At 49.6% G+C, this 68,599-nt stretch overlaps 15 protein-coding genes and 1 non-coding gene across 16 annotated transcripts in view; 13 read left to right on the top strand and 3 right to left on the bottom strand.

The window, feature by feature from the left end:
* The window catches only part of BDW74DRAFT_173931 (Zn(II)2Cys6 transcription factor domain-containing protein), a gene marked incomplete at both ends in the record, with an annotated part of 2,605 nt that extends 2,576 nt beyond the window's left edge, over positions 1 to 29 (top strand). The window contains one exon of the mRNA XM_073727899.1: positions 1 to 29. This exon is cut by the window's left edge and continues 42 nt beyond it. Within this exon, the coding sequence (XP_073587424.1) occupies positions 1 to 29 (29 nt within the window).
* A 13,873-nt stretch (positions 30 to 13,902) lies between these two features.
* BDW74DRAFT_173933 (uncharacterized protein) lies at positions 13,903 to 14,229 on the top strand (the record flags this gene model as incomplete). Its single annotated transcript, XM_073727900.1, has 1 exon — positions 13,903 to 14,229. One exon carries the CDS (start codon positions 13,903 to 13,905, stop codon positions 14,227 to 14,229), a length of 327 nt encoding a protein of 108 aa, XP_073587425.1.
* An 84-nt stretch (positions 14,230 to 14,313) lies between these two features.
* Positions 14,314 to 14,769, top strand: BDW74DRAFT_173934 (uncharacterized protein; the record flags this gene model as incomplete). The annotated part of the gene is made up of 1 exon (XM_073727901.1): positions 14,314 to 14,769. One exon carries the CDS (start codon positions 14,314 to 14,316, stop codon positions 14,767 to 14,769), a length of 456 nt encoding a protein of 151 aa, XP_073587426.1.
* A 4,385-nt stretch (positions 14,770 to 19,154) lies between these two features.
* On the top strand, positions 19,155 to 19,242 carry BDW74DRAFT_t43. The gene has a single exon. It is a non-coding gene; the product is annotated as a tRNA-Tyr (tRNA).
* Positions 19,243 to 21,535: 2,293 nt separating this feature from the next.
* BDW74DRAFT_145191 (O-methyltransferase) lies at positions 21,536 to 22,778 on the bottom strand. The gene is made up of 3 exons (XM_073723164.1): positions 22,669 to 22,778; positions 21,944 to 22,576; positions 21,536 to 21,874 (listed from the first exon to the last, which is right to left on the bottom strand). The coding sequence occupies exons 1-3, from the start codon at positions 22,708 to 22,710 to the stop codon at positions 21,797 to 21,799; spliced, it is 753 nt and encodes a 250-aa protein (XP_073587427.1). The 5' UTR covers positions 22,711 to 22,778; the 3' UTR covers positions 21,536 to 21,796.
* A 440-nt stretch (positions 22,779 to 23,218) lies between these two features.
* On the bottom strand, positions 23,219 to 24,839 carry BDW74DRAFT_165500 (MCT family MFS transporter; the record flags this gene model as incomplete). Its single annotated transcript, XM_073726424.1, has 3 exons — positions 23,219 to 23,384; positions 23,452 to 24,500; positions 24,801 to 24,839. The coding sequence occupies 3 exons, from the start codon at positions 24,837 to 24,839 to the stop codon at positions 23,219 to 23,221; spliced, it is 1,254 nt and encodes a 417-aa protein (XP_073587428.1).
* Positions 24,840 to 25,115: 276 nt separating this feature from the next.
* Positions 25,116 to 26,696, bottom strand: BDW74DRAFT_173936 (uncharacterized protein; the record flags this gene model as incomplete). The annotated part of the gene is made up of 7 exons (XM_073727902.1): positions 25,116 to 25,500; positions 25,548 to 25,630; positions 25,681 to 25,889; positions 25,954 to 26,099; positions 26,160 to 26,416; positions 26,486 to 26,515; positions 26,568 to 26,696. 7 exons carry the CDS (start codon positions 26,694 to 26,696, stop codon positions 25,116 to 25,118), a joined length of 1,239 nt encoding a protein of 412 aa, XP_073587429.1.
* A 751-nt stretch (positions 26,697 to 27,447) lies between these two features.
* BDW74DRAFT_173937 (uncharacterized protein) lies at positions 27,448 to 30,193 on the top strand (the record flags this gene model as incomplete). The annotated part of the gene is made up of 9 exons (XM_073727903.1): positions 27,448 to 27,517; positions 27,575 to 27,873; positions 27,930 to 28,434; positions 28,496 to 28,654; positions 28,720 to 28,814; positions 28,879 to 29,202; positions 29,265 to 29,447; positions 29,506 to 30,081; positions 30,131 to 30,193. The coding sequence occupies 9 exons, from the start codon at positions 27,448 to 27,450 to the stop codon at positions 30,191 to 30,193; spliced, it is 2,274 nt and encodes a 757-aa protein (XP_073587430.1).
* Positions 30,194 to 30,471: 278 nt separating this feature from the next.
* On the top strand, positions 30,472 to 32,545 carry BDW74DRAFT_173938 (Zn(II)2Cys6 transcription factor; the record flags this gene model as incomplete). Its single annotated transcript, XM_073727904.1, has 4 exons — positions 30,472 to 31,357; positions 31,406 to 32,240; positions 32,324 to 32,444; positions 32,510 to 32,545. 4 exons carry the CDS (start codon positions 30,472 to 30,474, stop codon positions 32,543 to 32,545), a joined length of 1,878 nt encoding a protein of 625 aa, XP_073587431.1.
* An 8,682-nt stretch (positions 32,546 to 41,227) lies between these two features.
* BDW74DRAFT_187287 (lysophospholipase family protein) lies at positions 41,228 to 43,520 on the top strand (the record flags this gene model as incomplete). The annotated part of the gene is made up of 2 exons (XM_073731447.1): positions 41,228 to 43,074; positions 43,439 to 43,520. 2 exons carry the CDS (start codon positions 41,228 to 41,230, stop codon positions 43,518 to 43,520), a joined length of 1,929 nt encoding a protein of 642 aa, XP_073587432.1.
* Positions 43,521 to 44,835: 1,315 nt separating this feature from the next.
* Positions 44,836 to 46,979, top strand: BDW74DRAFT_173940 (uncharacterized protein; the record flags this gene model as incomplete). The annotated part of the gene is made up of 2 exons (XM_073727905.1): positions 44,836 to 46,020; positions 46,074 to 46,979. 2 exons carry the CDS (start codon positions 44,836 to 44,838, stop codon positions 46,977 to 46,979), a joined length of 2,091 nt encoding a protein of 696 aa, XP_073587433.1.
* Positions 46,980 to 51,691: 4,712 nt separating this feature from the next.
* On the top strand, positions 51,692 to 52,669 carry BDW74DRAFT_173941 (uncharacterized protein; the record flags this gene model as incomplete). Its single annotated transcript, XM_073727906.1, has 1 exon — positions 51,692 to 52,669. One exon carries the CDS (start codon positions 51,692 to 51,694, stop codon positions 52,667 to 52,669), a length of 978 nt encoding a protein of 325 aa, XP_073587434.1.
* A 10,650-nt stretch (positions 52,670 to 63,319) lies between these two features.
* On the top strand, positions 63,320 to 63,628 carry BDW74DRAFT_173943 (uncharacterized protein; the record flags this gene model as incomplete). Its single annotated transcript, XM_073727907.1, has 1 exon — positions 63,320 to 63,628. The coding sequence occupies one exon, from the start codon at positions 63,320 to 63,322 to the stop codon at positions 63,626 to 63,628; it is 309 nt and encodes a 102-aa protein (XP_073587435.1).
* A 494-nt stretch (positions 63,629 to 64,122) lies between these two features.
* On the top strand, positions 64,123 to 65,251 carry BDW74DRAFT_173944 (uncharacterized protein; the record flags this gene model as incomplete). Its single annotated transcript, XM_073727908.1, has 2 exons — positions 64,123 to 64,299; positions 64,955 to 65,251. The coding sequence occupies 2 exons, from the start codon at positions 64,123 to 64,125 to the stop codon at positions 65,249 to 65,251; spliced, it is 474 nt and encodes a 157-aa protein (XP_073587436.1).
* A 355-nt stretch (positions 65,252 to 65,606) lies between these two features.
* BDW74DRAFT_145193 (uncharacterized protein) lies at positions 65,607 to 66,558 on the top strand. The gene is made up of 2 exons (XM_073723165.1): positions 65,607 to 65,894; positions 66,002 to 66,558. Exons 1-2 carry the CDS (start codon positions 65,804 to 65,806, stop codon positions 66,091 to 66,093), a joined length of 183 nt encoding a protein of 60 aa, XP_073587437.1. The 5' UTR covers positions 65,607 to 65,803; the 3' UTR covers positions 66,094 to 66,558.
* A 524-nt stretch (positions 66,559 to 67,082) lies between these two features.
* On the top strand, positions 67,083 to 67,838 carry BDW74DRAFT_173945 (uncharacterized protein; the record flags this gene model as incomplete). The annotated part of the gene is made up of 1 exon (XM_073727909.1): positions 67,083 to 67,838. One exon carries the CDS (start codon positions 67,083 to 67,085, stop codon positions 67,836 to 67,838), a length of 756 nt encoding a protein of 251 aa, XP_073587438.1.
* Between the last annotated feature and the right edge of the window lie 761 nt (positions 67,839 to 68,599).

Genomic DNA, 68,599 nt, shown 5'->3' on the forward strand with positions numbered 1-68,599 from the left:
GGATGCTGCTACTGGAAGCTGGAGTTTGAGTGATGAGCTGGCCCTGATGGGCTGAGTAGGATACCTAGGCCGCCGGGCTGACAGAGTATTGAAGCAAGAACTCAGCAAAGTTTCTGTTGGATTGATCTCTGTCTCCATACTTGGCCTGGCGCCTACAAAGACTTGACATCCACCCATCACCCCCTTCCATACCCGGACTGGGCTGCGCCGTCGCAAGGTCTTTTTCGCAGGTGCCTTCAGGGAAGGACCGACCATCCCTGGCCCAAATGCCCGGCATCCATCGCGCCTTCTTTGTTAAGCTGAGTATGCGCGGAATCAGGAAGGCATGACCCATCCTGTCTATTTTAGGAAGGAACGACGATATTGTCAGGTTAGGAAGCAGCGACCCATCACACCACGTCCAGTTTGGGAAGGAACGACCCTGCTGTCTGAATTAGGAAGGAACGACCCGCAGCCTAGCTAGGAAGGAACGACACTCTTGTCTAGCTTAGGCAGGAACGATGGCCTTGCCTACTTTGGGAAGCAACGGCCATCGTCTCCAGCTTAGGAAGGAACGACCATCCTGTCCGGGCTAGGAAGGGGCGACCATGCTGTCTGATCTAGGAAGGAACGACCCTCCTGCTCAGGTTAGGAAGGAGCGACCCTTTTGCTCAATTTAGGAAGGAGCGACCCTTCACGCCCAGTTTAGGAAGGAACGACCCTCATGGCCAGGTTAGGAGGGAGCGACCCAATGCTCAGCGGAGGAAGGAACGACCCAGGTGCCCCGATGCAGATGCATGCAGATCAATGACTAGTCCTATATCAAAAAGAAAAAAGAAACAACAACTCTATAGCACAAGACCTCCCAATACTATCTACCTCATTCTTAGAAAGCTCCGGCAGGCCTGGGTGCTCATCTGGTTTCCTACCTGGGAAGCATCCCAAGCACGCCTATATCAGGCTCGATCTTTCCTTTCACCGTACCAGATAACGGGGGACGAAGGATGAGACAAGCACTGAATGGGCTGCAGTGGCTATGAATCCGCTTCATCACTGACCGGTCTGAAGGCAGCTTTGGGCAACCTCGGAGGTGACTTCAGCTTCCTCTGCCTGCTTCCCTGGTCTTCGTCACTCGTAGAATAGCCCATTGAGCAGTCAAGTCATCATTGCAGGTGACTTATTATACATATTAACCTGCTTGAGTCACCCTAGACTCCATCCTTGACACGGGATGGGAGAAATTCTGCGAGCTATGTGAGTGTAACGGGAAAGAAGTTACCAGGATTACAGACGTGGTCACCTCGACAATAGGCCTCGGAAGGACAATCGGCCTCCTTCTGTTGATCGCATGTTATCATCGCTGTGAACGTAGGACACGGTCAATGTTCTAATTAGGCCACTGAGTCCTGATGACCCCCGGCCTCGGTCACGCTCACGGTCACGAAACAGGACCTGCCCTTCTGGCCGCCGTCCCTGAATGTTCGAGCTATATCTGCTAGGCCAGTCCGGATATACGGTCGCTATACATAGCCCTGGAGAGCTTGAATGTAAGCCTCGTTTGAGGCTCAAGGTGCGTCGCGGAAAGAAAATACCAGACACTCCAAGTGACGGGACGGGAGCAGGTCGAGACAGCATGGAAACCGCATCTTCCTATCAGTGACGGCAAGAAGCCAGACGGCAGTCACACTGCCATTGGATTAGTGACCCATAGCCCACTCGTCATGGATTCGTTGAATAGACAGTGTGAAAAATGGCGTCCCGTCACCAAGCTGGGGCGAAGTTAGGGCTATTCACGCCCCCCGCCCACGGGGTATAAATATCTCGTCAATCCCGGCGCTGGAGACTTCTTCTCGGTATTTTCTGCGCATATCTTCTTTCTCTCTTTTGCCTGTGGGCGACTTCAATGTTCATTTTGGCTATGTCAGAGCCTGTCTTCGGATCGCATAGGGTTATGCTTGCTCATAACCTTCATGGTATATGTATACAGGTATGCCTTCGACGACGTGCAGTCCTGCTGTCTTGATCCTATGTAGTTCCTCGATTTGCACGTTGCATACCTCACCGTGATGTGGCCTGGCTGTCCGTGCTCTTTGCCTCGATCTTGGGTCTGCAGTAAGTTCAACTCTCCATCCACTGATATAGCTTTGGTAGGTATGGGGTTATACCTAGAGATTGTGCAAACTGGGACGTATAGGCCGGGGTATATCCCTGCCCCAACCCCTGTAGGACATAATCTCGTGGAAAGGAGTAGAGCCCTGGGATGGGGTTTGTCTAGCATGCTATATCATCCCTCGCGGCTGCTGTCGCCTCTGTCAGGTCCAAAGGACGAGAACTTGATATGTTTCTGCTTCTCGATTGGCGTCTAAGTGGTTAGCGTTACTGACATTCGCACTAGCAGTCACATCAAGTGTGTAGTTGGAAGATTTTGCGTATGTCCTGCCCAGAGCTGCAGGTGTGGAAGCGATCAACCTTAGAGCGGCAAGGTCCTCTAGATGACGCGCAACTTAACGCTCTTGCAAGCGCGAGCGAGTTGTCCAGGTTTACTGCACGGTCTGTGGCACGTACCATTCAGGCTATCGTCGAGGACCAGCGGCCGGGACACGACACGTTTCGGCCCCCGAATACCTAGTGAGAGGAGCCACCTCATAAGGATATGATTCTGCTCCAGGCATGTGCTGTTTCCTGCACGTGTGATCTGGCTTGGACGTACCTCTCCACAGTTACAAGGTCAGGTTCGGGTACGGCGTAGCAGGACAGCGGAGGATTTGAGGTCACAGACGGAGCTCGGGCGTTCTGGTCAGCACGGTGCAGTTGAATATCCGTTGCTGTCTAGTCTCTCTCCCCGTTGTGGACATCGGCTGTTGCTAGTTTCGGTAGCTAGGAACGAGATACCAAGCAAGCCACATCACCACCTCAACGAAACTGAATGGACAACAGCCGTGCCCGACCTGCGATTGCTCGCCCAATGGCGTCTTTCTCAATCACCCCCCAGCAAGACATTCTCAGAGCACCACTACGGTCCTGGGGTATCTATATGGTACATGGGACCTCCGTTTCCGCACAGTATGTCCACTGGCGACCCCCTGCGCCTGCGGCTCACACATGGCTTAGGTGCATGCGGTTCGACCATACTTCCAAGTCCATAGAGCGTTGTACCAGTGCTATTAGCCTGGATTATTTAGACTTTTATCCCGTACAAGTTGTCAAGGCGGTTTCGGATAGTCGCCCCGCGGAGGTGATCCGTCGGGATATCCAGAGACGCTGATTGCCCTTCGATGGGGCGTTCGTGCTGGCTGGTCCCGGTTCTGATAGAAAGACATCTTTAAACACGAACACCCATCGCCACCGCAGCCCTTAAGTACGAGCGGATAGCAAGCGCGCTGAGGAAGCTGCTATAAAGGTCGGGCTAGGCATCGATCAGCCTTCAAAGCTACGTAGTCCGGCTGCCTTCTTTATGACAGCAAAGGCATGGTCTAAGTAACTAGGTATAGCGTACAGCCTTCCTTTCCGTGTGCCTGGGTATCAGGCAGTGTTATTATGGCCTGCGAATATAGCTAAGGTTAAGTTCAAGCAGCAGAGCCCTGGGATATATCCAGTATCCCGCATTATCCCTCTCACAACCCGTTTCATTCGCACCGGGTCGAAATGGCATGCTATTGATATGTTCTGGCTTCGTTGTTGGCGGCCAAGAGACCAGAGGTAATACCAATTATCCTAGCGGTTTCCCTGACGCCCTGTGCGCGCCTCCAGGCCTGAATGTTTCAAGACTATGCCTTCTGGAAGGGAAAGAGGCGAAAGTCAGCAAATACGCCTAGGAAGCAGCCGAAAGCCAACAGATCTCGAGAGCATGGTATCGTCAAGGCCGCGAATCAGACTCGCCATGTGGCTCCATCCCCTTGACTTGCTATATCCTTTGCCACCAACGACACGAGACATAAGGGCACTGCGAGCAATCCATCTTTTCTCGCTAGGGTTTTGGCCCCTCCCTCCGGCATAAGACGAGCCGCTATCGAGAGAAAGGATAAATGGGAGGTCTACCAGGAGCCTACTTCATTATCGGCTCTGATCATTATGTTCCGGGCTGGAGATTCTTGACCGAAGGGACTGGGAGTTTTATCCAAATGCCGCGGATGCTACCATATCAAGGGAGATATCGGCCTTCGAAACGTGGCTGGTGATGTTGATCTATGCATTATCTTTCATGAAATCTACAATCCCGGGAGGGACGGGCAAAACGTGTCGTCGGATTCCAGTCGAGTGGGACGGAGAGCATGGAGCTCGCTGTCTAGGAACACTTACAGAGATGCATGCATATAGCTATAATCGCCTATGCCATTTCAGCGTTGATGCCTCGCGGGACGTTATGGGAGGAATTCTCTTTCGACGCTTTGGGTCTTAGGATTCTAACTAGGACATCATGAGTCTCGTAAGACCCCATCGAGAAGGATTCTGGGTGACGCGTGTGGGATACGAGAAACTCAATCGGTATGGACGGCCACCCTTGTATGCAGCGACAGGATAGAGAAGCTGAAATCGTCGTCTGAAAGTCTGGAAGGACAAGGATGCCTGGCCAACCCTTACTCTTTGCAACACGTCGCCTATGAAAACATGGTTCAATGCGATCCACAACTAGGGTACCATAGTAGTTTGGAAACGGTCAGGCCAGCGGGACCGATCTTCTACCAGGACACGGAGCATATTGTACGGCTGTTGAGTGCAGCAAACTTGATATGCTTGCCTATACCATATCAAAGCCATTACAAAGTCTTGGGTTGGCCCAGGCCGGACTCGGCTGAGCTGTAGCAGGGTTAGTAGAAAGCATCCTGAACAGGCCATGATGTTTGGACAGCGCGTACTGCGGTCTTAGTACTGGTGCTACGCAATCCGACAAGCGGAAACATGCATGCGGGCTGGCGGGGGGGAAACAACCACCCATTCCCGCCTTTTAGTACGCGATAAGTAGCAGCACAAGACTAAAGCCCATAAGCCACGCGTTCTGCCCTTAGTTGTATGGGTTTACAGTATTCGAGGATCTCCTGGCAAGATCTCGAGACAGTTTGTGCGTGAGGCGCCGTGGAACTTGCCCTCTAGCTGGTGCAATTACGTGCAAACCCGCCTGGCACGGATGGATCCATGTCGCGGCCTATTTACACCCAGGCTTTGACCACATTGCTCGTTTCTTTGAGATCCGACAGGCCCCATACCAACGCTATTTGGTTTAAACAGGCTGGGATTTGCTCCCCCAAACCTGCGCATTGCAAGTGGCTTCTGGCGGCGTTGGAGGTCGGGTTCCCCTGGGTACTCGCTTGAGCAAGGCATTGGAACGCAACGGGACCATATAATGGTTATGGGACGGAATTCGCGGATACCCTCCAAGGCTGACTTGACAGTCCGGCAACTTGTGCAGGACACAGCACCTTCCAGTGGTTAAAAGTTTGCCTGGACGCCAGCGCCTACTGAGCCTCCGGCTCATGCTCCAGAGCCTTGGAGACACAGGATCTCGCCGCATAGGAGACTGATGGGGTGTGACGAAGACCAGTAACGTCGACATGGAAGGGGGTTTCTCTGATCAGACTACCGCAAATAGATATCACAGGTATTATTAGTGATTGCCAACACCATGCCCTCAAGTGGGCCACTGAAGGCAGTTTGCGACGCGCCCTTCCACACGATCCTAGAATCACCAGAACGAATGGAAGATGTGGTGACCTACTAGAAATGCGTTTTGATGAGAATGTCAAAATTAGCCCAGGGGTCATGGATAAGTCACTTCGACAAGTATATTGGTTCGCTCGACACTTAGTGGAAGGTCAGTCCGAGACGGTGGTTTCGAAAATGCCAATGGATCAGTCTTTATACGAATGCATGGGATCTGCCCAGGATTTCCCACAAGAACCTGATCTATGGCAGGGCCATGATGGTCTACCATACCATGCCATCCCTACCAACGGAATTATCAGATTCGCAACAGGAACCCTGCTCTCACATGCTGGCGTCCGTCTATTTCCGCAGTCCACACAGTTGGACCGGTCATGCCTATATACTGCATCGTAGCGGCTATGAGGATCTGCCATCATCACATGCAAGGTGATATCTGGCTGACCATACTCAAGGCGCCTAAGAAATATAGGTGCCCTGTTTTCGCTCGCCTTCGGCTATAAAAATATGTGGAACGAGTAGAGGAACACATATTCTGGTAATGTGCCCTCACCGCAGCGCAAGATGCTCATGGGCATGCTGCTTTGTCTTCCTTGCACCTCATAGTTGAGCTTCGCAACGATGGCTGGGCCGGCCACGCCAGGTCGTCGAACCCGCTCACAATGCTGGCGGCCAGAACATGGTACTGTGGCTCTCAATCCGAGGGATAGGGTCTTCGTGCTGCCAACTTCATCCCGTCGATTGCATGTCCTTCGACAGAGCGACCAGGATGTTGATTGTATCAGGGTCTTAACCTTTCCAGGCAGTTACTACGCAGCTTGCGGTTCGGACGACTCGGGCTAAAACATGGGTGCCGCGCCGTCCCCCTACCGATCCATCAAAGTACAAGGGTCCTCTTCCGCTTTGCCGCCAGGTATGTGCTATGTGTCCGGCGATTCGTCTTGCAAAGATTATAGACTTTCCAATGTATATATAAATGATGATTGCTAACTTGGCTGTATAGCTTTGCTCTAGGCCCTGGCGTCTGGCCTGTCCTTGCATGTCGATGCGGCTCCGGCCGGTCAGTGGGCATGCCAATGACCACCTAGACAGCAGATCGCGTTACATCGCATGTGCAAGATCACACATCTACCACAGCTCACCACCTCAATGGATGCCCGTGTTGCGTCAATTGACACAAGAACAAGCGATGTTTTGGAAGGAACACTCTTTTCCGAGACCAGGCTCCGGGGTATGGAGGAGGTGCATGCAGGCGGCCCTGGGGCTCCTGGGGCAAGTTCTTGAAATGGTGGTTGGGGCTGTCAACACCACCAACATGCCTGCCTAGGTAAAGAGCATGGTATTAGTAGATCGTATGGTGGCTTGGGCCGGTGCCTGGTGGGAGCGAAACACGTCGATTTTACCTCTAAGCTACTGAACGTAAAAGCAGCTAGAGGAGCCCGACGCCCTTGAAGAGTATCTGGGCATTAGAACTCCAGGCCAACTGGAACGCCTATGACACTTCTGCTGGTCATGTTTACGTACAGGAACCGAAGGCCATGCTATTCAGGAATGATAATGAGTATAATGAAGGCACCATTGGCCCACTAAGCGCATAGTCAATCAGAGCCCTCGTGGAAACTCAAGTTGGGCGAGATGTTTGCTCTACCTAGAGTTATAATGCCCGGGCAAGAAGCTGGGGTTAGGGGTTTGCATTCCAAGTATGCCATAATACTACCAACAGAGCAACAATTGCTAGCATGTTGCCACCAATGACCTGATTCCAATCCGAACCTTTCTTGCTGAGGTCTTAAAAATCATTTCCAAATCTTGCCGGAAAATAGGGTTATATTACGCATAATCAAAGGTTCCATACCCCACCCCCCCCCCCCCCACTCAGCTACTCCGTGTGCCGTTAGCAGGAGAGACGTTGCAGAAACAAGTTCTCTGGTTCCTTGCCCTGCCACATTGGGGATGATGGCAGGACTTTCCTTGGTATGACCTCAAAGATAGCGGATGGTGTGTCGGGGCCCGGAGATACCTATAGATGAGAAATATTTTACCTTGAATAAATTCTTCGAGACGCCCGCAACGCTATAGGGTGTTGATTTATATCCATGCACACTGTTCAGGCTATGGTCGTCTTTGTTCGTCGGTTAAGGCACCAGGGCTCTTTTTACCTGAAGGCACGACTACACCATGCTAGTCTCCCATAGTCTTTGGGTTAGGGCTGAGGCTATGAGAACCCTTTCTCAGCAGCGTAGGTTATCATAGCCGAGCTGTTACTGGATCACATGCGTTGCGCTTTCGCGGGCACTCGATCCGCCCAGAGTAGAACTATCTACGGGATAGTACTAGGGTATTTAAAGTATAGCACTACCCGTTTCATGCTCCGTGCCCTCCGCAGCTATCGTAGGAAAGGACCACGACACTGGGGGGTTGTTAATAACTTTAAGGTCTTTAGATTTAGTGTTGTTTGGACTTAAGGGGTCTTAGCGTGGTTCTTCAGTCTCCAGGTTACCCCTGACAACACGGCCTGTGGTTTTGAATAACATGCCCCCATATAACAAGGTGCTGTAGCTAAAGGTTTCTGCCCCAGGTTCTATCTAAGGCTAGCAACAGTGGTTATTAGTAAATCCCTGGCTCAACCTTTAAAGTGATGATACGGGCATACCAGGAAGAACAATGCAAGTATCGCAGTTACATAAACCTTCATCTGGATAGCAAAGAAGCGAAGGTTCTGAACCGAGGTCGGGCAAACCAGATGTGGCACAAACAGGGATAGATCTTTTGCATGGTGGTCGCGGCCACACAGGGGTCCCAATCTGTGCTATGGCCATAGTATGAAGGTGGCCACCATCATGCGTGCGTTTGGGCTGGTGGTATATAACTGGCAGTTCGTTCGACTGGCGTTCCTGGTACTAAGAAAAAGTCGAGACAATACCAGACAGTGTGCACTGTGCATGCTGGTCTTTGTTGCCCAACTACTAATGCTTTTAAGCATCAATACATGTATGCGGTGGGCGTTGCCGCATGTGCTCAGCTTAAACCGGAGGCGGGTGGTGACCACTTACATTTTGATATGCCGAGTATTTAATGCCTGTGGTTGCTTAGCGAGTTGCACTGAGCTGAGGGAAAATTTTACCTGGCCACGCTGGTCGGCCCATACTGACGGCCAAATGGACTTCAGGTTCTAAGAATGGACTGGCTACCAGTACTGAGATACTTGAACTGAACCCGTATACCCTTTAGTAAAGGGCAGATAGAAGCATTGCATGATGCCTGTGTGCATGTTCTTGGCCCAAACAAGCCAATTTCACTCTAAATTTGGGTTGGTGGCTAGGCAATTCAGGGTCTACCTGCACAGTCTGGGTAGCGAATATGATATTGACATAAGGAGGGTCTGTTTCTCCCTGGCGTCCAACATCTGACGCATGGCAAGTATCGGTTCTTCGTCCACGGAGAGTACTATGCTGTCCATGAATATATAAATACAAGCAAAGCCCGTTGTGTTCTGCTGCGGTGGCTCACAGCTGGCGTCAAATTTATTACGGGGCAAGTCCACAACATACTTAGTGTAAGTAAAATCGCATGGTTCTTCAACCACATGGGAGACACGGAAGGGGAGCTTATACAGGAAACCCACTCTACCTCGTCATTTTGCTAGTAGCAGTGACCCGGCTTATAGATGTTTCATGGAACGTCTTTCATCACCGTAAAATGCGTGGCCGGTGTATAAGGACACTCTCAAAATAGCCTTAAGTCCCGCATTGCCTTTTTCTTTAATATTATTGTCTTCAAATCAGCCATATCGGCGGCTACGCCGTGACTAGAAGAAAATGGATATAAAGACATGGTATTTATGATGCATGCGTTCAATCGCTTTGTCCTGGCAAAGTTGACGGTTCGTGCCTTTGGATTATGCATGGAAATTCCGGATCGCCTTCGGAGGTTTGCGGTGGTTTGGCATCTTCACATCAATGGCTAAGCCTCTTGCAGATCCGGGAAACTCAGCAGCTCACATCTGAAACCAAGAGGCCGGTTGCCATAACACACCAGGATACATTTATCCCCGCACCTGTGCGGTGATGGGTGGCAGGCTCCAGTCTATTGTACGTCCCTAGGTAGCCAAGGTACGAGGTACTTTAGAATTACCAAGCACGAGCGGATACATATGCACAGGAAGCACGTTGGATTGAGACTATGATGGTGCGTAGAGTACCATGGCACGAGCAAGAAGACAGGAATTTGCGTGGTAGAAATTTAAAGCTTTGAACTACATTTATGTTGTGCTTGCCCACTACTTAACCTAAAGGGACTCCTAGACTTTAGGAAGGCACGAATTCTCCGAGTCTCTGCTGTGGCGTGCCGGCAATGACGAATATATATTTTATACCTTAGTAGGTATCAGCATGCCAAGGCTGGTAGCACGAATTAGACACCAAAAGCATACTTTACCATTATAATAAAGACCTATAGGAGCCGCTAACCTGTTCTCAGCACCTGGAGCATGGGGTCTCATATATCACGTTACGGCACCGGCGGACTCCGGTGCCAGATAGGAGGATAACTAGTTATGACAGTAGCACTGCAGAAGCTTTCTGCGAACGAAAGGCTCGTTATCAAAAAATCCATTAAAATGAAGGGGTTGTGTCCGGCCCTTCTCTGGCGGATCCTGCTAGCACGCAGTTTTAGCTCGTAAACAGGATCATCTCCATCATCGTGGAACGCGTTCCACAATCACGAGGCCGGAGTTCCTACCACCAATGCAGAATTACGCCTCGAGTTCTAACATGGCATGGCGGAGAGTGTGAGCCCAAAGACGACAAAGTTCACAAGGTGATAGACCGAGTACCATACCTCTACATGAGATGGCAGAATCAACGTTATATCTGTGCGTTTTGCTGCCGTGTTGACAATCTTCCGCGGCCCTTGTAACGCACGTCGTTGACTTTGTGGACGCGGACAGATATCTGACCCCCGGGCCTGCCGCCCGTGGTATAACAGTGCCCAAGTAATCCATTCCACCATGGCTGACTTGTGTGGACTGTCCTCATTTGAAGTAGAGTTGCAAAGATTGGTATGGTCATAACGAGATTTACGCAGAGCTTTACAGGTCACCAGACTTTCAATGGAAGTGCCAGAAAAGCTGCTGCTAATGCCGTGATGTGTCCCTGCTCGCTTTCTACACCGCGACCTCCTGTTTACACGGTAATTGGTGCAATGCCTCCTGATGCTCGGGAACGATGGCCCTTTTGGGGGTGTGGACGCCTTTCTTAGTGCCGTGAAGTAGATGAAGAAAGAAAGAAGAACATGACCGAAAAATGGGAAATATCATGGCATCTGGAATATTGGTTCCCGTTTTTATCAAGGCGGCAGGGGTACTATCCATGGTCTCTGGCAGTGGTGACAGAGGCCTGAAAACAAATAAAGTCGGTACAGCTACCCTAATAGCATGGAAACGGCGTCTTGCTCACTGGAAGTACGACTTCATCTATAAGCATGGGGCAAGAAATGCTCTCTTGTGGTAGTATGTATGCGTTGCCAATGCTTGCTATCTACCCAATTCTGCGCTTGATATTAAGATCTAAACGACACTTAAAGAGTGAATGATGACAGATATGTGGACTTGCGTTCACGGGTCCGCTATTCATTTTTACGCTTCCAGGGACTGGGCGGATGGATACTGTGGCTATTACTATATCAACTACTCTAATGTGACCGCAACGGCAACAACAGCATGCGTAAGGTGAACCTTTGGCGGACAGGCCAGCACAGCCTGTGTTGGCAAGAGCGGTGCCAGACGCGCTGCGAGCAGACGACCCCTGATTGTTAAGAGGCAAGCCGCGCGTACCAGGTACCATATGGTACTCGAGTTCTGGGTACGAAACCAACGGGGGTCCAACATACCCTCTGTGAAAACCTCAGAGGCTGCGACGCTCAGAGGCTCCGAGTTCTGGAGAAGGGCGCGTGTGCCTATAAATGGTGTTCTCGATCTTTATGCTTCGAAGCGAATAAATTCGTTTATGTGGTGTTCTGACAAGGGACCGAGGCGTATCTCCCAAACGACGGTGTCAAATAGCCAGAAGAACCCCATGTAAGCTTTAACGCCATACAGAACGAAAACGTGTCAGTGGAAGAAGCGCCAGGAACGGAAAGATGGGCTGGCTCGGCTGCCGCGTTTGTCATTGGCGTTTATGAAGACATTGATGGGGAGCGCCTAGACCCTGTGGAAGAGGCCCTGGTGGAGAAGGCCGTGGTGGAGAAGGCCGTGGTGGTGAGGGCCCTGAAGAAGTCCCCGATAGAGAAGGGACCGACCATTACGAGGCCGTGATGCTCCACGACCCAACGACTTCCGATGGACACCCGGCACAAACCATAACATTAAGGTTCATAAAGAGCTTTCGTGATCTCAGAACCGGAGGGAACAGATGTCCCCGGGGGAGAGTTTTGCAGCAGGAATGGATTTTCAGCAGCATGTGCTGGCAAAGGGCATTATGTGGGCTGTCTTGGTAAGTGTGCGATCATTGACATATAATCTTAACTCATGTTCTAGTACTAATCAAGCTCCATAGTTATGGTGGCCATGGGATGGTTCTTTCCTGTGTGATATCTAGTTGTCCACTTGGAGCGGCTGACTTAAGATGCTATTTAAGCAAGCACATACGCTAGGAGCAGCTGATGGATGATGTCAGTACCGTCTTAGGGATAAAGCGCATGCCGTTCAACAGCAAAGAAACAACAAGCTATGATATCAAGGACAGCAAGCACCGTTAACTTGGAACGACTATATGGTGAGATACTAAGGGCTTAGGACAGGCAATCCTTTGAGCGCTGATAATCACCCACGGCGGCCGCATCCACCACTGCTGCTATAATTCACATGATTCCACGAGGGCCAGCAACTGCCGATTCAATGCAAACAAATAAAGTAGGCTTTTATCAACAACCGCGATGGGGGACGGACAGAATACTACTACCCACCAGTGGTGGATGATACTGCGCCATTAACGCTCTTAGCTGTATCGCGAGCAATAGGGACAACATGACTTTCTTCAAAACTGTCCGGGGGAATTGGGAATGTGCAAAGTTATCCATCCGCAGCAGACGGTTCGACATTAGCCTTGATGCTCCAGGGTTTATGCGAACTAAAGAGTCTCGATCCCGCGGGTATCTCTCCTCAAAGCACCCACGCCATATAATGGGAAAAACTCTGGAGGATTTGAAACCTTCCGATAAATACATGGAGCGATATTGAAGGGGCCTGTGGCTACCAGCCTTGTCTAGATCATCATCAGTCTCTTACTCTCTACCCCCCACGTTCAAAAACAATACTCGGACCAAGACTGTCGTGGCGTTTGATACAAGAGTGATCACCATCTTCTTATGCTCCTTGCTGCTATGCTGCCTTTTTTTTCTTATATAGAGGAGGAAGAAAATGGTCATTTTTGCGTTATTTCCGTTTGACATATAGACATCCTGTTCCTTCCAGGCGTGGCAGGTGGCGCGTGTCCCAGGCCAGCCCAGAGCATGGTAGCAGCTGCGGATTGAATCACGTTATTCCGCCGAGGCTCTCGGGGATATGTATGCATATAACCAGGTACAATACTAAAGAAGCCAGTCTAGATGCTTCTAAACGTGCGCCTCCTGTTGTTGAGGGTGATATCTATGACATGTTCGCGCCAGCCCTGGAGGTATGGAATGTGGCACTGATGTCTATCTTAATCCTATTTTTACCTTCTTTTGTCTTACATACCTATACCTCCACGCGGTCGAATTTATGGCAGTATGGTAAGCTACAGGTGATTAAAGGCAACTTGGAACGGGCTCTGATATCCACAAGTGAATGACGAGGCCTCAAAGTCTTGAAGACCAGGAGTTTTTTTGTCTCAATTTACTAAAGTCATTTCATTGATTGAATTGCTTTTCACTGCTTAAAGTCCTTTCGTTCACTAAGTCCTTTCATTGATTGAAGTCCTTTCGTTCACTACGTCCTTTCATTGATTGAAGTCCTTTCATTCACTGAAGTCTCTTTATTCCTGAAAGTGCTTTCATTCACCTTGTGTTTTTATTCACTGGAGAGATGGACGTCTGGTTGAAGTCCAGGCCTTCTCGGACTCGGTATATAAAGCCTTCTCTATCCTGCCTACTGGCCAACTTTCTTCCATACACCATCTTTTCTTCTCTCACCTGCCCGTCCTCCATCCTTCTATACTTTGCTGCTTTTGCTATTACTTCAACTACCAATACTCAAGTTACGTCCTACCTGGCTCGACTTCGGCCAAAATGCCTTCTCTCTCAGCGCTCGCCGCCTGGAGCCCCGTCAAGCTCGACGCCCTTGGCTTGGTCATCACCCTCGGCGCTGAACGCGTCCGCAATGCTATTGGCTGTCTGGTTGACAACCCTGTCGCCAATTACTTCCCAATCGCCGCTCCCCAGGTCATAGCAGACAACTCCTTCGCTGATCCTATTCCCGGATTCCACCTGTACAACATCACCGACGGCATCATGACCACCGACGTCTCAGCCTGGTTCACTAGATGGCTGATGACCCAAGACCCAACCTACAACTCCACCGTGCTTGAGATCACCACTACTCTCAGCGAGACCTAGACCAAAGCTAAGACCAAGACTAAGACCAAAGCCAAGACCGGGGATTCAACTGAAACATTCGCACAAACGTGCTTCATCCTTATCATGAGCGTCTTTCTCGTGAGCATCCGCTCCGACCTTGGTGATGTCGCCGGCTTTATAGCAGCAAGCTGCCTTCTGAACACCATTTTCATGCCTACAAACCTCGAACCAGTTAAGGTCTTTATCACGCTTCCCAATGGCAAAGCCGTCACCGTCCGCACCACCCGCGGTATACTCGTTAACTGTCTTCTGACGGACCCCCGCCCGGCGCCTGGTGCAGTCCTCCTGCACCGTGCCTTCCGCACTATAAACTGGGCGTCTCTTACCATTTTTGCTATTTCTCTTGGCATGGCGAGCTTGGTGGTCCAGCTTCTCCTTCTGTCTTCTATGGGCCTCGGAACTCTTCTCATGATTAACGGCATTGGATGCGATGAAAGTCTTGTGGGCGGATGCTTGAGGATTACCCGTACCCACCCCATTCCTGGCAGCAATACGACAGACAACGATACGCGCAGCTAAGCTTATCTACGCCTTCACCTGCTTGATACAGAGAACGACTCTATGATCGCCTGGGCACTCATGCCTGCGCGCCCGAATGAGCACTGGTGGGCTTGGTACAAGTCTCGCCAGCAGGAGCAGCGTGGTTTTCGTACCCTGAAGGCTTAAACTACCTCGACTATCACAGAGAAGCCGTACTTCAGTGGGCAGCAGCTCAATCTAACCATTGCGGAATTATCATGAGAGCGCACAGGCGAAAACAAAGACAAAACAAAGACAACACAAAAATTGAAACGATAAAAAGGATATTGGGACCAGGGGTACGACGCTGCCCAGGACAAGCTGACAGCATCTACATTTGCCTTGGTACCACCCATATTTCTCGCGCGCGTTTTCAATATCTATTTTCGTTTTTCTATGTATCTAACTTGGCCTGGAAAGGAGCTGGAATCAGCCCGGGAGTGTCTACTTCGACCTCTGGTGTGGAGGCTTTCCAGTAATAATACTATACCATTTTTCAGGAATAAATACAATTGCAGACCTTACTATCCTTACATTAATCAGTATAGTTAGATCCCCTAGCACCTGTAAATGGGTCGGCAGAGGATAATCTCAGTCTAAACGGCGGAAGAACATTCAATCTTCTGGAACGTGGCATGTCTACCAGGGCTGCGTTTAAATATATAGTAAGGGCGTACGGCTCTGGCCGGTAGGTGCTGCTGAAATGGCGGTCGTAATCCAATATCACCTCAATATAGACGTTCTTTCTGAACCTGGATGATTGAATAGCCGCGTCTACACATATCAGGACCTGCCTCATCTCTGCCAGCCCAGCTGGAGACTAGAGGCGAATGCACGCTTCAATTTGTGCAGGTGTTATCTTAGAACATCCGATGGTAAGTCAACTGGAGTTAGTCCTGGCGACAGAGTCCCAATCGGCTGGAAGCGGCGGACTCACCGACTGGAAATTTCAGGAACTGGACATATGAACAGTGATCACTTCCCGCTCGGGTGAGCTAGAGATCTCTGGTACGGTATCTATGGTACCGAAACTCGACTAAGAGTTTATCTATTTAGCTACGTCAATTATCTCACCGTCTCTGGACGTGTAGATATCTCGCCCTCACATGTATCAGTCAACCCACTGGATGTGCTCAAGAGCATTCCATCCCAAAATAGACAGCCATTCAAAAAGGGCAACGCGATGGGGCTGTTTGCCGGTGCAACATAATATTTCTTAATGCCACAAACAGTGAGTGATGCCGGGAATTCAATTTGGAGCGCAAATATCCCCAGTGACCGGTGGCGCATGTCGTGACCGGCTCATGGAACTACATATTAAACTGGTTTGGCAAAAGCCCAACAAGAAAGAGGCTGATCAAGTACTATGGTAGTGCATCTAACAAGTCCTGTTCCTCCTCAGTAAAGTTTGCACAGAGGAATGGCCGTAAAATGTTGCCCTCCTGATGTAAGGAAGATGGGGAGCGGTTAGTGTATCCGGCTTTTTCTGTCCTTGTTGGTCCAAAAATCGACCGTGCAAAGAGACTGTACATCCCTAGGACTAGAAATATCAGGAACAGATTCAGCGGCTCTTCCAAAGTTGGAATACTTGGTGCGGCAGAGATGAAAAGACAAAAGTCACGGCTGGTTGCTTATCAAGGTAAAATGCAGTATAGTTGGCGCTGCCTCTTCGGTAGGGTATATCAATACCTACATCCGTTTCTATGTCCGCTTTCTCCTAGCGTGAAGATGATGTCTGCTTAGGACGAGCTGTCGCGCGCATTGTCCTAAATCTCGAACCCTCTAATCCAGAAATCCGTAGCCCTGTATCAGGAAGAAACTACGTGGAGCAAGAAAGTCTCTAATGATATGCTGTGTGTCTATCAGTTTGACCCAAGTGCTGATTTAAAGAACGTCCTGTGCCCAGGCCTGCTTCACAAACCGCCACGGCGAGCCATCCTGCCCGTCTCCTCAGGCCGCAAATGCCACTAACGAGTAACATCCATTGCTATTCAGGATGGCCATTCTAGGGATGCGTTCGTCTAAACTCTATTAACGAGGTAATTCTTTATTTAGCTTTCAAGCCGGAATTTTTAAAAACAGGATATGCTGTTGTCCAAGTTCCTCCTCGATATATTCGTGGTACCAAAACGATCACTAAGCCGACAGGGTTCCTGGGCCGAGACAGCTTGGGTAGTGATGTAAGGATACTCAAATTCTAATCGACGAGGAAAGGCTGCCCCTAGCCAGTGTACCGGCGCCAAAGCCGTATAAGTGAAGCTCCTCGGAATCGGTAAGTATGGTAGCAACCTTCCATGTTCACTTAGATACAATGGCTTGCTAGGTAGTATTGTCTCAATTATCGATGGCAAGACACTTGCGAACATCACACAAGGCCTTGGTGCAGGCAGTCCCTAATAACGATCTCAACGGTGGGTAAATTTGCGGCGTCTTATCAGCTCATAATTTAGTCCGCAACAGGGTCTACGCAGAGAGGACTACAGTTCTGAAACAAGGGCAGAAGCCACGCATGCCCAGATTGCAGGGCCGGTAGCCGCGTATGCTGAACAGAAGGATCACGACATGCCGATATTTGGACAAGAGAGATAGCTAATCTGGTATCCATGTATTTAATACCGGCAAGGAGAATTTTGTCAAGCTCCTATGGCGCGATACTAAAGCTATGCGTGTGCACCGGCTGCGCATTACGAATTGACAAATTCCGGATGATCCTTTCTTGTGCTCGAAAGGAGCGAGTTTGATTCCTGTGTAAAATTAGAAAGACCCCATACTGCGCAGTATTAAAAGTGCAGGGTACCAGGATGCGATGCTGTTGAGCAGCACCTTCCTGGCTATCAGTACCTCAATGGCTGGGCTTTATCGACCATCCCAAAGTTAAGACTCCGATCAGATAGGTCTTCTTTCCACCAGGCCTCGTCTCAACTCTGGGCCCCTTTGTGGAATGGTCAATGAGTACGGGTTCCTACCTAGGTACCCTGGAAACTATCAGAGACAGTAAGTTACGAGACCACGGAGAGTCAGGGCTTTCAAGAACGCCCTTTGACGTATCACAGTTGTGGGCAACGGTATTGGAACCGTATTTTCACAGGACGGGCTCCTAGATATAGAACTTACCTATGATATGTAGACGGTACTGCTTCCACATGTCTTGAGCAGGGTTCATAAGGTTGAACATCTACGTACCTACCGAAGGAAGCCCGCCTCGTAAAGCCAATAGACCCACGACATGTTATCTTCGACGCTCGACATTCTTCACGGCCATCTCGGACCATCTGCATGTCAGATACTCCAATATTTAAGCAGGGGGTGGCGCTCCGCTTGTCTCGAGTAGCAACCACAGACAACAGTAATTCATAGTGGTGCGGCAAGGCACACTTCACCATAACTACGTGAGGATACGCTTCTGCATCTCTATGCTATGGCACTCATTAACTTAGTCCTTGGAAAACTCAACCTTACCTAGGAAGATTTATGTCAATCTAGCGAAGCGCCTGCAATCTAGGTGGCTTGGTGTTGGACCTGGGGATCGCTACAATTTTTCTCCTGTTGCACGCTGTGGATAAAACTTTGGCATAGCAATGGCGCAGGTTCTGCTGAGGAGTATGGAGGATAACATTGCAATAGACCCGACCCATCAAGCATCTCTTGTTGTTGCGCATAGCAGACTACTGCTTGCCTCTAGCGTGCCTGGCTGCGCCTGTCTGAAAGGGCTTACTACCATGGTTTCAGGGTAACTATGGGTGTACGCATGGATGTTGGAGCCCGATGTGTGCGAGACTTCTGATTCAAATACCAAGAATATGGTCTCTTATACCCAGTAATGGTCCTTTCAATTATCGCACGGTTAATTCTACGCTTTTTCATGGGTGTATACGCCAGCGCCGTGTGCAGATCTGCCTAATTGATGCGTGGTATCTCAGACGCATGGCAAATATTGTATATGCTATCTGTCATAGACAGCCTGGAATCGGGGTCTGTAGTGGTTGGGAGAGGTACAACAGGATGCTATGGGAGATATCGTTCAGGGTCTCACTACCACTGTTGCTTTTCCGAGATCAGCTTTTGTTATGTAAAGAGGGAGGGAGGGTGCTAACAGAGGATTTTCCAGATGCCAAGCATGTCGGTACCACATTGATGAAAAAATATATTCCTGCACCTTGGTCGCCTTGGAGTGCCCTAACTATCAACAAGCTCTACATGGAAAGGGAAGCCTTTTCAGGTTGTCTGTCTTTGATGGTGAGGGGAAGATCACTCCTTACACACGCAGGAAGTTGATTGCCCCACTGGCGACTTTGACTACCTGCGCGTAGGTGATTAGCAGGCGTGGCACAGCAATTTTTTACAGCCGCTTGAGTTGTCCAAAATTGAGCTCGAAAACAAGCAATCCCCTTGTAGCATAGTTGGTTTAATGCGCTTGACTGTAATAGCATCTTTGCCATCAAGAGATCGGAGGTTCGAATCCACCCAAGGGGATCTTTTTTTTCATCAATTTTCTTGATGTGGGGGCTGTGGGTCACCCTGGTACTAGCCCTAAAAACTTGCCCGGCGCCGGGTCACTCGCGTGTTCGCAATACTTTTGGCCTAATGCGGGTTCGCATTCCGAGCATCCAGTTGCTCTAATATTATTGGAGCTAGCCAGTCATCCTAGAGTTTGTCGGTTCTGTCTGATTTGAAGTTGATGCAGACGATGTTATGATCAGCGGTGACATGAAAGCTCGACTCGGCCCCAGGGGTCCATCTGGGATGATTTATCGACACAACCGCGATTTTCACATCTGCGGTCCAGGTCAGCCTAGATAGAGCACAAAGACCCGACTGCCGCGCTGTTAATAAATATAACTCACATCCAAGTCATCTCTCTTGCACAATCTCTATACATATGGCAGTTAACAACACACTATGTTTTGTTTGGACCATCGTCGCTTGACTCACCAGGGGCGTACCCCGCTGGAGTTCACGGTAATGTACATATGAGAAAAGCAAGGTATGTAACAATTACACGCTGACATCCAGTCTGGAAATAAGGTAGAGCGCCTGGAATCGATGAATTTGGACGATGTAGCCGATATAGATTTTTATACAGTGTCATGACCAGAAGGTTGACGCTGTATCCTGGGAGGTCTATCAACTGGTAGGTCTATGGCCGTGGCAATTGCGACAATCTCTGAATTAGTTGCCCGAGGGGTACCATATGGCCGAGTCATCCCGATGCCTTCCTTGTGCTATGCACAACCCGCGAGCTTGTCAGACGGCTTTATGATTAGTTCTTAGCGCTCTTGAGGCATTCAAGGACCCTAACCTGGTTATACAAAGTAGAATGAGAGTACGACAGCTCTAGGAGGTCTCCCTCCCCGTCCGCTTGATACAATCGTCTGGACAATTGTATCACCCGAGATATAAAGATATATCCAAAGACACGGGGCAAGTTCCCTGGCTACTTTAGGTAAAGGAGTCTGGTTTAACGAGCATATGTGAAGTGATAACGGCCATCTGCGAGTAAATGCGGACTTGATTTTCAATCAGAAAACAAGCGTGCGGGGGCAGATCTGATTGCATTGATTGCTTGAACGACTAGGAAAACAACTTCCCTCCAAGGCTAATCTGTTAAAGAAATACCCGCTGTAACTCGATATACCTAGGTAAAGGCAGACATGCGTGTATTGACACACATAACTATCTTTTGCTCGTGGGCTACCGCGCCAGCGAGACCTCCATTATGCCTAGCAGTTGATGTATTATTAGGACCAACTGTCACGTCTGAGTAAACAATCGCCTAGTCCTGCTTATCCGCACATAGGGGTAGCATTGTACTAGATTATGGTTGCAGCTTGGTTTATCTACACCTGAGGGTCGTGAACTACCTGATGAGACTGGTCCTTGCCAAAAACGAGGCACGATGTCAGGCATGTCTCTATTTATTATGGTCGTGGCTCAGGAAATCCACAGATATGCACTGGCAAAATATATGGTGGGCAATCATAAAACTGAACCTTGGAAGAGGGGGATAAGCAAGGCCATAATCACCTGCGTGTGCTTTGAGGCTTGTTGATAGATTAACGTTACCTTGAGTTAATTGAGTCTTCGGCACCCGGTCTTATGGATGCCATGCAGCCCATATAAATAGTAACTACCTTGCCATACCCCTTGTCAGACTAACATCCAGGCGAACACCGGCAGCTTAAGCGTCAGCATTGTGAATACCAAAAGATTGATCAATGTCCGTATTATAAGGATGAGTGGCAACGTCCCTAACCGCAGCCTCAAGTATATGTACCATGGTTCTCCTGCCAACCACGACAATGTTATGAAATTTTCAACCTGCTACGAATCCCGGAAAGGATAAAGGGATGCGTCGGCCACAATGCAGCTGGATTCTCGGTCTTCGTGGTCCGGATACCGGTATTGCACAGAGGGCCTGGAAAGATACACTGTAAACGGCCTTATGAGGGTGGATCTTCATATCGCGAACAGGGACGCTGAGCCAAACGCATACCCATAGCTTTACAATCCGGTCTCTCCGACGAACAAATTCGGATGCTGTGGAGTATGTTGTATGCGGTCGTGCAAATCGATCTCATGCACTGATCAACTACCTTCCTGCCACTAGCATCGCTACCTAACGGCCCAACAAGAGATACGATCATGACATGCTGGTCCTTGAAAAGACTTCCGATAGGAAGTATGCTTATAAAGCAGTCTAAAATCTCCTGGAAATGCGACAAAATAAGCAGCAAAGTTTGTTTGCATTATGTACCATATGATTGCGGGAATAAACGCCCTGAAGGAGATCAGGGTTTAACATGAATCACTGGACCTCGGACGAAGTGAGAGGGATTAAGTGGTGATTCTTTCAGATGATCAAGTCGTGGGACGGACTATAGGGTAGTATATGATTTCACGTTCTCGCATCGTGTCGCTTTGTTTGCGTAGGGTAGTTTATAACTTGGCCTAGAATGGTATACATGGTACTTGGTACCTAAAGTGATCCATTGCAGATTTCCAGCCCTGGACCGCCTCATGGGATAATTTAGATAGATGCCTCCAATTCGTTGAGATACCCCTCTAGCACGTCACTAAGGATCATCGTCGAAACGAGAATAGCATCCTACCAAGCGTTAGCGAAACATACACATCAAGCAGCAGACTGGAATCAGGGAAGGCTAGTTAAACACACCTCCTCCCCATTCGGCAGGACACAGGGAATTCTTCTTGTCTCATACTTGTCACCCTCCATAACCCACCTCACATACTCCCGCGCCTTCTCACCGCCAACATTATCAGCAACAACAACCGAGCCACGACGGACGAGGCCCATGTTCTCGCAAATCTGCAGATCAGAGAGGTACAGCTCCTCCGCATGATCCACAAAGCAAAAATCAAACCTCACCTCCCCTTCTCTGCCATCCCTTCTCCCCTCCGCAGCGAATTTCTTCAGACCCTCCGAACACGGACCGACTCGAATCTCCACAAACTCACTCAATCCAGCAAACTCCCCAAGCGACCTCGCAATACCGGCATACTCGGTGTTATACTCGAAACTGATATATCGCTCCCCACCGGCTTTCCTAACTTCATCACCAAAGAGAATGGCCGAGTACCCTACATACCCGCCGAGCTCAGCCATGGTGCGTGGACGCGTTGAGCGAATGATCTCCGTGATCACTTTGCTCCGCTCCGGGCCAATGGTCATCATGCAGTGGTTGTTTGCCGCGGCCCAGTTATCGATTTCGGCGAGGATGGCGGTGGGGTTGTTACGGAGGCTTGGGAGGGCGAGGATGTGTGTTTGGAGGGCTTTCTCGCGGCCGTCCTAAAGGAATGGTATGTAGGGTTAGTTGTGGCTATGATATTATGATGGAGTGATATTATAATGGGGGATTGAGGGAGATGAAGGGGGCGTACGCCGTGCCAGATTGTGGTTGAAGTCTTCTTAGCGGAGGACATTGTTTTGGCTAAAAAAAAAGAAGAAGAAGAAGAAGAAGAAGAAGATTGGTGGTAGAGCGAGATCAAGAAGATTGGACTGTAGTTTGTCTCGTGGAGATATGAGATGGGGCTCGGAGACCTTAATATACCCCCAATTTGGGTGTAGGAAGCCGCGCTAGTTTGATAGGCTGACAATTTATCAGATCCGAATTATCAGATCCGAGGTGGGCTGAGGATGCCTTGGACTAGGTAAGTACGAATTTGAGGCAATTTTTTCCACGCGTTATAACCAATGGATGTAGTGTGTAGCTTCCGGCTCCAACTTGTGTATCGGAGATGTCGGAGACGTTGAGGATATACTACTGTACTTGATCGGAGAAGACTCCATACGGTGTTCATTACGTACGGGAAGGCGAGCCCATTTCTTGAAATACGGGTACGAAGGAAATTTTCAGACTGGCGTTGAGGGAGGTATACACAGAATACAAGAAAGACTGCTATGTGATTTTATTATCGAAGATACAGCACTTTAGTAAATAGCCCATATATCCCGCCATCCACACTGAAAAACCTTAACCGCCACCGCACAAGCAAGCCCAGCTGCATAACAACATATCGTAAACAAAATCAGCCCCCAATACTCACCACCGCATCGGGCCAAAATCTCGCCTGCAATGGGGACTCCGGTGAGGGTGCTAGTACACAAAAAAGCCCAGTTTCAGCCATGAACACAAGAAGAGACCAGTGGTCGGAGATACATACCTAATACTAACAATCGTATAAGTAGTCGCATAATACCGCCCGTAATGCTCTGTCCGACAGAGCTGTCCAATGCACACGGGTGTCAGGCTGATATTGCTCCCGCTCGCGAAGCCAAAGAGCGCGCAGTAAACGATTAGGAGGGCGACGCTGTCACCTGCTGGCATCCAGAGGCACGCATTGCATATAAGGCAGAACGCCACGGTGATTATTAGTGTGTTGAAGCGGCCGATGCAATCGGCAAGGAAACCAGGGAGGAGTCTCCCAAAAAAGGAACCTGCGTTGAGGATTGCGAGGAGCTGGTAGGAGAGCTTGGTCGAGAGGCCGTGCGAGAGCGCGTAGGATGAGATGTATGTTATCGGGATAAAGAGGCCCCACTCGATGAAGAATACGGAGAGTGTGGTAAGGAGGAACTTGCGTTCTCGCAGAATCGTGAAGTCTGGGAGGATGTTTTCCTTGGAGAATGGTTTTGTTGGGAGTCGTGAGGAGACAAGGGTGCTGGCGATGACAAGGGAGACGAGGCAGACTAGTGCAACGACACGGGTTGCCCATCCGAAGCCATGTTTTTTGAAGAGGCTCTCGAGGATTAGCGGGATGATGACGCCTCCTATAGAGCCACCGCTCGCTGCAATGCCTGTCGCGAGGCCGCGCTTCTTGTGGAAGAAGTGGCCGATAGCAGCGATTGAGGGCGTGAAAATAAGTGACGTCCCAATACCGCCCGCAATGCCAATAGTCAAGATGAACTGCCAGTATTCGTGGCAGAATCCAACTCCAACCATCATATCCATGACCAAAATCGAGCCCAGAAAGACGAGTAGCCGCGGACCCCTAGCGTCGAAGATGGGACCGACCTGGATCCCGCAGAAAAAGGTCAGGAAGGTGAATAGACCAAAGATCCAGCCCGTCTGGCCAGACCCATGTTGTCTCAGCTGGTGCGATTCGAGGTACGCTTGGAATGTACCGGTCGAGTTGACGAGCCCAAGACTTCCCACTAGGCCCATGAAGCTGCCCAACACGCATAGCCAGCCTTGCGTACCTCCTTCCGGGTAGTCCTCGTCACAGTCACTATTCGTTGTACCTTGTCGCGTTCTAGGTTCGGTTCCGTCTTCACCTAAATGTCTGCAATTCACTGAGACGCTTGGGCTCGAAGGAGCTTCCTGATTGATTGGGTCGATCACCGTCATCCTGTATGTCGTTGACTGATGGGTACTGAGCGCGTACCTTATGCATTCGTTCGCACAAAACTGTTGTTATAGATCGATATATGCTTGAAAGCATACAATTATTAAGTATAAAGTGGCGAGGCACAAGAGACTTTCGGGGACGTATCGGAGATGCCAAGTTCCACGTACAGAACTTTGGACGGTCTGGATATCTCCGAAAGTTGTCATCGTAGACATCGGCGATGTTGTGCATGCGAGTCTGCGATCACACCTTCGCAGCTCCAGAGACCCAACGAGGTCGGATATGACTGAACATCATCTACTGAGTGCAGGTGGATTCTCAAAGGTGAGCACGCCACAATGCTAGACAGATCATTATGTTGATCAAGATGACACACATAACTTAATCATCGACGGCAGCTCAAACAGATTTATAGAAGATTATGGAGAAGGCAAAAAAACAATGTCCCGGTTCTTTACGTAAAGATTTCCGATGCATTTCATCTACCTAAGAGCACGCATCATCCGCTCCAAACCCTCCTCGAGAACATGCCGTGGATGCGCCATGACCACCCGGAACCAGCCCGGCTCCTCACACGCATATGTAGCGCCAGACGTCATATACACCCCTTCCTGCCGAAGGCGAGATAACAGTACATCATCCGTCATTTCGGGGTCCTCCACTACAGCACCAAGATGAATCCACACGAAAAGGGCCGCGTTCGAGTGCGTGTACGGGATTCCGTTGGCTTTGCAGAATCCCGTCACGAACTGGTAGCTTTCGGATAGTCGTTCGCGATTTGTCGCAACAACATTATCTGTGAGAGCGTCATCAGCAAGCAGAGAGGCGACAACTTTATCTGCGAGGCTCGATGGAAAGTTGAATAGTCTTGAGGTTCTTAGCGTAGGTCACTACCACTGGGAGTTTTGACTTACGAAATGCTTTCACAGGCGCCCAGGAACTGGGAATTCGATTGACTAATGAGAACGCCGATTCTTAGGCCGGTTGCACCAAAGTCCTGAGCATTCGGTCAATAGTTGCCTCGGGCCATGGTGGTGAGTCACTGACCTTACTGAGCCCCCACACGGCATGAATCAACCGTGGGTCGATGAGATTCTGAGTATCGATGGATAAAACCGACGCAAATGGCGTTGGAGTGTTTGACTCTGGGTTGTCCCATACCGACAGTCCATAGAGCTCATCGGATATCAGGTGCATACCCAGCTTTTGACATAGTCTCATGTAGCTCTTCAAGACCTCTTTCGGATAGCAACGACCTGATACCAGATGGGTTAGCGGTGATACACCAAGATTTGGACATGATGGAAAAGATACACATACCTAGGGGATTATTTGGGGAACATAACAGGATAGCCTTGACCCGTTTGCCCTCTCGCCTCGCCTGCTCTGCGACCTCCTCAAATTGCGCAACCGCCTCCAAGCCCATTGGGTCTACTGTGCCCATTGCGACTTCGAGGATATTGGCACTATCTTGTCAATTTCGCAGGCAACATATGAGAGCAAATTCGAGTTTGTGGTAGACCTACCCAGCACGATTTCCCAAAATGGACCTGAACGTCGTCCAGTATGGTCGTCCAACCAATACATAGTCGCCCGGGTCGCACAAAGCCCAGGCACAGTTTTCAATGGCATTACTTGCCCCGGCTGTAATGCACATGTGTGACGGCTGTAGAGGCCTGTGTGGCTGGAAATGGCGGTTCAAGAAGTGGCTCATGGCTGCTTTTAGCTTCGTCGAGCCAGTGAAGCCATCGCCATAGGTCAAGGCATGACTTTCAGCGCCGGTCTAGGGTATCTAGTTAACTAAATATACATATATTTCAACGTGGGAAGAAATTCTTGCCTGAGCGTTAACAATTGATTTCATCTCGGCTTGCATCAATGCCTAGCTGCTATCAGTGACAATTGTTGGTTATACGCAGGCGGGTTGTTCATACATTCTCGGCCAATCCGATATTCACAATCCCATCCGGATTCGACTCTGGATTCCAGAGATTATTAAGGACATCGAAGAAGACCGGCTTTTTCGCCTCCAAGGCGAGCCCACGAGACGAGATATTGTGCATCATGGCGCGGACAAAAAGGCAATATTTAGTCGCAATAGAAGGATAATACACAGGCACGGAGTGTAGCGATGATGCAGATGAGGTATATGAATCATCTTGGCAGGGTCTGCCCAAAAGCCGGTGTCGGGAGTTCATCCCACGTGAAAATTCGACATCTCCGGTGTCTCCGACGCCTCCTCGTGGTCCCCGATCGGAGATGTCACATTGTGGATCCAATCATCGCAGGCAATACTTAGGTAGTGCCCATTCTTTGATATCGTCAGGGAGAGAATGATGTATGATCATCTGGTTCTTCTGGCCACTGACTCTCACAGGTCTATGTATATAAAAGTATAAAGGCCGACTCTCGCCCTACAAGCAACTTGCCAGCTACTTTTACAGCCAGAAGAGGCTGTAACCAAATTAGAGCATAGTAGGGCATCCATATGGACACCCCAAGTCAGTGATTCATGCACCTTCCTCGGGACGTGGGTGCCAGGCCTGGCTGGCGTCTACACTTGACCCGCTGTAGTGGACCTTAATAATTCATATTCGCCTAATTCTACAGAAGCAGCATACGCCGTGTCTCAGTTGCGAGTAAGCTGATATCTGGACTAGCCGAGATCGAGTTACAGGTGCCCCGTAGCCCTGGAGCAGTCAGAGTTTAGTATAAATATTCATGTATCATTTTCTGCTCTTATCTGATAATCTGGAGATCTGATAATCTCTTGCTTTTCATTTCTTCTGGTTCTCCTGCATTGACTCCTCCTCCATGGCTCCAGCCGTCTCTGCTACGATGAAACCAGAGGCGCGGTCAACCGCCATACAAGGCGAAGAGTCCGGTCTGTATTCTCGACAATGCACAGTAACCCGCCGCAGCCCAGCTAATCCACACTCAGACGACGAGAAGCCACTCGACGAACTGCTCCGCGCCGCACAAATCGATGTCGACGACACAAAGTCCGGTCAGCATGCGCTTACTCTCCGAATGTGGGTGATTGGGACTATCTTCGCTATTGTTGGCTGCGGCCTCAACACCCTTTTTACACTGCGAAGCCCGTCTATCAGTATTGCTGCGTCGACTGCTCAGCTCTTGGCGTATCCTGCTGGTCGTCTGTGGGATAAGATTGTTCCTACTCGAACTTTCACTGTTTTTGGAAGAAGCTTTCCGCTCAACCCGCATCCGTTCAATGCAAAGGTAACCATGTTCTCGCCCTCGATCATCACCTCTAGCTAATCATTGACGGCTGACAGGAACACTGTCTGATATACATTATGGTCAACATCACCTTCTTCACCCGCATGACCGCAGACCTTCTAGTGGAGCAGAAGAAATTCTTTGGTCTCGACTCTGGATGGGGATACCAGCTGTTGATGATTTTGTCGCTGTTCCTAATTGGATTCGCTTTTGCTGGCCTCGCCCGATCTGTCCTCGTCGAACCGCGCAAGATCATCTGGCCCGGGGTACTGAGCACCACTGCTCTGATGTCGGTCTTACACAACCGCAAAATGTCTGGAGAGGACAGTGATGTAGCTGGCAATCCCAAGTTAGGGAATTTGCATTCCCGGAGACTGTCCGGGTTTGCCTTCTTCTGCCTCGTATTCGCCGTGTCATTCTGCTGGTATTGGCTCCCGGACTTTTTATTTCCTGCGCTGAGTTATTTCAGCGTTGTCTGCTGGATCAAGCCGGATAGTACTGTCATAAACCAGGTCTTTGGGGTGTTGTCAGGGATGGGACTCTTGCCTTTGACTTTTGATTGTGCGTGCTCTAACCAAAAGTTCTCCTCTCGCTTCATTGCTAATATTCACATCTATGTCAGGGAGTCAGGTTGCATACGTTGCATCCCCGCTGCTTGTTCCATCCTGGGCCATCATCAACATCGCTGTTGCTTTAGTTGTGTGGGTGTACATTGTCGCCCCTGTTTGCTATTATAACAACGTCTGGAACACGGCCTATCTGCCGTTTCAGAGTTCCTCTAGTAAGTTCGCACCCTTGCCTGTCCATCTCTGGGTCTTCATATTGAGCTTTCGTTCTTCCCTCTAGTTTTCGACAACACGGGCAATGTATATAATGTCAGCCGGATCATACGCGACGGTTCATTCAATGTTGATGTTTCAAAATATGAAAGCTATTCTCCGGTATGATCTAATCTGTTTGGTTGCCCCTTCACACCTAGATTGATTTCTAACCACCGCTGTCCAGGTGTACATGCCCGTGACCTACGCTCTCAGCACGTTTGCGTTAGCAATCGCCACATTGGCGTCTCTTATCTCATGGACAGCCCTGGAGCACCGGGGATCCATTATGGCTGTTCTCTGTGACATGACGAGACTAAGGTCCTTCTCTACGCGTGACGCAAAACCGACAGAATCAACAGACACCGGCGATGTTCCGGCGTGGTGGTATCTGATTTCTCTATTCCTTGGATTAACACTCGCAATCTTCGCGATCGAATACTGGTCGATTGAGCTCCGGTGGTATGGAGTTCTGCTTGGATTTGCTATTGGTGGGATCTTTTTCTTCCCGGTATGTCAACCGTCCTGACAGCCACGGGATGGTTGCTGACAAATTATTCCCCGTAAAAACAGATAACACTGCTATACGCGAACGCAAACATGAAAGTCGGAATCGAAGTCTTCTGCCGCATCATCGCGGGCTTCGTCTGGGAGGGCCGAGTCGTGGCAAATACCTGGTTCGTCGGGCTGGGATCCACAACTATCCTCGATGGTCTTTCCTTCGCGCAGGATATGAAGCTGTGTCTATACTATCATGTGAGTCCTCATCTAAAGCCTCGAAGCGTCGTAAATGGTCTTCTCATCACTGTGACAGATCCCACCGATCGAAGTCTTCTTCGTGCAATGTGTGGGCATGATAATCGGCACAATGGGCCAAGTCGGCATCGTAAACTGGGCACTCGACAACATAAAGGACATCTGTACCTCGGACGCGATCAACGGATTCACATGCCCATTCTCGCAGACGAATTTCAACACGAGCATAATCTGGGGCGGGATCGGACCGCGACGGTTTTTCTCCCCTGATTCAAGGTATAGGTCTCTATTCTACTTCCTCATTCTCGGCGGACTTCTCCCCGTGATTGTCCATGTCTTGAAGCGCAAGTACCCGCGCTCGTTCTGGAAACACGTCAGTGTCCCGCTCTTGCTCGGGGGACTCAACTACATCCCGCCGGCGACAGGACTGAACTACGGGAGTTGGGCAATTGTCGGACTATTCTTCGGAGTGTTTATGCGCAGGAAACATAACGGGTGGTGGCGGCGGTATAATTTTATCCTGAGTAGCTCGCTCGAGTCGTCGGTGTCGCTTGGGGGGATGATTATCTTCTTCGCCGTGTACTATTCTGGGGTTTTGGGGAGATTGAACTGGTGGGGGACCGAGGTGTACAAGGTAGGTTTGCCTCTCGCATGTAGAGGGATGTTGCTGATGGACGGTGCAGGATACTTGTGATTGGAAGGGTTGCCCGTATTTGCCCACCCCTGCGAGTGGGAAGTTTGAATGAGGAGGCGTGATGGCTGAGATACGTAAGGGAAGAGGAAGGATGGCCGGGAGGTTGATTTAAACAAAACCGGTTGGATTGTGCAAGTAATAGGCGGACTATTTCATCCTAGGACAGAGGTAATGCAGCAAATAGCAGACATGAAAATATCTCCGACCAGATAAGGTTCAGTGGCAAGACTCGGATTTAAGCCCTTCCGGGTGCAGCCCTTTTGCTTAAAACTCCCCGACATCTCCGACCTTACCTCGTCTCGAGTTTACCCGCCTCTGCGCACCACAACAATGTCACTATCGCCGACAACGCCCAGATCTTTAAGACCCGCTACAGCAAATCGTCCCCGCCGAGTGAGAAAGCCCATCAGCTGTGCGCCATGCCGCGACTCGAAGCTTCGATGCGACCGGCAACACCCGTGTGCGACGTGTCGACGGCGCGGTCTCGTGCCGTCCTGCTGCTATCCTAATGCCTCAAATGCTTCTGTACGGCTTGCCTCCGGGCTTGAGACGTTACGGAACTTTACTACTAGTCATCTACTGTCGCCGAGCGCAGTCTCGATCCCCGATGCTCAGGGTGAACGAGAACCTGAGGGACCCGCAAGCGAGGGGCATGCGCGGTGGGAAGCGATCTTCGAAAGACCGATTAATCCGCTGTGCGATCCGCCCGCTACTGGAGTTCCAGATCAAATTCAAGTTACAGATGGCAAAGTGTGCTTTCCATTCTATTTCGGGCCTTCTGTTTCCAAAGAAAATATATTGGCCACCCTTCCGCCAAGGGAGTCCTGTGACTACCTAATCTCACAGTATTTTCTACGCCTGTCACCGCTATTCCACGTTCTTCATGGGCCGACGTTCCAAAGACAATATAACACCTTTCTCGAGAACCCATCCGGTGCGGATCTCGCATGGGTGGCTCTGCTGTTCACCGTCCTATCCATGGTGTTGAATACGCTGGAGGAGGAGGATGTTCCTTTAGCGGAACGGCTGTGGCTACAGCAGCTCCAGTATACCAGTCTACAAGGAATTGCATCCCAGTATCGCAAGTCGGCGATGCTTTGCTTGTCTGAGGATAACTTTCTGATTCGGCATTCGTTGAATACACTCGAGGCACTACTTATTCTACTCTACGGAATCAGTCACAATGATGGAGTAGAGCAGACGTGGGCACTGCTAGGTAATTTCATCATGACCCAGCACAAATCTCCAAATGCTGACTCCTAAGGAACGGCACACAACATCGGCATCGCCCTGCGCTGCAACCTCAAAATCAAACCGCCATCCATGAGCTGCATCGAATTCGAGCGCCGCCGGCGGTGCTGGGCGGGGATTTGCCTTCTACACACCTACCAAGCTATTCTCTTCCGAGACGTCGACATCTCGTTTCTCCTCGATAAGCAGGGCCTCGAACTGTTCCCAGCAGACGTCAACGACTCGGACATACACGACGACTATATCCGGCAGCCATCCAGCCAGCCCACGCAGATGTCCATGATAATGTTCAAGCTCCGCCTGTTCAAACTCTCCAGCCAGATCTGCCATCGGTTATCAACCCCGCTAGACGAGTACACCTTGGCCCAATTAGACGCCGAGATTGCAGCAGAACAAGCACAATGGGATGACAAATTCCTCATAGACGGCAAGCCCAGCGTCCTCGACATAGCCAGCTACGCGCATTGGTGCATTCTGCAACAATACGCGCATCAACTTTACCTTCTCATCCACCGCTCCTTCTGCACACGACAGACACCCGGCGGGACGGATCGACGAACCGAGTCCCAGTTGAGATGTATTTCCTCCGCCGCTGCACTGTTGGAAATCCAACGCCTCTTCTTCGAAGTCCCCCGGCTGCGGCATTACCGCTGGTACGTGTACGGAATGACGAGTTTCTGTGCGCTACATGGAGCAGTGGCGCTTGCCAGTTGTCTGCTTATGCAGAGCGAGGAGTTTGACTCGAGTGTTTATCGGGCGGCGTTTGATGCGGCGATTGTACGGATCGAGGCGATTAGAGGCCGGAGTCCGATTTGTGTCCAGGCGTTACCGATATTGAGGCATCTGCAGTGCGTTTCTCTTGCAAACGTCGCAATTTCCCTGCTCATTGCGCGAGGGATCTTTGAACATGCTAACAAGTTTTGCCTGTTAGGAATATGCTCCAGCCCGAAAAGGCCCCCGTGCCCACAACGGCTCCTGGGATAGAGTTGAACACTATTTCCGAGGGGTGGGCCGAGACTCTGCCGTGGTTGAGTATGGATATGATTAATTGGGTAAGACTACTACACACCCGGATCACATTCAACGTTTTGTACGTCAAGCTCTGATAGTTCCCTAGGACATCTGGCAGAATATTGTGGATGGGCCGGCGTAGTGGATCTGCAAGGCATATCGGTTCCCCTTTAGTACTTTATTGCCCGTACAGAAGATAGATAATTGTTACCATGCTGCGAGGCGAAGACGGTATTGACTGGAGTACAATTTACCATGATCGAAGATCGGCACAGCAGTTGCGACAGGATGTCCTGACTTTTTTTTTTTTTTTTTTTTGGGCGCGGAGCAACGAACAGCGTCTTGGTTTATACAGCTAATCCCGTATAAGCTTCATGAAGTTAGAAATCTGGTTATGGATGGACAGACAATGTGTCTTAGCATGTACCTCAGTAGTGAGAGCTGAGGACGATCCCCAATACATACCAGAGGATCAATCCACCACCGGTCAGGCACAGAAATCGGTGAAGACCCGCCAATCAAGAACTTGCCGCCCCCAGTATGGTACGCACAGCGGATACCACTCGGCGTTCTCAGTATGTTAAAGGAGAGCTCAGGGGCTTCATAATGTGGATGCGCTGATACATCGTGGCCTATTCTGAAGTAGAATATAACGAACCGGCAGCTGCCTAAGTAGAGCAGCCCTAGCTTCCTCTAGTGGAGGAGCTCCCCATTATACAGCAATATGCAGGTTGAGCACGTCTAGTGTGCGTTTAATAGAGACTCAGGTTCGTTAGGCCCTCCGGTTACTTCTCAAGGAATACCTAATTAGGGTTGAATTGTACCTATCCATGTATTTAGCCGGAAATAGCCCTATAGGGTACCCACATAGGGGTGGCGGTCCCCGGCCTCGACCCACCGAGGCTTACTTGCATGGCCCTAAGCACATGCATGGATACATAGGGATACACACGTATCACAGACAGGGCTACCTAAACAGAAAGTATCCCACACACCTAGTGGGGAGAGCAGCATGCCACTCAGCACTTCCCTATCCCGTTAATAATCACAACATAATAAAACTAAATATGCTACCCGCAGCTGCGCCTCTTCTCAATTTCACCTGGTTCAACTAAATCATGGCTTTATATCAGTGTCGTAGACATGGCGGAGGTCTTGTATGCTAACAGAAAAGCCAAGCCATTTGTCAAGGGCCATATTCGTTCAGCAAGCCCTAGTGGACAACATGTTGGCATGCCCGCCAAACATTTTACTGGCACTTCCAAATCAAGATTATTCCGGAACACGCTTTTTCTTTATTAGTACCTCATTTATCAACCAGTTAATGCCGCAAAAGCTAAAAAGAATGATCGCCGGGCCGGAACCATGAACTGGATGCTATGGTGTGTTAAGTCAGCTAGGAAGCTTTTTTGAAAGGGACTAGGGTAAGCTGCTGGTGTTTAGGAATATTCGCCACCCAGTGTTGAGCCCAGACACGCGAAAATTCCAAGGTTACTGCTTTAGAGAGTAAAAGACAATATCCCTGCTCGACGAGGGACTCTGGACTACACTCAACTGCACACCTCCAGGGAGGTATACAATCAAGCACACGAATAAAAGAAACTAGAGGAAGCATGGGGCTGCCGTGTTTGGGCGGGTTGCACAAAGACGAAATGCTAAACGCGAGCTATATCTGTCAGTATACTAGTCTTACTGTCTTGAGACCTTCTAGTAAATTGACCCTCATAGGTTACGGGTCGTATCAACCACGATATGATCAGACACCAAGACTGGCGAGGCCAGCTGGTTAGAATGATTTGATGGAGACCGTGTTTGTAGTACCAAGACACCCAATCGTGGCAACTGTAGGCTGTTCTGCCTAGATGGACGTAGTACCCTAGCAAAAGCCTGTCAAAAGAAAAGGCACATTTGCTGCCACCTTCCTCGTCAATATAGCCAGTGATGATCTCGAAGAACGGCCACCTGTATACGTTACGAAACAAGTCACCTTTCAGAACAAACACGGAGGGAATTGGTATCATGGTAGATGGTATGCCAGAATTTTGCGCGGCTCCAAGCTAATGGGACTAAAACCATGTCGACTTTTGAACACAGAAGACATGTGCTTTTTGTATAAAACTCTTTGATATGGCAGTGGCCAGGTAAGGATATAGCGAATAGACATTGAACTCCTCGAGCCATATGTTAGTACAGTAAAATGTGTCCCAAATCTTTATATGCGGTATCCTTGCGCACGGCAAAGGTAATAGATGGACAGGAGGTTCTATCGTCGGGATGTACGCCTGTGAAACCCATCCATGGACATGTTTCCCATCGTGACATGGCGTAGTAACCAAGGTATCAAAACACGACCTGGAGCAGGGCGTGCAAGGACCTCACTTCCGATGAACCTGAGGTTAGCAAGGATGAAAGCACCAATTTGACATCTTCTTTAAACCCAACTCATATATGGAGATCAAGAGTGTCGGCTTCAATAGTCATACTTTTGGTGTAACGACGTCCGGGTATGGAGCCAAGATGCGTTTGTAATTCTAGGCGACTCCATAAAACGACGCGGAACCATAATCCACCATACGGCTGAAGTGAAGTTTGTGGAACGGCTTAAAGAGATAGGAATGCTCATAAGTGTGTCTTGCAACTCATGCCTGTTGCCAGAAGGCATATTATGACCCAAGGCACGGCCCCTCCATCGGTTACATATACAAGTGGACCATCACAGGGTATCCCTCATGCCTTCTGTTCTTCTGCCGAGGGTACTTAGCTGGTAAAACTAGGCCGTTTATTCTTTTTTCTATTTCCCCAGGGCTGGTTGGCCACGCCATTATCATCTTTATACGCGGCATATGCTATCGCTATGGTTATACGGTACTTAGGTAGTTCCTGAGCCCGCACTACGTATTCCGTAAAAGGGGGGTCAGGCCCACCAACGGAGGCATATCAGTTTATTTGTGTTGGGGAGGCGTCCATGCTTGCAAGGATTTAATGCCCAACTCCACGGAACTTTGATAAAGATTACATCGCTTTTATGTCGGTTTCATATACAGGCGAGGCTATTCCCCTTATTACAAAATTAAGTTACCCCTTAGTCATTTTTGCAGGCCACTGGCTCCTCATCCAAGAGTTAAAACTCCTGCGGTCTTGATGAGAATATGTGCTATAACGGATCTGTGCAGATTCTACTGTTGTCTTGAGATTACATTCCCTCTAGCAGATGCAGCGCCTCTCCTTGCCCGTACCATGGGCCGCTTAGGACCCAACATGCGTATGCTGTCCTGTCTCATGCGTCAGCAAGCCTTGATAGACGGTTAACGATGCGGAAGGTGATATCGGTCCAACCTCGAGGAACCCCCAAGTACTATGGCAGAGTTACTCAGTGATAGCCCATGGTCCCGCGATGTAACCTTAGCAAAGTTGCTATTTTGGCACAACGGCATGGATGTTCAGGCTGAACAATGGTAGCACCGTCGGCAAGATACCACAAGGCGGCCCATTCTCTGCCTACCAGATCAGCAGTGCCGGAGGCTGGATTAGAATATGTATTCAACAAGTCTTGAGAAAAACAAAGAAAGAAAAGATGGATGGCTATAAATAGCTGACCACAGCTCCGATACAAGTATCTCCTCTACCAAGATCTTATTTGTTTCTTGAGAAGGATACGAACTATCCCGACCCATCAAGGTGAAGCCTGCTTAATCAAGTACTCAGACAGATTGGTATCTAGAAGCTGCTCATATATATCCATATGGCTGGCCCGGTCGTTCTGTTGACCCTAAAGGCCTCATGAAAGCCTCAACGCAGGCTCCCAATAATTGCGAACGGGCACCGATGCCAGTAATGCTCATGGTGCATCCTGGCATCTGTGTCTGGAAGCCTCAAAAGGCCAGAAAAGAGCAATGGTTCTGCGGGGTTCCTTCACCAGGCTAGACTAGCGTACGATGGTTGGCGCCACGCATAGATGGTATGGTAGACTTTGCCATTCGATATGGATGGTAGGTCGCAAGCTTACCGAACGACGAAAAGCTTGTTCAGTCCCCATGCTTGTTGTTCATGTAGGGACGCCTATCACCGGAACACGAATGCTTTACGGAGGATTATAGAAGACCTACCGCGTGCTTCACGCGGGCGGCGGCACGATTGCTTCCCAGGTGGCTTCCGATATCAAAGGCATAAGCCAACGTCTGTGTTGAGATAACGACATCCGACTTGGGCGCCATAGGTAGCCTGTGGCTGATGCTTATCATCCTTGAAGGTCAGACTCCTTCGAGCATTTGCGATTGCCTGTATGTCTCGCGACTGGAAGGAGACGTTAACTATGCTGTGTTCGTGCGCCGCAATTTAGGGTTCTTCTATAACCTCACGCTTTTTAGTTTAAGGGTACAATTGTATTAGTTATGATTAAACAATAGCACGTGACATCTGCTTGATATGTTTCCGTTGGACGGACATTATCCGTGCCTTCCAGCGCACCCACCGAGTTCGTCTTATGGGTGCGCCACGCATTTTTTATAATCACGCATTTTTTGTAGTTTTTTGAAATTTAAGGCTATATAATAATAAATATAATTACTTATTAATTTAAAAGTCTTCTTTTATTTTTATAATATATTTTTTATTTTTAATTACTTGCTAAATATTCTCCTACGGGCGCTGGGTAGGTTTATATTTATAAACTTTTTTAAATTACTTTACTAGCTTCCTCTCCTTTGCCGCGCGATTTTTAGTCTTATAATTACTAATTAACTAAATTATATTATAAACCTTTATAATCCTATTTTAGGATAGTAGTTTAACTTAATACCTAGTATAATTTTAGTATTAAGGCTTTTATATAGCGTGTATTTTATATATTACTTCCTGTATTATTTGTAACTTCTCTAGCTTTAACATCTGGTGTTAAAAGATCTTGGTTAAATTCTGCCTTGCCTTATTTAAAATATTAGTAATATCCTTTATAATCTTTGCCTAATTTCTTATAAGCGTGTTAATTATTACTAGAGGACTATTCTTAATATTAAAAAATAGTAATAAAGGTGGTATATAACTCCTGCAAAGCTCTAGTATGGATATATTAGGGATTACTAGCTTATTATAAAGCTGCTGTCACGGAACGCGGCCAGCGCGGGCTGCTATCAGCCAATAGATCTGCCTTACCGATACAATGTGACGGGCTGTCACGTCAGGAACCGGAACCATTGATTACCCGCACCGATCATAGCAATACGGCAGTATCAATATAATGACTTCTTGGCTGTCATATCGGTCAAAGCAAAGTAATATAATGGATTTAACCGGACATACTTGTTAAAGCAGAACGCTATAATTAATTTATTAAATATTATATATTTAAAGGACTGTCTTTTTAATATTAAATAGTTTTAATTACTATTTATTATCTTTAAAAACCAAGCTACCCTACCTTTTAGTTTTTATTCAGTCTTCTGTATAAGCTCTTTGACCTTAAGACTTGTACCTTCTACTCTTGCGCACAGAATATCCTTAAATCCCACCGGTTTAAGACGGATCGGCAGGCTTTCTCTGACAGCTGCTTAATAGTTTATACTTTATTAACTAGCCAGACCCGTGATCCTTAAATGCTTCTTAAATAATTTACTATAATAATACCTTCGCGTGTACTAGTATAATAACTTTTAGGAATTTAGTCTTCCTGTATAGCCTACCACCCTAGAATAATAAGTTATTATTTAAAAGCTGGAATTATTACTTATAATTAAGAAATGGCTTTTTGTTAAGCGGCTGGCAAAGGTAAGTTAAATAAGAAAGAAATTTAAAGGGAATAATATTATTATCCTTATAATATTATAAAAATTTAAGTATAAAGTGCGAGCCATGGCTATTAAATATTAAGTAATACTTTTTATTTATTCTTATATACTTTTTATAGCCTGGTTAAATTAAATTAGCCAGCCAAGCGCGAGTTTATCTAATATTTATTTATTTAGTAAGATTATAGTAATAATACTAGCTGGTAAGGCCTTATTATCTTAATACCAGCATTTTATATAGCTTCTGCTTGCTTTAAAAATAAAAAATAAATTTATAAGCTAATTATTAATATAAATACACTTTACTATAGTAATATTTTTACCTCGCTTGCCCTTTATAAAATTAGGGCAGTTTAATTTACTAAAAACCTTGCAAGCCCGCCCCTGGCCTGGTTAAAATCTATATTTATTAAAGTTATATACAAGGCAGGCAGGAACACCGCGGAAAAGAACTTTTAGCTAATAATATTAGTGCTTTAAAAGCCCTGCGTTTTCTACTTAAATATACCTTAATTTTTTAATTTTTCACTTTACCAGCGCAAGGCCTAGGTGTGCTGGTACATGCTTCTTAAATTAATATGGCTATATCTTACTAACCTTTTTATCCGGAGACCCCGCGCGGGCAAGCGCCTGGTTTGCCCACGCCTTTATAATAAAAGTAGTGGGCGGGAGGTTCCAAGCTTATATTTTTATAATTTAGTTAACCAAGGCCTTTTCCTAATACAGCTATAGGGTATTTTTCTTTATTATAATAAAAGTTATTAATATTTTTACTTTTTTAATCCGGCTTTATATTATCATGCTAGACACCGCGAATTCTCGCGTAATTTCTATAATGTTTAGTTTTTTTTTTTAAATAGGGCGATAGTAACAGCTTTACTTAATTAGGTTTTATAATCTTTATAAAAATTAGACATGTTACGCGGCTGTATAAGTTAAAAAGACTTTAAAATTTTAAAAACTACAAAAAATGCGTGACTACGAAAAATGCGTGGCGCACCCATAAGACGAAGGCGGTGGGTGCGCTGGAAGGCACGGATATGATCCCAGTGTAATATATGGCATGGGAACACAAACCACAAGCTCAGGCCCGCTGTAGGCCAGGTATAGAGGAGCAACTAAGAAGTACTTGGGAAAGCATAGGTTGCTCTCTTACCAGGAAACTGGATGGCATTCTTCGTCCGTAGTCTAGGCATACCCTCTAGTAAGCCTGTAAAGCACGGACAAGCCTGGCCGGAAGTCCATGATCTGTCTAATGTAATCTGAGCCCATTGGTGTACCCCAGAGGACGTGGGCATCTATTTCGTAAGCCACCATACCTGTCTCCCCCCCCAAAGAGGCGCGTCTTCGCAGTTGCACGGTTACTAGACTCTTGAAAGCCTGAGACACCTGGTTTATGCTTTTCTCAGTCCTACCTATCAACCGAGATCTATCATGGTATTGCTTGAAATGCAATACACCTCGCCGCTGCCATGGCCTTAACCTCTCTGGCCTCTTACCTCTCCAGGTGACAGCCGCAGATGGCCCTGATAGGACTTTATCATGAAGCAGGAGACACAGAAATATCCGACTATTATAGGGCCATCGTATTTGTCTAGCTTCATCCGAGCGCTGTGTAGCCTGTTTCTTCGACTGCATTGCCGGAGCAGGGTTGCCCTAACTGATCTTGATAGAACGTTAACCAGCCGTGGACAAGACAGATTTCTATACCACGTCCAGCGGTCGTCCTGTATCACCCTTCTGCTGATCGGCGTACGAACTTAGGTGGCCGCTAAAAAATGTTCGCCAAATTCGCAAATGAGAGGTGTATAAACGGTAAAGAGAGCGAACAAGGGCCTAAGACATAAAGTGTACTAGGCTTAGATATATGGTACCTGCAGCTCAGACCTTACAAACGCGCTGCATATGTGCGTCCTTGCGTGCGCGCGAGGTGTTTTCCGGTTCCCACTTAAGGGCACCAACCCGAAAGTGCATTGACCATGTTCTACTCCTGTTGATAAGCCTTCATCAAAGAGTGCGTAAGCCAGCTGTAGCATAGCCCGAAAAACAGAGATGGTAGATCACGATGGAATTCTGGACCTCCTGCGCTGGCAGGTACGTACAAAAGGGGATTCCCATTATATTTTTCCATCTATAACAAATTGTACTCCGAGTTACGGGGGACGGATGGTTGGATTGGAGTTCTGTTGTGGCTTTTTGGCACCACCCACAAGCTTGGAAGCCTCTAAGATAAGTACCTAACGACTCACATAGAGAAAGCTCCATCAGCATGATTCAACTGCGGCAATATCTGAAAAGTGCTGCTCTGACCCCATGGTACTCTTAGAGTAGAACTTTGGATCTTGGACCCACAAGCTTGCGGAAAAGCACCAATCGGTCAGCTCCTTCGTTCTCCTCAGGCCAGAAGGGCACGGCTAAGCTTCGGATCTGCACAACAAAATCCAAGGGGCCGTTACCTGCCTGAGTCCGTTGGCCGAGAATAATGCTTAAAGAGCGGGAAGATTCGATATGCAAGCCACGACCCCGAGAGGCTTGCGCTAGTCTAGCCCAGCATCACGGCAATAGTCTGGGATTTCCGCGACTACCCAGGAATCAATGTTTGATACATATTGCCCAGGTTTTGGTGGTTAGCAATGGCGTTGACATTCGGGAAAGGAGCAATGGACATCCGTTATTGAACCCCTGAAAGTCTGGTACTCAATCTGAATTTTCTCGGCCAGCGGCTGCCTAGCTATCGTAACCGACTCGTGATAAGGCTGATTATTGTGTCTCAGGGTCGGATACGAATGCGAAATTCCTGAAGAAGCTTGGTGTGGCTCCACCAGCCCTATCCACAGCCCCGTTACCTGGCACCAATCTAGGGCAAGGTTGAATACGAGCCCCGTTGTCCGGTTGATTACATGCTGCAGAAACCGACGGAAGACCCATACCTACAGTTGCAGATAAAAGATATAAAAAAGATAGGTTGTCCCTGGGTTTCCGAGCTTCCTCATCCTTTCAACCCCTTCTCCAACTTCAGTCATTCATTTCCGAGGTAAACGATGAGGTTGCCGTTAGTCGCCGCCGCAGCAGCTGGCATTGCTAACGCTGCTTCTCTTGTCTCTGGTTCTGCTGGTGTCACTGTCCGCGCCCTACCTGACGCCCCCGATGGCTATACACCCAAAGAAGTATCGTGTCCCTCTACCAAACCGACAATCCGCGATGCAGACAATCTGTCGGAGCATGAGACCGAGTGGCTCAAGGTCCGCCGAAAGGCCACGCTCGCCCCAATGAAGGAGTTGCTGGGTCGACTAGACCTTGGTGCCTTCGACGCATCCGCATACATCGACAAGCACTCCAGCAACGTAAACAACATCCCTAATATAGCGGTCGCCCTGTCAGGAGGAGGCTACCGTGCAATGACCAACGGCGCCGGAGCCCTCAAGGCATTCGACGCCCGCACAGAAAATGCCACCGCAACAGGCCACCTAGGAGGTCTCTTACAGTCGTCGACATACGTCTCCGGACTGAGCGGCGGCAGCTGGCTCGTGGGCTCCATGTTCGCCAACAACTTCACCACGATCAGCAACCTGCAAGCCAGCGACCGGGTCTGGGACCTATCCAAGTCCATGCTCGAGGGCCCGAACAACCACCACATCCAGATCCTCAGCACCTACGACTACTGGAAGACAATCATCAAGCAGGTCGATGCCAAGTCCGACGCCGGCTACAAGACCTCCTTCACCGACTACTGGAGCCGCGCCCTATCCTTCCAGCTGCTCAACAGCACAACCGACGACGGCGGCGCCAGCTTCACCTGGTCCTCCATCGCCGATATGCCCGACTTCAAGACGGGCCAGTACCCGCTGCCCATGGTAGTCATGGATGGCCGCAACCCCGGCGAAACAATCATTGAGACCAACGCCACCGTCTACGAGGTAACCCCCTGGGAGTTCGGATCCTGGGATCCAACCGTGTACGCCTTCGCGCCGCTCGCATACTTAGGCACCAACTACACGAACGGGACCGTCAGCGGCGACACCTGCATGAACGGCTTCGACAACGCCGGCTTTATCATGGGCTCCTCCTCCACCCTGTTTAACGAGTTCCTCCTGCAGATCGACTCAAAGGATATCCCGAAGGTTCTCGAAGACGTCATCGGCACCGTGCTCAAGGGCCTCAGCGTCAACCACGAGGATATCGCCGTGTACTCGCCCAACCCGTTCCACGGGTACCGCGAGTCCGAAGCAGACTACGCAAAGACAACCGCCCTCTCCATCGTCGACGGCGGCGAAGACAATGAGAACATCCCCCTGCACCCGCTCATCCAGCCCCCGCGCGCCGTCGACGTGATCTTCGCCATTGACTCGTCGGCCGACACAGACTCCTCCTGGCCAAACGGGACCTCGCTGGTTGCAACCTACCAGCGCAGTCTGGAGACCTCACAAATGGCAAACGGCACCTCCTTCCCCGCTGTCCCAGACGTAAACACCTTCGTCAACCTTGGTCTAAACAACCGCCCAACGTTCTTCGGCTGCGATCCCAAGAACCTCACTGCCTCAGGCTCGAACAGCACCATCCCCCCGCTGATCGTCTACCTCCCCAACGCCCCGTACACATACGCCTCGAACTTCTCAACCTTCAAACTGACCTACAGCGACGAGGAGCGCGACGCAGTCATCAACAACGGGTACAACGTCGTCACACGCGGCAATGGCACGCTTGACACCGACACAAGCGACTGGGGCTCGTGCGTTGCGTGCGCGATCCTGCAGCGCTCGATGTACCGCACGAACACGTCGCTGCCGGAGCTGTGCACCTCTTGCTTTGAAGAGTATTGTTGGGATGGGACGGTTAATAGCACTGCGGTAAAGGGGTACGAGCCCACGGCGTATATTGCTACGGCGGAGTCTGCTGGACGGATAGGGCGGGAGTGGCCTGGCTTGTGGACGGCGGTTCTTGCGGCGGCGGTGGCGATGGGCGGTGCGATTTAGGGTAGGGGGTGTTGACTTGGTTATATGTACATTCTTTTCATACGTTTCTTTTGCTTTTCAGGCGTTTACCCTGTAATGAATCGCTCCTTTCTTTTTTTTTCTTTACTATATAGCACATTCAGCTGGGATTCGCTTCTCCGTGGATGTCTTTCATAGGTACTATACCTGCTGCCATACCATATGGTCCATACCTCTAGGTAATAAATTAAGACTGGGGTCAAGCCGAAGCAGCGACAACGTACCTAATTAGCATCCGGTACGTGTTTAAAAGACGTAGAGTGCTCCTAAAACGCGAGGGCTATTGCACACACCTCCGGGACTACTAACCATAGCCATCGCTGCCCAGAGCACCAAAGCCTGAGTACCCCTTTTCGGTACCCATCTAAGTAACGTGGACCCTGGGGCTTTCATGGTAGCTTAGAACGTCAGCCTCAGATACATTGTTAGCAAACTGGAATCGCTTTTACAGTTGCTTAATAGGCCAGTTTTTCAGGATAGGCACGAAATATAGATGTCGGCTGGTTGTGGCTGCCAGGGCTATGTCGACCTGGCTTCGTTATACCTATATCACGCCCGGAATCACCATGTCCAACGGCTTGCTAGGCATGGAGACCTAGCAATAACTACTAACAGAATGTAGATTTTGCTTTTGAATCCTAGGCAAAGTTCAGCGGGGTCTCGCTGTAATTATGGCCCTTGATTATTACTTATCCAACTAGCATGTCCCCTTATGTCCTTAACGACCTACTATAAGGTCCAAAGCCTGATTACGATGATTACTGACCTGCAAGCCGACAAGAGTCCGGCATTAGGGGCAGTCAAACTCTCACTGTCAGAGGCCTAGATGAGGAGGGGATCTGACGTACCATATTCTGACGCGTAGCTTCCTTACCAGGGCTGCTTATTATCATCGTACAACACAGCTGTCTCAATAACTTCACGATTAAGAAAGCAAGATAACAGGGATGTACGATTACCGTTCCCAAACATACCTAACCTGAATCTCCCATTGGCCGAGCGACGGTATAAAGGCCAACTTAGGGTTTCCATACAACGGCATAACACGCACTGGCCAGAGCTATCAGTAGCTCAGGAAACAAACCAAATATTGTGTTATTAAGCTGGGTAGACCCAAGCGATCACCCACGCGTGTCGGGGTTTCCTCAGGGTGAAGCCACGGCGAGGCTGCGTCTTAGCCGGCACCTGCAGAATCCATGGATGTTGAACCCCGATCCCTGGCGTTCGACCACAATATGCAAGACCCAGTCTTCTCAGCCTTGCTTACCATAATGTCTCCGGTCAGCCTTCATTCTCCACTGGCTGCTATCCCGGACCGGAAAACGCAGATGGATCTAAATGGAAATCTGACAGAATGGCCTGAATACCACTAGCCGACAGGTCGACTATCTCCCCATCCCCTGCAAGACTACAGAGACGTATGGAGGCCTACTATCGTAGCTTAATACTGGGGTATAAATAGTTCTGGGTCATGCTGACGCTGTTGCCTCCTGCTTATCCTGTGCAGCCCTCCTCTTACCATTCCTTGAGACCTGACCGTTTCAGCCTTGTTCGCAGCGCGGTTTAAGGCAGCCACGCCCTCCGTCAAGCGTGATGCGAGAGGCTGCGAGAAGTAAGATTATCCAGTTTTGGTTTCCTTTGTGTGAACCATCTGAAAGATGTCACTTGACCTAAATATTCCCGTGATGGGAGTGTATCCCTCGGAGACAATGCAAATCGAGGGCATGACCACAACTTCACTTGAACGAGAAGAATACGATCCAGCAGCCCCCGAACATGCATTACTTGCCAGGTCAAATACAAACCCTCCTGAACCCGGCGAGCACCCTGATCCTGCCAGTACTCCCGCGCCCGAGACCGACAACTCAACATCCGAACAAACCCTACTCACCCGGCCGAACACTCCGCCTGCAGTATCCTCACGCAAACAACCGAAGACTCCAGGAAGATTTGCTCGCATCATAGACACATGGTTCTACGAAGTCCTGATGATGGGCTTCAGCATCGCCTGCTTCGCCGCCGTGAGCTGCCTCCTCTTCGTTACAAACGGGAACACCCCGCCAACCCTCGCACGCGGCCTAACCCTCAACACCATTGTCTCGCTTCTCGGCACGGCTTGCAAATCCTCGCTGATCTACGTGATCGGAGAATGCATCGGGCAACTCAAGTGGCCCTGGTACCACAAGGGCCCCAAGGCGCAGCAGCTAGACGGGATCCAGCTCTTCGACAGCGCAAGCCGGGGGCCGCTGGGCTCGGCGTTGATCCTGGCGCAGCACAGGTGCCACTCCCTCGTGTCGCTGGGGGCGCTGGTGATGCTTCTCGCCCTGGCGTTCGATTCCTTCATGCAGCAGCCCATCACGTACCCACTGCGCGAGGTCCAAGACGACAACTCGAGCAGCGCCGCCGCCCCACAGGCGCTTGTTCTCCTGCCCGAGTTCCTGGGCGCCGATACCCGGTCCATTCTCTACACGGGGGTGTGGGCGGAGGAACCTAAGTCCAGCTTCGAGGTGCGGCCGACGTGCCCCTCGGGCAATTGTACGTGGCCGCCGTTCCAATCGGTCGGGATGTGCAGCCACTGCGAGGACGTGACGCACGCCAGTAGGCTCAGCTGGGATCGAACGGAAATCAACACCACCATCCCGGGAACCATCAAGCCGCGCTTGACGCTGGGTCTGCCGCAGTCCCTGCAGACAAGTGGGTTGGTGGTTGTCGACGTGCAGCCGGACTATGCAAGCCTGCTGCGCCTCGGGTTCCCAAGGCAGACGGTCTGGACGCCGTATTATCAGGCCGCGGGGACGCGCAATGCCACGTTCCTGGGCGTCACGGATCCGCTGTATGTGTTTGTCCATGCGGAGCTGGATCTTGCGGGTAAGATCCCATGCTCGACATCCAGCAGACATTTGTGCTGAAGAGCGCCACGCAATGCGTGCTCTCGCTGTGCGCGAGAACGTACACGGTCGCCGTCTCCAATGGCGTTCTTACCGTCGACACCTCGGAGCCCGAGTACGGGGCCATGTTCGAGAACCCGCACTGGACCAATAGCTCCGAGTCCCCCGTCCCCGCCGAGTCCCGCTTCTGCTGGACCCCCGAAACCGCGGTCGGGGGCTCCGCGGTCGGTCCTGGTATAACCCAGATCACGCCCTCGAGCTTTGTAGGCACGCCCAACGGGAACGCATCCGCATCCGCGTTCTGCCCAACAGACACATACTGCCTGTACGACTACTTTAGCGAGGAACGCACGCAGTACAACGGCTCCGCGGCCTTCACCGAATGGGGCGAGTCCGACGTGCCGCAGACATACGAGACCTTCGACAACAGCACGACCGGCACGATCATCAAAACGCCCATCCTAGACCGGATAGCGACAGTGGGGCTGGAGGCTGTCGTGCGGAATGTTGCGGCGTCGTTCACGAAGGCTGGGCTGACCGCGCGCGGGACTACGAATCATACCAATAGCACTAGTCATTACACAGCGGCAGCAATGGTCCCCGGGACAGTGCGCACGGCGGAAGTCTACGTCTCCGTGCAGTGGCCGTGGCTGATCTTCCCTTCTGCGCTGGTTGCGATGGCCGTTGTGTTTCTGGCACTGACGGTTTTGGTGAATAGACGCCGGGGCCTGAGGTTGTGGAAATCGTCTGTGCTGGCTCTCCTGTTCCATGGGCTTGAGGGGCTGCGGTGGGATGATGAAGTCTACAGCGAGAGGCTTCTGACCTCGAGCCAAATGGATCTGGCGGCACAGGATGTCAAGGTTAAGTTGGAGGTTTTGGATCGGCGGAGGGGATTCGTGCTGAATTGTCTTTGAGTGACTTTCCAAGCTCGCGTTCTGGTATCCACGAGTTAATAGGGTACCAAGGTATGTGATGTATGCCCGTGCATACTCTGAACCTCTTAAGTAATGATATCTCCAGGCGTTGTCGTTGTCTACAACTCACCACTCTCAGAATCAGACCTATCGTTGACCTGCCCAACATTTGTATTTCATTTGCCAAACGGTGGCACTGTTGGTACTGCAGGTGGTAGCAGTATCCTACCCAAATGCGCATCCAGGGAACTGAAGTAACTGCAATCGGCGGGCATTAGGATAGCTACCGGCCCTCCCTTCTTGTCGCCGACTCAATCTCCTACACGCCGTTTCCATGGGCTATAGCGAATTCCGAAGCAGGGCACTGTAAATGGACTATTAAACTTTTAGTACAGCCTATGTGTAAGAGGACCTCCTGTAGTCTCTAGACACTGGAATAGGCAGCAGGAACATGCCTCAAATCATCGTGATTAAATCGCGCTGACGCATTGACCGGCCATGCCATTCCCATGGCTAGCATTCACGCATGTGTGCTGAGTCTTTTGATCCACCGACCTATCAAAGAGTCAAGACTGCAACCCATGACAGACATGCATCCAAGAATTGCTGCATCTTTCCGAAGAAGTCTTTTAGAGAAAACCTCGAATTATACATGTCAGTAACCGACAGAAGAGAAGGGTTTGCTCAACTTCAATCTGTCCCTTACGAAATATCCCTGAGTCCTGGTTCTGTGCACGCGCGATTGGGTGGACAGACCTATTCATCCCAGATGGCCACAATGAGATGACCATCGACGGGATGCCGAGGATGGTGCATGTCTGGGTGGTGTTCTTCTAGGCCCCAGTAATTTCACGGCAAAGGACTGGCAAAAGATCACTACGATACCGTATGCTGTTCATCAAGCGGTAATTCATAACTGACAGTAGAAAGCGGGTAAAAGGAATTATTTGCACCCACCCTTTGGCGTCGATGACCGAAGGTCATGGTTCCAAGTTGGTTTGTGGGTTGGAAAGTGAATCGTCCGGGACCTAAAATAAGCGCCATGCAAATAAACCATTATGTGCCGTGGTAGCCATCATACCCTTAGCTGTCCTTGTTACCCATGGATGCATCAACAGCACCGGGGGGTATCAGCTATAATATCAGCCAATTCAATCACGCGAGACATACGAATTCGGACTAAACAAGCTCTTACTCCCGCCATCTTCTGCGCCAATCTGACCAGGTGGGAGCATTGCTTTTATACTCAGCCTCTCAATTCTACGCTTATTGGGAGAAACAGGATGTAGAAGAGTGTCAGGCCTGGGTGAGATACCTACTTCGGCAGTGACATACTATAGTGTCCAAGGGTCAGATATGGCTCTTTTGTACGTACCATAACCTCATGCGGCTTCGTCTGTTGGGTGTGGTAACTGCAGACCATGTTTAGTGCTGCGATAACGGGAGTACAGTAGGTAGGATAATTTACTAATCATCGAGACAAGCGATTTGGTCAGGCCTGGGCTTCGTGGCTTTCCTTTTAACTAGCGATTCCCTCTGATATCATGGGATTTCTATATATTGGTTGTGGTTCTGTGCTGACAGGATTAGACCATGGTATTGGACATCAGAACCAACAGCTCTATTCAGAGCTGGAAGACATTATCAAATAATACAGTCTGTCGCAGCAAGTGACAACTGCAAGGAGATTCCAGAGAGTATATAACTCAAACTTAATCGCATATCTGCGACGCGTACCTCAGCCCAGATGCGTGGGATATGATAGGTAGGGTTATAACCAGACGTCGCTAACCGACTGGTGATTAAGGCCAATGACTCACCTGCAGGTGCCAAGCAGCCGAACGCAATGATAGGGTGTTCCGGTCCCATACTATGCGACATGACCCTCCCTCTGAACAGGACCAAACGGCTTCAACTGTCCCCAGAGAAGGTGCTGATATCGATAAGCTTCTTGAGGACAGACGGGATCTGACTCGTCGACATACCATACTATCCATTAGGTATACGCCTTTGGATAAGCCCCACGGTCAAAAACAAGTTAGTTTTCGGGCAGGGCACTCTGCACCAGGATCTACAGCAGCGTTTATGGCTTGGTCGTCCCCGGAGTTCAATTGTTGGCACGGCACTATCTTCAAATCACAAGTCAAAGTTTTGTGCAGGTGCGCCGGTAATCCGCAATTGACCATCTGTGATGCGGTGGAATACGTTAGGGGCCGGAGGAAGCAGGTATCCTCTGGCAACTCGCCAACATGGCCTCCTCCTCTTTGACTGTCGTTTGAACGCTTGCAAGCCAACGAGATAAGAGGGCTATAAATCCATATACGGTATTGTGAGTACTTTTGCAGAGAATAATCCGGTCGATGTTTTCAATGGTTGTAGGGTGTTGCATTCAAAATTAACTACGATTGTATGTGGCTTGGGAACTACCCAGTGCCCCTTAATTTCAGAGTGCCCATACGTCGAACATTAGAACTACTGATAAAGCAAGGCTTGGTTATTTAGTGGATGAGGAAGACGTAGACCTGATGCCGGTGTCTATGGTGCAAACAAGGATGCGAACAAGCCTGATATTTAGCCCTAAGGTGTATACGCGCCTTTTGATACGCACGTAGCTGTTGCTACCGAGGTATCAAAGCGTCTCTAAACTCTTGGATATGCGCTAAATGCCATCTCGATATCACAAGCCAACACTACACCCCGTGCGTTCAAAAGGGAATCAACTTAGTTCCTCTTCACAACGCATGTGGTGTTGCGGGCTGTTCTGGATCTTTATATCCAAGACAAGAAGTCGTTGTCATGACACAGAGAACATGTCCCTGGTTCAGCAATGAAGAAGCGAGCAGGTGCATGCTCTCCTTGGCAACCCATAGATCAACAGACTACGTGCGAGAGATTAATACTGTCCAGCCGGAGGGAGTGTCATGGTTCTTGCGCAGGCCTGTGGGGCATATCATAGCGCCGATGACATGCTCTACGCAGGGGTTCGTTTCTCCGCTACGCATAGTAGCGACAGCTATGTACCAGGACGTATCGAAACGTATGGTGCCAGGTTAGCAGCGGGGATTGCAAAAGCTGGATATGGTGAGCTGATTAAAACCATGGCGGATGCTAGTGCGTGATAAAGCATGCTCTCATGATGGATAGCAGCTTCATAGCCTCTAGCCATGCCAAAGGCTAGCCGTTGTATGGTAGATCAAACCTAGAGGACCGTCCAGTAACGACTGGAGATAGAGGAGGAAACCAGGTTTGAGGATAGGCACTCCGAATCGTTAGAGAGATAAACCGGAACACTGCACCGCAGCCCTGGAAGATCACAAACACGGCACTTTTGCCGATGGCTGTTTGGTTCCAGACTGAAATCATGTCAAAATCCGGTCGTACTATGGCGCAGGATTGGGGGTTTCTTTGGGTCTATTGCAACAGCCAAGGACGCACGCTTGCAACTTTTTCTTGCACACAAGGCCGTTACCGAAACCCGAATCCCCACGTACACTCTGTATATATGGAAACAGTACTCACATCAGGTGTGCTGGCTAAGGACTTGCGAACCAAGCCCCAGCATTCTCGGACACATTCTGCGGACCCTACCTAGGTACTGGCCACAGATTCGAGGCGCCAGGCAAATCGGCCTCCCGATATGGGTGATTTGTAAAATGGCCGGGGACAGCATGACTTGAACGTCCAAAGTCCGCCGTTGGTTATTGGGCTAGTCCATTGTCACTCGGGTTCACCATCATGTCCGATATCTCAGTTCCCCCTTTGGTTCCAAGTGGACAACTGGTGATCTAGAGGGAAAGCAGAGTTTGCCCCTGTCCATGCATCTACCTGAGATGCTACCCTAGCGAACCTACCATTACTTGAAGATGGAACAGTATCCTTTGGTAAAAGGCAGTTGTAACAACGATTCCGTCCAATTAATGCATGGTCACAACTGAAAGCTACTCGAAATACAGTTCACACCACCAACCTTGGCAGGGTGAACCTTTAAAGTCACAAAAGATAGTCATCTTCGAATTCATCATACGCTCTCGTCAGATCTCGGCAAGTGGTATGTGGAATTCCTGTCTACTGTTCATTTGATAGGTGTCATTGCGCAAGTAGTAGAATCACGCTTCAACATCGCACGTGCGATTGGGAAGGGCGGGGGCCAGCAGTGACTGCGGGCCGATGCCATGCAATTTGTCATGGAAATAACAGAGAAAATGGGGACTATACGGAGCTACAAGAAGAGAGCGAAAGTGATTGTCAGTTCGAGCAGCTTTCAATGGGTGTCTGTGTGCAAAACATTATCCAAGCCACGGAACCATCGCAAATTCTCCTATCGTCGGAAGTTCGAGTATGAGACTCGGTCGTGTGCAGAACAAAGGATTTTGTCAGGGATTGAAAGGGATCAGGGATTGAAAGGGATAAAGGATCACGCTGGGTCCTCAACAAAGAGCAGTGATCAATAATGGTACAGGAACAATGAGCGTGCGAGGAAAGTTGCATACAATGCACGAAATACAGAGAGAATCAGAATGGGACGTTCGAAGAGAAAGGAGATAAATAGACATTGATACCTCCTTCTGGACAGGGTTCTCATCAACTATCGATTGGAAATACTTCAAACTGTCTAGCCATCCACGACAGCCTCCCGAGGTCACGTCCGAACGGGATTCCAGACATCTAACAACCAGATCTACTCAACCACCAAGATCCCTTCACAAGAAACGATGTCCCAAGCGCCGACCCAGGAGTGCCTAAACTGCAGGAAGCCACCCACGGCAGAGTGTCTCACCAGCCACTACGTCCGGGATCTCCCCCAACCACCAACGATGGAAGTTCGGAATGTTCCGAACCAGGCCTCTGCCGAAGGAACAGACGCCAATCGACCCCTCGCGGAGCCAATAAACTGGGATGTTATTAACATTGTAACAACCAAGCTCATAAAATCCCCGAAGGTATCCGCAAAGGACAAGGCGTTCCTGGAAAGCATGGACCATCGCATGCGGGGACAGACCCCCCAGGAACCCATCGAGATCAGCGATGACTCGGACAGTGACGTCCCCAGGGACAACGCAGTCCTGCGCCCTACCCCTGCCCCAGCTACCAACATAACCCTGCCCGTCCCTGAAGAAATTCTCCGAGCTCGTCACCTCCCGATCCCAACCGGGATGCCCCGCCCAACCGGGAACTCGCTAAACCCCCTAACGGACCTCGACACGGACGATAACTTCCCGCCCGACACCCTACAAGTCGCCTACGACCCCTTCATCCCCGGCCGCGTGCGTACCCCCCACCCCCACCCCTCTCTCCAACTCGAGTCCGCCCGCGAAGAAGTCGCCGAGTACCGCGAGGTGATCGCACAGCTAGAAGACATGCTGGCAGAGAGCGAAGAGTTCAATCGCGCGACGACGGTGCGGCTGATGGACAGGTTGACCGAGCGCATCCTCGCTTCGCAGAAGACGACGAAGGACCTGAAGGATATGACGGCGCAGTTCAATGCATACCGGAACCTGTATAGTCAGACGCAGGCAAATCTTACTGAGCAAGAGCGGAACATTGAGGAGTTTGAAAATGAGTTTAGTAAGGTCGATGCGGAGGTTAAGGCCGTGCAGGCCGAGTTGGAGGCTACGAAGGGGGAGATGGCCAAGTTGGACGCGCTGTTGAAGAGCTGCTCGCATGAGGGGGAGGGGGAACAGTACCCGTAAGTATCGTACAACCTGGTTGAGGTGTGTTTTTGCCTTGCTTTATTTGTTGCTTTTGTGTGTTTCGTTGTTTGAGATGATGTTTACCGATGCCATGGTACTGACTGTGTCCCAGATGGTTTTATATCGCGAATAATAATTTGACCTCGATCATCTTGATTCAGCTATAGTACATGCCATAGTTTCATTAGAAACAGTTTAACGATATATTAAGCAGAGTGGCCAAGGGCAAATCAATTACGCCTTTATAACTATATATTGTGGGACCATAAGAAACAAAATCTTGATAATATAGTAATGGGAAGGCGTACCAACTTAAATAGACTAGTTTGACGTTCACGATTTCTGAGTGAGGCTGCCTTGCCTTATATTCGTGTTTGTTGCTGATTCAACTGGATAGAGCAGAAGTCTATCATTAGTGTAGCAGGAGAGTACCTAGCACGAGTGGGTGGAATAATACAGGTACCCGAACATAACGCTTCACTGGCCGCAAGGTAACCGCTGCTTCTAGTCGGCCTCTTGCAAGAATCCTTATGGCGAAGCGTTTAAAATTGAATATGCCAAATACCTCTCCAGCCACTGGATTGCCCAGAGTCCTTGATAGAGGCCCATGGGGCCCCCTAACCCGAGCCCCTTTACGCAAAGTCGGCAAGGTAGCAATGCAACGCGCAATAATTGGATTGATAGTTGGTACAAGTATGCATAAGGATGCCTCGTTGCCGAGGGGGAAAATTTTATTCAGAACCGGTAAACCATGCGCTAAGTGATTGTGCCACTAAGCATAATCTTGAAAAGCAGGCGGCTACCATAGTACGGCGCAAGCCTCGTGAAATTCGTACCTATACTCATTAATCAAAAAGAGTGCCGATATGAATGATCTGATGATGTGGGATGGACACCCCAGGATAGAAGGTTCTTCATCATTTTCACTAAAGGTAATTAGAATATTCCCGAGGTGGCAAGAGGTCTACAAATATGGGTACATGGGATGCGCCCCCTTTCTCATACCATCAAACACTGTCGTTTACTTCAACATTGTGCGAGGGAGAGAACCAGGACACTTTGAATACCCGCTTGTCGTGCATATATCCAAGAGCAGTGGTAGGCGGCTGCTGTTGGTGTCTTTAATGATGCAGGCAAGCAATCAAGTAACCTGCACCCAAGTCATGCTTATATTCCAATTAGGCGGCTCGAACACACGCAATATACTTGGCACGAACATGGCAAGCCGTCTGGACGAGAGCCTGGAAGCAAAGAAGAAGCTGTTCTGTTTTTCCTTTCCGCTGAATATGAATATTGATGTCCCGGCCAATACAGCTAGCTTCCTGTTTTGTGCACTTCATACGTTAGAATTCAAGTGACGTATGTTCATAAAGGCGTGCGAAGTACACACATCGCCGGGGAAGAACTCAACCGCAAAGACATGATGTGGTTGCTGCTTTAATTTTCCTGTTGCAGGCTACACAAGGCTATTCATAGATTACCTAGTGAATTGCCCATCATCCACCATGGAAAATCAATCAATATACCTACTTAGGTCACCTTAAGAACTGCTTCTCTACCGCCACGCACACGGGCGTGTGTCTCATGTGTCTCATCTGGGCAGAGCACTGCCATGGGTGGCGTATGTCTCAGCCGATGTTGATGTTGACGTACGCCCACAGCGTCCATCGTATGAAGTACCTTGACCCGTGGACACGGCAGCTACATGAATAATCCACCACTAGAAACACGCGAAGCAGTACCGCACCTGGGCCTCACTCGGGTTCGGTATCCCGGCGGTTGCGAAGTGGATGTCCCACTGACGGCATATGAGTAAGGACCCCTGGTCTGAATGCAGTAAATGCTTCATCCGTTTGCCGGTGGGGTACACGATGAGGGGTGGGTATTTTGCCAGCGGCATGAGGACGTCGTGTCATATGAGAGGAAGGAAGTGAGCTGGATGTCATCTTCTCAGTGACCGAGATCGAGGTCTGGTGACGAATATTTCCCAACTCCGCGGTAAAAGAAATCTAGAGATTACCATGCTGAACCTAGCATAGTAGTTAGCATTTGCTTCCGGCGAGGTGCATAGGTTGTAGATAAACAATAAAGCAACCTTCGAAGACGCACATGTCTACCCCTACACTTTACCCACGTACCGGTCCCGGGATCAATTAATGAAGACAACGGTATCACTACGCCATGCCTTGTGCTCTTCGGCGGGGGCAGGATTGCTATTGAATCTCTGTCGCCGTTGAAAAGCCGCTGTCAACAGAGAAGAAGTGGACGGATGTCCTCGACTTCGTCGTGGGACGAGTGGCTTAACCCGAAGCTCATTGTGGAGGTTGGTTGAGCTGGCCTGGAATATGCAGCCAGTTCAGACCACCCAGGACGGAAGAACCACGGCAGACATCGGAGTACAATTTGTCTACCATAGTACTCTGAGTGCTCACGCAAAGGGTACATCAGAGCAGTGTACTAAAGAATCCATGGGTGGCAGAAAGCGACCTCGAAGACGACAAAACCTTTCGTTCTAGAGAAGAGAACGATTCCTATGTACCATAGAGAACCTTGACTGTTAGCGCACACTTAGGCCTTGTACCCGGCGTCCGTCGAGCTGTTCGAAATGCCGTGGGTACTGAACTGCTTACAATTGCGATAAATAGCCCGGAGAGTGGATGGGCCCGTGGCAAGCCAGAGAAAATTGCGGATCTTGATTTGATGTGGCGCCTCTACCTGTCATAACCAGCGCCTTGAGGGTGTTAATCCTAACAGCGAAAAGGATGAAAGGACAACGAGAACGTTGTTGAGAGCCGGGGAGAAGGGTACGACGACTGGAAGGGACGTCAAAACCGCTCGAAGGTATCAGGTACCAGCTAGGGCTGCAGACTCACACATTCCTAGTAGATGGAACTTGAAACGACATCGGTCTTTCTCCGACATAAGCTAAAGAACGCGTTGGCAACGCTTAGGTCATGTCTAGGCGGGAACACGGGTACAAAGGATGGGAGCGTATTTTTCGACCAAGGGTATGAAACTGTATTCTTGCGATTCATGGCGCAAACTCCCCCCGCAAATGGATATGTCGTGCCTCGGGCCCCGCGTCCATGGAGGTGACTCTACGAAACAACCTTAGGAGAAGGCCCCCTATATTTGCCATCCGCCTAGAGGCAAGACTGAGTTTGGTGGAATAGAGTAACGCATAACGCTGCGAAATATGGTATAGTTGGGATGGAGATGTCGCCGATCATGACGCCCAGCCATCTACGTACCAGGCCACGTTCACAGTGAGTGATGACCCAACCATGGATGGTTGGCACTTTGTCTGCATGAAATTATGGGTTTTTATAAGCTTTCCCTCCAAATGGAAGTCTACCTGCACCCACATGTAGCCAAGGAGACTCCGTCTGATGAGGAATGCGGACGAGTTAGGGCTATCTAGCTCAACAACCCTAACCCGTGACAGAATATGCAAGTACCTACAGTATTGTGTTTGACTAGGAGCAGAAGAGTACGCGATGCCGTAAGCGAGGGTCGCACTCGACCTTATTGTCGCTATGGTGAGCCCTCCGATTCCATCGTTAGCTTCGATTACAACAAGCCAGTGACATTTGCTCTGGCATGAAGGGACACCTTGCGTGTGCTGCAGGTGGCCTCCCTTCCTGCATAACTTCCTACGAATGGGAAGTTCCAAGGTTTCCCAGGACTTATACAACGGGCCAAGCAGAACTCGCGTCAAGGGACTACATGTCTTGTGTCCTGTCCTGTTGAGATCGTTAGGTACCAGGGGTCATGTTGTGGCGGTCGGAACGGTTCATTGGCGCGTAGATTGAGCCCAGAATGCGGCCAATTGCAGGTACCAAACTCCTCAAACATATGGTACTGTTCATCTAAGGAGACATGAAAGGCGCGTACGGCTGCTCAGGTGCCGCCACTTGGGCTACCTCTTCCTCCAGGGCTTGGAGCCAATACCTATATACGCTAGGCCGTGGGGTACAGGAATTAAACGCCTCACTCACGACGCTATTGATGCAAAGTTCTTGGTCTATCAAGCTGCGCCTTGTCCATCGGCTCCGGGCCCGTTTCTTGAAGTCGATCGACCCCCATCTGATGCCCCGCCGGGATAATTGGGAATGGGAAACCAGATCTCTACCTACGAGCCGTGACATCCAAAACCTGGACAGGAGTGTGATATAGACTTCCGGAGACCCCGACCCATCATTCTTGCCAGCTGGTCGTCAGTAGCTTCATGACGAGTTGCGAGAGCCACCTCTACTCTCTAGCATATGGGACTTTTGTGTCCATACCATAGCTGACTGCACGCAGTAACCTTTGAATCATACTTACCGGTGTCTGGATCTCTCGGCCCCCCGAGCACATGTCAGGAGATCGTAGGCTCACGCATTCCCATACAACTTCGGCTCGAATGGGATTGTCAGAACCACGGGCCTGACTATTGCAGGCCAGCGAAGCTATAGAGACCATCTGGAAGCATCTTCACCATGATGTAGTGGCTCGGCTGATGATGGACTGATTCGTGGACTGATGCGTGTCTACAAACGCAAAATGGTCGAATTGTGGATGATCCTTGGCTTGCTCACCTGAAGTCACACGATTCATACGCAACCTGGAGGTATAGGTCGTAGAGACTGTAATTCGCTCGCTATGAGTAACCGCCACGGCGGTGCCGGCTCCGGACGCTTCCGCATACTGGTTTTCCTCCATATCGCCTGCTACCGACTTGTTTACTGTTCATGGGATAGCATAAGGAGGATGTTACTTTGAGGCAATAAGTAGAATCCGGGACTTAATATTAGTACTCCTTCGCACTACATAGGATATACGTGTCTCAGGTTGGGACGGAAGTCAATTGGTGATTAAGGAAACATGCAGGTGCTTGTCTCTGGAGAGTTTCCCACATCTATACCTAGAAATCTGTGATGATGTTATCACCTAGGGCGAGCGAACCCAAGACTTGGTGAATTTAGCTGGAGGTCTCTGTATATACCTAGATCTCTGACAAATAAATTACGGCTTATTTAGAGGCTACGTTACTCCAGGACACCCCCAGGGCCATATACTTCGCCGCAGAATCAGCCTCGAATGAAGCTTGAGATTACACAAACCCGAGGCCTCCTTGAAGCCAACTGCAAGAGGGAAAGTATCCGCGGTGAAGCTGGCTGCATGCTATCTGGTTGCATGCTACAAAATGGACGGCACTCACTGAGTAGCACAGGCCGGTCTCAAGGTACAGACTCCCATCCCCTAAGGCATACACACACAGCCCAGTTTTATGGATGCGACGATCCGACTAGCTGCGCATGGAGGACTATAAAACTTCTCAAAAGGCCTGTTTTGCATTCTACCTTCAGACACAGACTTATCCACCTTTTATTCTCCTCAGGTTACATGCCCATGGGGCCCTGGGCTTTATTCAAGTTTGCTCCCATAAATCCCATTGAATAGCACACGCACAACAAGACCACTGCAATAGATCTCGCCAGGTGGATATGGAGAGACACCTAGCTCCTTTAGAGGACGGCCCTTTGCCCTCCTACCACACTAGCACTCGTCTTTGCAATACCGGTATTCACATGAAGGGCTAGCTGGGGAAGAAGGAGCCTCGGGTGCAGTGCTGATCATGCAATATCTCCCAACACACGTACAAACCCTCCATGTGTCGGCTTCGGAGTACGCTGATATAAAAGTTGGGGTTGGGCATAAGCATGGGAAAACAGAATGAATTCACGCGGGCCCTTTTGAATAGTTATATGACGTTCCATAGCGAGCGCGTTGCGCGCGACATATGTCCTGCGGAGCCTACATATAATACCATTCAGCTGGGTTCATTAGCTCGCAAAGAAATTCTTTGCCGTCTGTGCTGTCCTGAATTACAGGCCGAGGTATCTAGACGCACGGCGCCCGTGGGCTGAGGCCATGCTCAAAATACACTGCTTACGATATATGGTTCGTTGGCCGACATGGTGATTGCCAACTAGCCAGTCCAGGGGGAAGATAGACATCAATGATGCGAGTGATGGTACCATGCCTTTCTGCTGCAATATTACACCTGATGAGACCGTCACTTCATGTGGGTGTTTCTTGCGCCCCAGGAAAATGAAAAATCCACAACCTTCGCCGCGGGTCAGTAGTATAGCTTCATTCACGATGTATTTCATGTAAGAGGGAAAGCAAGACGTGAGGATACACATGTGTTGGTATTAGGTAGAGTACTGGATGTATCCAAGTATTTGCCGATAAGCGCGCTTACACCAGCTCACGCAAATGCCCATCTGCTATAGGAGGCCATTCGCGGTGTTTGAATGGTTGCCATAAAGCCTGAGCATCGCTAGTCTCACTAAAAGCGAAGACACCGGAATCTGCGGCCTGAGTAAATCTATCTTAAACAATGGGAATAAGGAACATTCCTCCGCCGCTCTCAGACTATGTAAAGATTATTACGGCATTGAAATGGTTCAATCCCTGGTCATGATATGTTGTCGCCTCTTTCAAGGCTGCAAATTGGCCGCGCGCCCCTCACCAGATACAGCAAATCCACCGATCTCTGCCATATATACATGCGACTCTGCCCCATGCAAATCGGCTATACTATATCTGTAATTCTTAAGGAAGTGTCCGATTTAAGAATGGTTTTGCTCCATTAATATTAGCGAATCGCTCCAGGGGCCGGGTCGCTTAGGTATTTTGAGGTCTAGACTGAAGTGTTCTTTCAACTTGTGATGGCTGTTTACATGCCACTCGCCGTCTATGCTGGGGACAATACTTACACCCACTGAGAAGGGCCTTTCTGTATCAAACTGGTATATAGTAGGTTGCAGGCCCCGTACAGACGAGAACCAAGATGGATCATCACAGCAACGGAAATTTGATTTCTCGCTGATCCATGATTGTATACCATAATTTTCTGGACATGAACCTTTACTCATCACTTGAACTCAGGGTGTCTTCCTGGCATTCACCAGCTCCATCGTACTATAAAGCATGCAGGTAGCTGTCCAAACATCAACCGCATAAAGATGGAACTAAATATGGAAGATGCAAGCTATTCGGAGTGGGTGATTTAGGTATGCCTGTGTGGCCGCAGTAAAGTTCCACAATATTAGAGGGATATGAGCTCTATGTGAACATTGCCACATGGTGGTTGTTCGACCAGAGGTATGGGTATGGAGTCACAATTGCCAGAAAATAGTCCTTAGTATTATTAGTCAAATACCTCCCCAGTGTTTGGGATATTCCGCATCAATCCTGCACACGCAAGAGACTTCTACAAGAAATATGTGTTTTTTAGGTCAATGCCAACTACGCCCGCACGCAAGGGTTCGGAAGCCAATCATTGATATTGATCCCTTGTTGATATTCTCTAACCTTTTCTTATGGTAGTTCCGGGCTTGTGCATTACGCACGAACTGGCCTGTGAACTTCATGCTGTGGTTCTTGATTTTGATCAGGGAGAGATAGAATGTTGGGTTCGTACTAAAGAGGAATCGCAATGCATTTGACTGCTTCTGAGGACTTGGGGCATGGCGGATCCTGCCATTATGCTGGTTGAGTATCCGTAACTGAGTAATGCGGCAGCCGTACGGCTCTGTCTCTTACTCAAGGTGGAGACTGCCTGCTATCACGCCCTAGTGAGCGGCAGGTTCTTGTCCAATTCAGATTGGCCGCCAGATGTCATTCCTTCAATTTGATAAAGGATGTCCAAAACGAATAATAAGAAGGCGTTTACACCATGGGATTGATGTCCGATTCTGATTGCCCACGGGGCAGACCTAATCCCCTGCACCCATGCAACCCTCGTTTTGTTAGAGAACATAGTGGCGTCGCCGTTGCGGACCACGTTTAATTTTCAGGACTTGAACGCTTAAAGAATATCTAAGTCCCGAGCAAAAAGTTGCGATAACGTTGGGCGGTTCTTACGTATACTGGGCAGATCGATCGTATGGTTACCTCCCTTCATTGATTTCCAAAGTCGTTGTACACTATATCTATTGCAGGCTTCCAGCACACCTTCCACGGTCAAGGGTCCTCGCAGAGACCTTGTCAATTCTGATATTTCTTAAACTTGATCACTGCTTGGTACAGGGCCGGGCCAATTAATGTTATACGGACCTTAACCCGTTTGCAAGCTCGCTATGCCTTCCTTGGCTTGGTCGTGGAGGGAATAATACAAGGGGTGAGCGGGCTTATACATTTGGCCTTATTTATAACATTTGCTGATACAACATCAAGACCAAATTCCTGCAAGAATACCCTCCGGGATCACCTACTGCGACACTCGCGGCATAGAACAAAAAAAAGCATGTAAACAGAGACGGTATTGCCATTACATGTGGCTGCTGGTTGTACTTGTAGACAAGAGTGCCATACTAATGTTGGCTATGCAATCCTCATGCCTTCTGGAATCCGCCGCTGGTGATCTGATGGGCCGTTATGATAGTATGGTACAGTCTATGATATACTACCTAGGTGGTCTAGCAATCTCTGTGAATCACTCGTCTGTTCATATGCGCCGTAGGTAGGAATCCAATGGCCGTGAACTCGGGCGTGCCCGTGGGCTTTCTTATATGGTTGAATGCACTGTAAATTATCGTCACACTGGTAGGAAAAACGATGGCACGGAAAACATCAACCATGGCCAGAACTCCTGCTTTGCCGGTGCCTGCCCAGATCATCGACCTCCGGTTGAGCTACTGCTGCCCAATGGCGAACATCCGCTGCCAACATAGGTATGGTACTTGAATGTGTGCCAAGGGTACTGGTATACAAACCTTATCGCTCCCTCATGCGCCTGTGCGTCCTGCCATCACATGTAGATTCCACCAACAAGCTTGTTGGGAGTCAGCGTGTGACCACGTCGTGCCGTGCCAAACTATGGAATATACGGTAGTTGATCCTCTGTTCAACGTTGGAGGGGGCTGCTAAAGGTGGAGGAGAGGGGTATTGGTGGAGTAGCGGAGTATCATATATTAATTTGATAGCAACAAGGTTCTTGGTGATGCGGTCTGTTTTGGCTACCTGTAGGCCGGGTACCATGTCTGGATGCCCTGGTCCTCTATACGTAAACACGATAGACCAGGAATATTGAGGCCCCTCCAAGTATCCTAGTTTTAAGGTCATTAAGCTTGAACTCGAAGGCGCTGTCCTATCTTCCTCAGAATGCAGCACGCCTATCTCTGGAGAAATACTCCAAACCAGAAACGTGATGCTCTTCAAGCCTCTTCCTGGCTTCATATAAAAATTCCCTGCGAAGAGCTCTCGCAGGCCAGAGAGATTTTGGTCTCATGGACGCATGGAAGATGATCAACCGGATGGTCCCCTTCCCACCTGTATGTCCCGCATCTAAACTTTCCTAACCTTAAGCGGGCACGGTTACTGCGGCACCAAACCGCATAGATGACTTTTGAGGTTCACCAATGTGGGTGCCTGAATCTGATAAGGGATAGGAGTCAACACTCCGAGGCCGTGACGGTCAAATTCTCGTTGATGACTACAATGATGCTTGCAAAGATGATTCGAAGGCCAGGTACCATGTGTATAGCGTACGAGCAACGCAAGTATAATCTTCAGGGCTGATAATACGCCTCAACCCATCGCAGATTAGGTTTAAAAAGATGGTCGCGTGACTCCCGGCTGCTGGGTGTATGCCAGCCAAGCTCGGTACGTAATATTGAGTGAGTAGGCGGAGCAAATCACAGCGTTGGGCCGTTTCATGCTGCTAAATCGAAGATATTACGTTTTGTACAACGCAGCTATGTCTAGGAGTACACAGGGCAGGGCCACGTAACTGCAAAAGCTACTGGACCTGGATCTGGATTTGGCGTGCCGTCTCAACAGGGCTGGATCTGCAATAGTTAGATCCAGCGGAGCTTTACAAGCTAACTTAACACAAAAAAAGTATACTTTACGGACGACGAAGCCATGTTTCTGCCCAGCCAGCCGTCTTGACTGCCTAGAGTTAACCGAAGACAATGCGCTCTAAACCAAAGACTAACAAAATACAGCACAATCGAAACGCGAGCTTCTATCCATTGTACGACTGGCTCTCGGATCAGGGCAGAGGCTTTCCAAGCGTGAACTCGTCTTGAAATAATTTCCGCCGTTTGGACGTATATATATCCTTGCCGATCTTTTGACAGTGGTCGATCTGGGCAACTTTACATTGCAATGCGGAAGACCCTTTGTCTTCATGGTTGCCATATATTCCCAATCCCATATGTTTCATTTGTGTAAGAATTAGGTTACAAGCTGAATGGGAATAGGAATGGTGGAAGTGAGCAAATGTATATAGGTAGACTGCTCGTCCCGACTCAATAACAGTCAAGAATATGACTCAAAGGCAATGTCCTTCAAATCCTGCAGTCTAAAATTGTCTAGATGTGTTATTTCTAGTGAGCTGTAAAGTATGTTGTCCCGCATCGACTTAGGGCTTTATTCTCCGCTGCTCGCGCCGAGTGTTGACATCACGACTGGATCAATCGCCACCCACCTCACCACCATGCGCCTAATGATCCTTCCATCGAAACAATACCCCATAGAGCTTACAGAGCCCTGACGTCTATTTAAGCTGTTCAAGCCCACTCGCCGACGAGAAGCCCATACCAAATTACGCTCCGAACCCTCCGCGACAAACTCCCTCCCATTATCAAAGCCATGGCTCGACAAGACGAACCAACCACCCAACAACTTGGACCCGCTCCCACAGTCACTGACAGAGCTCAGAATCTAGCATCGGAACCTCAAGCCCAAGTCCCAGCATTCGGAGACACATTCTCCTCAACTTCGTTCGGGCCGAGCACGCAACCGCCCGCCCACAAGCCCAGCCTAAACTCAGAAGGCGTCACCATGTCCGGGCTGTACAAGGCCATCGATGGCCAGGAAAGCAGGAGGTGGTCGGCGATGGACGACGACTCGGATATCTGGGAGGTGCCGAGTGGGGTGTCGAGTCCGGTGCCGCGATGAGGGATTTCATTGCGGTAACTTTTGAGATGTGTACAAATTTCTATCCTAGCTTGGCGGTAATACTCCACAGTGGGTTGTTTATTTGTTATGCTCTTCTCTTAATGCTACTATATTGAGATTTAACCAGGTTCTCGCCGCTGTAGAAAAATATCTTTTACCTTGCTATTAAGTTTATGCTCCCGATCAGCTGCGTGGGAGTATCTCCCGAACGGATACCAGAGCCATGGATTTAGCTCGGTTGCCACTAATACATATCTATGACCTCTCTTACTTGCCGCTGATCCAGTAAGCAAGCTGTGATCCCGGCCTGTAAAACCCGTCGATGGTCCCCTTGCTATTCCGTCCTGTTAGCCATGCGGTACGGTAACCACCAGCATTACTCTCTGCAAGCAATACCCTCTGCAAGCAATACCCTCTGCAAGCAACTATCCTCCAACCGCTCCCATAATATAGAGGCAGTCAGGTTTCATCCTCAGTCCGTATCCCTAGATATCATGGACTACTCGCGCGATCGCTACCATTACGACTACAGCAATCAGAGCCCCCTCGAGACAAGCTACGCACCAGGTCACCTCCAGCTTCCCCAGCAAGACAAACAACAATCCCCTGCGGACAGGCCTCCGTCCAAAGATGACAAAACCGACCTCAGCAACCCCAGCGCCCAGGACGAGGTTCGTGAACCGAATGTATTTCCTACTCGGCGAAGGCGGCTCTCGCGATACTTCTCCAGCATTCTCCAGCCGGAGTATGGCCGAGGATTGGAAGATTATCTTCGCTTCCCGGATTCCTGAGGTCAGGTTTTGTTCGCCTCGAGTGGAGTGTGCAGGGAGAAGAAAACTTGGTTGGGGGAAAATTGACGGATTCGAAATTTGTTAGTCCCATTCTTCAACTCGATCCCGTCAGTGCTGCAAGGTCCTGTTCATGTCATGTATGATGTATACTAGATAAGTCCTGCCACGGCACCGGATGACATGCGGTGATATCGACCTGCATCTGTGTGTAACGCACCTGCAGGTAATGATGCCTGGGATCCCCGCATCTGATTGCAATTCACAACCATTCTAGGCTGGTTACATAGATACATACCTATGTATGACATCAATGCGGTGGGTACTCGGCGGAGTCCGCGGTATAAAGCATGGACCCTGCAGCCCGCTCCCGAACCAAAATCAGAACCAAACTTCAACTTTCTAAACCTCGAGCACATATACAGGACAATCTCTTTACGCTACCACTAGTTATCTCCTATCAAAACCCGAAGCATTCGCGCTTGCGTTCGGAACTTCAGTTTTGCTGTTTGCCTTTGCATCCATCCTACACTACTAGATCCCGTTAGCCCTAGCCGCAACCATCATGTCTAATAACCCCTCCATCCCCGAGACCGGCGTCCAGTCTACTCACTCCCATCCCCACCCCGCAAACCAAACAGCGAGAGCCGCCCAAATGCCAGATGAATCCGAGCCATTGTCCACCTTCCTCGAAGAAACAGACCACAAGAGTAACGATTCAAACACAAGCATCCATCCACACCCCAACGCAGACGCAGACGGTAACGCCAACATAACCCGCCGAGGCTTCATGCCGTCTTTCGAGGCATTCCAGGAGTATCGATCGGGCCGTTAGGTTCTGGCTGGGGCGCAATGAAGCCGTGAGTGTTTCGATCCTGGAGCGTAGCACTGGGGGTATCGGCTGTGGGCTCGAAAAGAGAGATTCAGGGATCGAATGCAATGGAGGTTACACCTTGGCGCTGGATGGATACTATGGTAGGTAGCTAATTCTTGTTATAATTGTGTATATACAAATACCTTCGGGCCAGGCATGCTGGATGCGCACTTTGCTACGGAGTAGGTATTGAGAACCAAGGTCCCTTAAGTCTGAACTGTCCACTTCCCATCGGTAGCTCTGATGTTGCAATCATCTGGAACTCGGAAAAATATCGCTGCACCAGGTGACACCTGATAGTTTAGTATGGAACCGGTACGACAATGACTGATAAGATCCACGTTAGCTAAGCTAGTCGCTCTCTTGACGCTACTTAGAATGCACCCTAAGATGCCTCTTGAAGTTATCCAGCCTTGAAAATCCACGCCCATACGCCTGACTGTACTTGCAACCTGCAACCGGACAGAACCACGGCTCATACCCCTCGACATTCTCAGAGTGTCTTGACTTGACATGCCGCTCGAGGTCCTTTTTGTATCGGAAGTCTTCAGTGCAGTTGGCGGCCGTGCATTTGAAGGGCTTCGAGTGGGATTTTGCGTGGCGGCTAATATGCATGCGTTGTTAGCCTAGGAAAGACCAGGATGGGCAGCGGGTCGCCACGAGTTTTCCTTGGGGTCGGAAAGGGAAGGAAAGCTAAAGAGGATAACTTACTTGAGTTCATGCCTCTTGGAGAATGTGCGTTTGCAGATGGTGCATTGCAGGGGATTAGCGGCAGCGGGAGATACAGGGACATTCTCGGCTGATTCAGGTTGAGCATCAACAGTCTCAAGGCCAGAGGAAATAGGGCCTGTAGCGTTTCCAAAGTCATGGGAGAGATCAAATGGAGACAATAAAGAAGGTACAGGTGAAGCTGAAGCTGAAGGTGCCGGAGGTAAACTGTGTCCAATGTCTGGGTAGCTAGGAAGAGGGCCAGAATTCCTGTTATCCAACCAAACCGGATCAACAAACGGGTGAAAATCTTCGAGTTCGTGTCGGTTGGGTCCAGGCTGATTCGATTGAGGGTTCAGGCCGAGGAGAGCGAGCAGAAAGGGTAGGTAGGTAGGTTTTGAGAGCTTGAAACAGTCAGGAACACGCAGTTACCCTCCGGCACGAGGGAATGGGCGGGGAAGAAGGAAAGAATAGAACAAGCAACGTCCAAGTAGTATCTTGAAACAAACGTGAGCAGAGCAAGAGGTCTGAGATGGGTGTAAAAGAGTGGACCAGGCGGCCTCTCTAGCGAGAGGCACTGCTGTGGAGGAGAAAAAAAGAGGAACTAACTCGGCAAAAAACTTCTGTTAAGTATTTAGAAGCCCGGAAACCAAGGCCAATAGCATTGGTAGGGTAGGCATGGGGCAGGTCAGGCCGGAAGGATCGAGCTAGGGCTTGGCAAAAAGGGTAGGCCTCAAATTGCTTATTCGGGTAAGGTGGTTTATATTACCTGGTGATATACATTCAGAGGTATGATAGCGTCAAAGATAACCAGATGCTTTGTCAAAATGCAGTGGTAGGCCTCAAAGTTAGTTTTTCACGTCTCTTTATTGGCGGCTTGGTCGTGGTCTTGCAGCAAGGCAGCATGGTAGGCCTCAATCCACCAACACTTGTACGACATAAGCGTTGATGGGCTAGACGTTGCGGACAAGAGGATGTCTATAAGAAGGGGTCCTCTGACCGCTGATATTCCGCACCGAGCGTGCACAGATCCAGACGTCATTACTCCTATATCATTGATATACGCAAAATAGGAAAGTCCAACATGTCGACCCCACCCCCAAAGGTCATCGACACCACCGCAGCCCTAACCCAAGTGCTCGAAGACCTGACCAACCTCCCCAACCTCCCCAGCGACCCGCCCTCCCTCTATATCGACCTCGAGGGCATAAACCTCTCCCGGCACGGCTCCATCTCCATAATGCAGATCTACGTGCTACCCCTGAACGAGATCTACCTGATCGACATCCACGTCCTCGGTCAAACAGCCTTCACAACCACCTCTGCGACCGGCACAACCCTAAAGTCGATCCTCGAGTCGTCTACCACCCAAAAAGCCTTCTTCGACGTGCGCAACGACTCCGACGCCCTCTACAGCCAGTTCGGCGTCTACCTATCCGGCATCCAGGACATCCAGCTGCTCGAACTCGCAACGCGATCTTTCTCCCGCCGGTGCATTAACGGCCTAGCCAAGGCCATTGAGCGAGATGGCGGGCTGACGCTGACCGAAGCCATCGAGTGGAATCGTGTCAAAGAGAACGGACGCAAGCTCTTTGCGCCAGAGCGCGGCGGGTCGTACGAGGTGTTTAATGCGAGACCGCTGTCCGAGAAGATCATACGCTACTGTGCTCAGGACGTGCGCATCCTGCCGATGCTATGGCGGACGTATAGCGCGAAGCTCAGGCCAACGTGGAAAGAGAGGGTTAAGAGCGCGACGAAGGAGCGCATTGATGTGTGCTTTCAGGCTGGGTATACGGGTGTTGGGCGGCATATGGCGTTGGCGCCGGCTGGGTGGGCGTAGGACCTCGGGTGTGGATTGGGTGTTTGCAGACGGGACTGGGAGTGTATACCCTGCCTGTTTGCCCGAAGTAGAGGTTTTGCTGTTGTCGAGTAATTTCGGACAGGACGGAACGGGACAGGACATACTTGATGTGGACATGGATGGATGGGTCTAACTCCAGCTCCTTGTCTCTGACTCGACTCGGAACATTTGGGTCTTGTATCGATCCCTATCCCTGGACCTTTCTGCCATACCCAACCCTATTGCCCATCTCTTATTTAGGTATGGTATGTGTACTGGTAGTCGACCCAGGTACTTCGTTTACCTAAGGCAGTGGTGTCTTGGTTGGTAGCCCGTTGTTCCACAGCTTACGCAGAGTCGCGCGATGATCTGACTTGAATATGCGAGATACAACGCAGGTCATCATGATGTACCTAAAGACTGAATCACATGAAGTAGAACGACCTTCCCCATACCAAACATTCGCCATACATGTCATGTACCGGATCCCTTCAGGTCTCCACCAGTGACTACCACCACGCTACCCAGATACTTGATAACGTTTCCTGCGGGATGACACGGGGTGATATCAGGGTGCATCAGTGTTACATACTTGCAGGTGATCACATCCCATGGACCCCTACCCACGTCATGTTTATGTTTATGTTTACGACCACCAAAACACATATCTATAATACGACATGCATGTGATAGAGCGTTGGGTAATCTACCTACCAAGGTAGGGTATATAGTTCCCGACAACCCGCACCAACGAAACTCTA

This window comes from Aspergillus multicolor (assembly GCF_047715735.1).
Source record: "Aspergillus multicolor strain CBS 133.54 unplaced genomic scaffold BDW74scaffold_3, whole genome shotgun sequence".
Lineage (NCBI taxonomy): Eukaryota > Fungi > Ascomycota > Eurotiomycetes > Eurotiales > Aspergillaceae > Aspergillus > Aspergillus multicolor.

Bases quoted from the DNA above. Each gene is read 5' to 3' on its own strand.
- BDW74DRAFT_145191 (XM_073723164.1), bottom strand. From the start codon at position 22,710: ATGTCCTCCGCTAAGAAGACTTCAACCACAATCTGGCACGGC. The intron at 22,577-22,668 runs GTACGCCCCCTT...CCATTCCTTTAG, and splicing joins CAACCACAATCTGGCACGGC to GACGGCCGCGAGAAAGCCCT. The intron at 21,875-21,943 runs GTGTGTTTAACT...AACGCTTGGTAG, and splicing joins TCCTGCCGAATGGGGAGGAG to GATGCTATTCTCGTTTCGAC.
- BDW74DRAFT_145193 (XM_073723165.1), top strand. From the start codon at position 65,804: ATGCCGCTCGAGGTCCTTTTTGTATCGGAAGTCTTCAGTGCAGTTGGC. The intron at 65,895-66,001 runs CTAATATGCATG...AGGATAACTTAC, and splicing joins AGTGGGATTTTGCGTGGCGG to TTGAGTTCATGCCTCTTGGA.